At 41.4% G+C, this 72,089-nt stretch overlaps 1 protein-coding gene across 2 annotated transcripts; it reads right to left on the bottom strand.

Moving 5' to 3' along the window:
• Nucleotides 1–11,817: 11,817 nt before the first annotated feature.
• Nucleotides 11,818–63,444, bottom strand: LOC136875591 (probable cytochrome P450 6a13). 2 transcript variants are annotated; one of them, XM_068225326.1, is made up of 5 exons: nucleotides 63,294–63,444; nucleotides 40,785–41,720; nucleotides 31,710–31,931; nucleotides 12,196–12,447; nucleotides 11,818–12,087 (listed from the first exon to the last, which is right to left on the bottom strand). In XM_068225326.1, exons 2-5 carry the CDS (start codon nucleotides 41,710–41,712, stop codon nucleotides 11,921–11,923), a joined length of 1,569 nt encoding a protein of 522 aa, XP_068081427.1. In that variant the 5' UTR covers nucleotides 41,713–41,720; nucleotides 63,294–63,444; the 3' UTR covers nucleotides 11,818–11,920. The 2 variants fall into 2 exon arrangements, with proteins under 2 accessions (XP_068081427.1, XP_067005237.2); XM_067149136.2 differs by lacking the exon at nucleotides 63,294–63,444 and adding an exon at nucleotides 50,853–50,992.
• Between the last annotated feature and the right edge of the window lie 8,645 nt (nucleotides 63,445–72,089).

The following is a 72,089-nucleotide window of genomic DNA, read 5'->3' as shown; positions in this document are numbered from 1 at the left end:
ATTAATTCATTTCAAAAAGTTAATGTGAATTAGCCGGGATTCGAACCACAGCCATTTTGGTGAGAAGCGAGTGGCTTCACCACTCCGATAACACTGATTAATTCTCCTGCGTATCCCACAGGGGTAGCACAGGGACAATACAGGTAAATTCTCTGATATGTTTCACAGGCTAAAACTTCCACCCATTTCAGATGAGATATGGAGTTTAGAGTGCTTTTTGAACGGGCAAAAACAAGTTTTATAATTTATATTCATGGATATATTTTAATGCCATATGTTTTTCCATATGTCCGCCTCTGTGTTGTAGTGATTAGTGTGATTAGCTGCCACCCCCAGAGGCCCGGGTTCGATTCCCGGCTCTGCCACGAAATTTGAAAAGCTGGAACGGGGTTCACTCAGCCTCGGGAGGTCAACTGAGTAGAAGGGGGGTGGGTTCGATTCCCTCCTCAGCCATCCTGGAAGTGGTTTTCCGAGGTTTCCCACTTCTCCTCCAGGCAAATGCCGGGGTGGTACCTAACTTAAGGCCACGGCCGCTTCCTTCCCTCTTCCTTGTCTATCCCTTCCAAACTTTCCATCCCCCCCCATAAGGCCCCTGTTCAGCATAGCAGGTGAGGCCGCCTGGGCGAGGTACTGGTCATCCTCCCCAGTTGTATCCTCCAACCCAGAGTCTGAAGCTCCAGAACATTGCCCTTGAGGTGGTAGAGGTGGGATCCCTCGCTGAGTCAGAGGTAAAAACCGACCCTGGAAGGTAAACAGATTACAAACGAACGATGTTTTTCCATATGGTACAGGCAGATCACGCCTGTCCCTCGTAATTATTTTTCTTCTTCTTCTTCTTCTTCTTCTTCTTCTTCTTCTTCGCATGTCTTGGTGACTTGATACGGTTTTGGGGCCAGGTGCCCTTCATAACGCCTTATTTTTAAAATTATAATTCGCTTTACGTCACACCGACACAGATGGACTTTTTATGGCGACGATGGGGTAGGAAAGAGCTTGGGAGTGGGAAGGAAGTAGCCATGGCCTTACTTAAGGAACAGACCCGCATTTGCCTAGTGTGAAAGTGGGAAACCATGGAAAACAATCATCAGGGCTGCCGACAATGGGGTTCGAACCCACTATCTCCCGAATGCATGCTCACAGCTGCGTGACCCAAATCGCTCAGCCACCTGCCCGGTATAATGCCTAATCAACGAGGAGGTATATATTTAACCATTGTGTGTTTCCGTTATAATTGATAGTAATTTGTGAAAATAAAGAGCTTGGCATTAAGAATAAACAACAATATTCGGTTTTCAGCGAAAGGAATTGAAAGTAACACCATTCCTTACGGAGCCTTATCAAGGAGCATTTAGCATGAGGTACCTCTGATGAATGATGTCGGTTGTTAGTGTACACATTTCAGGAAATTTGGCTGACTGTCCGTTTCTTACCCGGAGGCCGCAGTTTCGATTCCCGGACGGGTGAGGTATATTCACACATGGTTCGAGGTCCTCTCAGCCTTTCGTTAGAGCAATTGAACCACTGATTGGAAAAAGGGAATAACTGATGATAGCCATATTTTTCAGGAATCAAAAAAACTGTATAAAAATGTTTATGTTATACTTACCAAAAAACACTTCACGTAAGAAATATTCTTTTATACATAAGGAACCATTATATGTATCAAACAGTTAATTTTATCTTACCGTAACGCCACTGAAATGGTTTAATTTTTGAAAAGTTATTCCCTTTTTCCAATCACTGGGTACAAAAATAAATATAAATATGAGTCATTAAAATTTTTATTTCTCCCGTATTGAATGGAATCTTGGCATGGTGACACTTTGTAAGTTTGAAATTATTAATAAACTACTCAAACATTAGTTATTACATAAATTACAAGTTTTATGGAATGTACACCTAACCAACACCAGTCTTTATTGTTCATCATAATCATTTGTGCCGTTATTTTTAGTTTTCCATGATACAATGTTGTTGTAAAATTCCTTGTGCTGTTCAGGAATGTATTTTATTATTTTCTTGACATCATTGATCTTTATTACATTGATCCCCACAGAACCATCATATGCTTTGTGGATCTTTAAGATTTCCTCGATTGTTATGTTTGCCTCTATTATCAACAGGAGATTTCCTTAGAGCAACTAATGTTGACAATAGCCTTTTTCAAAACACTGTGTAGGCTAAGAAATGCTTTGCGACATATTTTACCTTTTCTGTGTTATTCATTGCAAAATAAGCGAATGAAGACGCTTTCATTTTTACTTTTGATATCAAAGCGTTCTATTAAGCCCATTAAAAATTAAAAATGTGTGTTGTTCACTTTTTGAACTTCGGGAATATAAAATTATAATATCACTTTTCTCTTGAGCATTAAATTTAGAAGTACATTTATCTTGGCACTCACAGTCCGGTCCAGTAGCCTTGGCTGGGAGTAAATTTCCTCTACTGTTCACATATTCCTTACCCTCTCTTCTGGCTATCTTCATTTTCTCTTTTTGATGCTCGGATGTATTTAAAACACGTTTCCTCGTCTTAGGCTGAGACGTTTCATCTGAAACGTTCATTGTAGGAGTTACAAGGTCTATACCTAACCTAAAACCCAAAGTTGACCATACGTGCTTCCTCCTTCCATCTCTATCGTGCCATATCCCTCAGTGCTCTCATGGTTTCGGCGGCCTTGAAATACTGGCGAGTGTTTTGGCCAATCAGAATACTACATTTTTCTTTAACAATTTAACAATATACGGCAAGAAATGATTATGTTCTAAATACACTTTGCAAATCTAGAGGCCAAGAACATTCCTCAGAATGCTTAATTTTTTCAATCGGTTCAGCCGTTCTCTCAAACGGGCGGCAACAGAAATCAGCCTAGTGTTTTAAATATATAGATAAACTTTGTGTGTTGAGTATTCAGCCAAAAGGCTGGTTTGATCGTCAAGATTTCCGCCATCAGTTGTCATAGATGTCCTAGAGGTGACTGAAGTGGCGTACTACGGAAATGAGGAGTGAGATAGTTTCCCGTTGCTTTTCTCGTTGAGTCAGAAGTTTTTATTACATATACCTACCGAGCCCAGTGATATGCACGCACCAACCGACCCTATGAGCCAAGTTTTCACACCATTCTTAACATTCGCTCATACCTCAGTCACTTTCATACTATAGGCATAGCCAATGATGAGACTGTGACGGGTCCATGAAAGTAACAAATTTAATCTAGAAATATTTAGTGCACCGTAAGCCCTTCGTCCCGCCAGCAAAGGCACAGTAATAAATATAATACTTGAATAACAGTGGATATCTACCACAGCTAACACAGGGCATGAAACTACTTGTTCATGGTGGGGATCGAACCATAGAAATCACTGGCTCGAAACAGGTTCCCTATTGAAATAGTTAGTTTGATTGTAGTTACTTCTGTCTTTCAGGCATCGAACGGAGTGGCCACATGTGTTAACGTGCTATGGTTATTGAGCCAAGCTTTCGAGACACGCGTGGGATCGAGCACCTCTGTCGGCTGTCCTGTGAATATTCTGTTGTTTCCCATGTTCTCCACCAGGTAAATGCCAGGACAGTTCCTATTCATAGTCCACAGTCGATTCCTTCCATCCCCTTACGCTATTTCACTCGCCATCATTCATTTCATCAGGAAGAGCTTGAGGCCGTAAAAACATGTCATATATGGTCATTTCTTGATGGATGCAGTAGTTTTGCATCCATCTCTTGGCACAGGCCGGAGTAAAGTGTAGCTTCCACCGAAGTCCCAGTCAACATCCCATGGCTGTGACAATATGGAAGTTGCTGGGGTATGGGTAGTGCTGAGTAATGACATTCAGAGCATGACTAGTGCATCTGAGTGTTATGAAAGGTGCTGCTCATAGGGTCAGTCGTGCTGCAATAGTACTTTCTGACCCAGTGAGGAAAGCAATGGCAAACTACCTCACCCCTCATCTTGCCTAGTACGCCTCATTTTGGTGCTGCCCTTGGTTTTGGGGTTTCCATATAACCGCACAACCTTTGGTGGTGCTCTTTGAGGATCCAACCAGCCTCTGGGCTGATGACCTAACAGACAGACAGACAATCCCCCGTTCCGAATGCCTGGAACCATCTTCACTGTATTTTCTCTGTTGTGCTTGCTAGTTGTTTCTGTGGTCCGAGTTTGTTATGTTTATAATGGGCAAAAGATCTTCTTAGGTCGACGCCCCGAATAAATAGCATTTTAAGTTAAGTTGTTATGTTTATTAGCTAGGAGACTCCTGGTATTTTTCCTTGTAGAGCAGACGGCAGCAGATCATATCTGCTTTCATTCCTTATACAGTGACCACATTAATGGATTTTCCTAGTTTACACAGTATCTCTGTCTTTTCGTGATGTAAGAGGTGATAACGATACGCCAGCAGCGATAACCACTTAAAACTGTTTAGTACGCATTAATGAAATGATGCAGAAATCACGTCCGTCATTTAATTGTGAGATGTTCTTTTCCGGGCTATTAGGCATATTTTGACGAGGGACGACCGTTTCACTTCCTTGTTAAAAAACTCTGGTAGTCAGATGGAAATGAATCCTTGTTTTGTAGGTGAAAATGTGCCGTTAGGAACTATGGAGAAATGATAAACAGGTGGAGCAGCTAATTGATTTCGAATACTTGGAGCCACGTTATGTTCGATGGGAGTCAGAATCTTAAGAATAGTAAACTTCGATTTTTAGACGTGAATATGTCTTATAAGTTGGGATGTCAGTTTGAAAAGTTGAGCGAGATGAAAATTGGTAAGTCGGGCTGAGTGGCTCAGACTGGCTCAGACTGTTGAGGTGCTGGCCTTCCAAATACATACTGGCTGGTTAGATCCTGGCTCACTCCGGTGGTACTTGAAGTTACTAAAATACGCCGTAGATTTACTGGTATGTAAAAAACTCCTTCGGGACTAAATTTCGGCACCTTGGCGTCTCCAAAAACCGTAAAACTAATTAGTGGAAAGTAAAGCAAATATCTCTATTTCGGTGAGGCCAACTAAGGATCACGATATGCAAATTTTTCGCTGGCAGTGGGCTTTGATGTTTGCCCAGTACGTGCCCATTCTCTCTGGCTGTTCCTTCTTCCTCTCCTTTCTCCAGAGGGCACCTGTCTTCTTACAGGGCGCATTGTCCTGGAACCTTCTTTGTCTCAGAATACCTCTGAGTGGTGAACGGTCTCTGATGTCACTTTCAACTATTCCTAGCTCCTGAAGATCTTAAGCCACTTCCGTTAACCACGGGGTCTTAATCTTTCTCTTCTGCCAGTAGAATAGAACACGACTGGTCAACCTACCAGAATTCATCCTTGATATGCGCCCATAGAATAAAATAGGGAAGATTTACAACATAATGAATTATAAACAGTAAGAGTACAGTCGAGTTGCGTGTACTATTACGTAGGTGTGTTCGTCAATAAGAACGGTTCTAAAATAATTTTCAAGGTCACGGTGAGAAATCGAGTCCTCAATCAATCAATCAATCAATCAATCAATCAATCAATCAATCAATCAATCAATCAATCAATCAATCAATCAATCAATCAATCAATCAATCAATCAATCAATACTGATCTGCATTCAGGGCAGTCGCCCAGGTGGAAGATACCCTATCTGTTGTTTTCCTCACATTGTGATCACTCCTACTTTTAAAGACCCTTGGTAAGTTATTCCAATCCCTAACTCCCCTTCCTATAAATGAATATTTGCCCCAGTTTGTCCTCTGGTGGTCAGTCTAACTGGAGAGTGCATAATGAACACACGTGTTAAACGATTTAAGTGTAATGGAATTCATTTTGTTCAGAATATAGTGAAATATCTCCACCTGTGTGGTTTAGTGGTTAGTGTGATTAGCTGATTAGCTCCCACCCCCGGAGGTCCAGGTTCGATTCCCGGCTTTGTCACGAAATTTAAAACGTGGTACGAGGACTGCAACTGGGTCCACTCAGCCTCGGCATGTCAACTGAGTACAAGGGGGTTCGATTCCCACCTCGGCCTTCCTCGAAGTGGTTTTCCGTGCTTTCCCACTTCTCCTCCAGACAAATGTCGGGATGGTACATAACTTAAGGCCACTGCCGCTTCCTTCCTTCTTCGTTTCCTTCCTTCTCCCTTTACAGTCTTCTTATCCCCCAAGAAGGCCCCTGTTCAGCATTACAGCCTCCACTATGTGCACTAGCCATGCGTCTTGGTACGTGTGCTAGTTATCAACTGATGAGCCCAAATTGGCACACTGGGGCGAAACGCTGGCAAACCGAGAATAAGTTAGCTGGAAAATGTATAATGTCCAATAACGAAATTATGAATTTACTCATTCACGACAAATATATCAGGTTTCCTCTTGAATCAATATCTACTTCATCTAATAGCCTAGCAGGCATCAATTTTTTTAAATGAGACCAAGTCTCTCCTAGTGCATTGGCAAAGCCAGTATCTCTAAGTAGCCTACGTGGGGCGGCCGACCAGTTCATGGATTCTCAGCCAAGTGGCAGCCATCTTCGCCAGCCTGCCTGCCAATCCCAGAGCAGGCACACGAAAGAAGAAAGCAAATCTTGTCTAGCGCTCAGTGTAGTTACTTGTTCGATCCTTGTCGCGTTGAGATACGTTACCTATACCTGGATTGACAGTTCTCACTGAGTAGCGCCAAGTACACTAAGATCATCTTACGAGTTTGACCCATTCCAGCACTTTCTCCCATTCCTACAAAGAAATCCACCAGCCACCAAGTACTAATTATGGCAAACCCGGGTGGATCGAGTTGCTCGGGCCCATGCTTATTCTACAAAACCCAAGAGCCCCTCCTAATCTTCGCCTCTACCCGCAATGACCCATTCACAGAAACCACGCAAAAATTAGTGATTACACCCCCCCCCCCCCCCGTTACCGTCCGAGAGTTATTCAAGAACATTCCAACACAGATATCAGTATCTTCGTCCACGAGATCAAGGTTGTTCCCCACATAGCCCAGTCCCTACAATTTCATGATATCCAGTTCGCTATAAATTCTATCCACCGCCCACCTCAGAAAGAAGAAGAAGACGAAGAACAGCAACAATAAAATCCCTATATCTATTAAATTCCCTACTTCTACACCTACAAACAAACCGAATTCCAAATTTCCTTCAAATGTTCCCTCTCGCGAACCCAGGACCTGTCCCGCTCACCCGCCGTACCATAGTTGAAGCACTCTCCCCAATCATCCTTGAACATTTTGCCATACTAGAAGAGACTCATAACAACCATCTCATCGTAACAAATCAATTCCAACCATCCTAGCAACTCTCTCTAACACAGTACCCCCACACCCATTCAAGTCAACCCACTAAACCATTCTTCTAACCAATCTGATAAGCCACCTAACTCCATATCAGAACCAAACCCAAGCTCCGATACCACCACTCAAACCCCTGACCAAATAACAACTTCAATCCCCACATCAATAGAAATCGAAACCCAAACCCCGAACTGCATTCCTACAGCCACTCCTAATGCCTCAGATATCGAAACCGGGACCCCTGAACACATTGCCACTGCACTAATACCATACGAACCAATAGTATAAAATGAAATGACACAGACCCGAAGACGACGGAAACTCCCACGCACACATCCCTCAGCGAAGATTCGAAACCTTACCCTAAACTGATCACACCTCTTCGCCCAACCAACCTAATCACACAATGTTTCAACTGTCTAAAATTATATCACTCAGCAGTATCATATACAGAGGCCACCCGTTGCAACAGATGTGGAGGTCTACACCGTCACACTGTTATATGGTACCACGGGACCAGGCGAAGTGTGCGAAATATCAAGGCGGGCACGCAGCTTCATCAAACAAGCAATCAAAGCACAGTACAGAGCAAATTGGCACTCTAATACCGCTCAACTTCAACCTCTCCCCTCCCCCCTTTCTAAACCTTCCAACATTGAACCCACGACAATACCAGCCCCATCTCCCAACCCAACCAAGTTTAAACCTCCAGTTCATACCCAGTCCTGACACAAGCAATCTACTATACCTCCTTCTATTAAACCTACTCAAGACCCAGTCCACACCCTCCTAGCACCCCCTAAATACAATATAATAATCACTACCATTATCTAGACACCCTTCCGCCAAGTCAAGAAGACATGAAAATTATCTCACTTCCTAAAACTACCTTCTTAGCCTTGTATACGTACAATAACATCCTCAAACACCCTAAAGCGCTGGAATCGTGCGGGAACTGCCGAGGCAGGCGCAATAAATATGCAAAGCAGTTAAGCAACATCGGGCATGGTCACTCACTGGATGGGTGACTAACGTCCGCACTTTTATATCACTACGAACTTAACTGAAGGTGCTTATTTGAAACGTGCTGTGTCACCATCTCACTCTGTCTAACTGGATGGCTACTTCCTTCACAAAATTAATCATTTTTACTTCCTAAAGTGCGGACTAAACTGAAGTCGGCTATAGAACCAAACATACTTCTTAATTCGTTAGAGGAGCGCTTAGATGCACCGGCAACGAAACAAACCTCCCCCTTTGCCTGCCCCCTAGGGGAACGTCAAGGCTAGGGGGTAACTTGGTCACAGAGGGGCCACTTAATGTGCCACGCTCTCACTCTTTCTTTCTCGCACAAACACATTACTTGCCCACCTCTACTTGCTTCCCGCCACTCACTCCTGTCGACGCGGTGCCTAACTGAGCAAAGCTTGAGATCCCCAAACAGGTGCTAAATATACGACTGGACCTGTAATTTTGATATGGCTGAATAAAGCATTCTTACTGAAGTCGTTGTATCAAATCTCAATCAGATCGGAGACTTTCAGCTGGAAGGGTTTCCTTGTTAGTTGACGTGTAGTCTGTGAGATGCAATAAAGTGAACTGATTGCTTGGAAACATGCCACGCCGACGGCTATGAGTAGATTATCAACAATTTTCACCAGTTGAGGAAGCTCAGATAATTGGTCTGCGTGAGAGAGAGTTATCTCTGTGGACTGTAGCTGCACTTGTTGGCCAAAATGTATCTACTGTTTAACGTGTATGGCAGCAGTGGTCAAATGATGGAACAGATGCTCATAGAACTGGGACAAGACAAACCGTAGGAGAGGAGGGAGGTAGAATCATCATATCATTCGAATATCCCGGACAGATCCCCGAGAAACAGCAGCGGAAATTAGAGGTAGTATGACACCACATGTTTCGTGATAAACAGTTGGTAATCGCTTGCCTACAGCTGGATTACGTTTCCGTTTCCCTGCAACAAGAATTCTATTGATGCCACAATAATGATGTGTAATGCTGCCTGGTTTCGGGAACGGTCACGTTAGGCCGACAAATGGCATAGCGTCATTTTCAGTGATGAATCCCGCTATAGTCTTCGCCGCAATGATAATCACACTGGGGAGAGGTGCCCCTCTGTTATTATTGTTCACACGGGCAGCCCATGGCATTTCAGTCTGGGGAACTGTTGGTTTCTATGTGAAAAAGCACATTAGTGTTTGTTGATGGTACAATTCGGGCTCAGCATTATATGGACTAGGTTTCCAATCCAGCGATTCTTCTTCTGATGTAATGTTCCAGCAGAACAATGCCCACACTCACGCCGCAGGCATCTCAAAAATTTCGCTTTCAGAATGGTCTGCTGGTTCCCAAATCTGAGCCCTATTGAAAATGAGTGGCGCGTGATGGGTAGACGCTTACACCACTACTCTCGGACATCGTGAACTGTGGACAAACTGACCGTCGCGGTGTAGCAAACATGGGCCACAATTCATCAGGATCATTCCCATGGTCTTACTGACTCCATACCATGCAGGACTCAACAATGTAGTTCAGATCAGGGTGGACACACCTTGTGCTGAATTGTGTCCACACCTCTGCATAATGGCACCTGAACGTGTTATTATCTCATCACTATCTCACAATGTATATCCACCATGAAACCCTGAAACGTTGTAGGCACATTCCTTCCTAGAGGTAGTTGAATGATGCTATTGCAGGTATGCAGAACGTGGTATTACAGTATACAGTAGTAGCAGAAACTTGCATAATTCTGATAAGGATCCTAATAAATCTCTCCTATATTGGATTACATTGACTGGCAAGCTATTATATTTTACGTTCTATTATCTTGATCTAGTCGACATGGATTTAAAATTACTTCACTAAAACACGCTTATGTTAGAAATTAACCTAAGTAAAGGATATTCAATATTCAGAAGAATGGTTCCTTAAAAAATGTTGCTGTTGCGAAGAGTAATTAAATATGTCTACCAATTTTCATGTAAAACTTTATAGAGCTCTTAATACTACCGTACCATAAACGAAATGAAAATATTATTGTTTTTAGATTACGAGTGTAGGGCCGTATTGCATTGTTTATTCCCAGCAGGAAATTTTAAAAGATTCGGAAGTGACACCGAACTAAGGAGGGGGCTTCGTTGTCTCCAGTAATGCTTAACAGTTGTATCTATGCATGGTGTGATGGGGATGGTACAAAGGGGTATACAGAGGTACAAGGGACCAAGTTCGATTCCTGAGCTGGCCGGGAACTTAGACACCGTGTAGTTAATTTCCATGGCTGTAGAACTGGCTATTTGAGTCAATTCACTCACAAACAATCACAGACGAAACATGAATTAGTGGATACATACTTTCACAAGCGGTTGTCTTCAGGAAGAATATTCGGCCATCAAACTGGACCACTGGTGACATGTAATATCAACCCAAGTTTTTCTAGGAACAACAGAAAGAATACAAAGGAGGAGAAGGAGCAAAGGAGGCGATAAATGTAGCGGCATTTACATAGGAAAGCTACTAATGAACTATGGATATGGAAATCATCAGGACGGTACAACTTTGAAGCGTTTACTACCACTGAGTATGGAATATTCTTGGTAACAATGATATAAAGGTTATCTGTTGATGTCATAATAATAGCCGTGAATTAAGTTGTGTACCCTGCTACTTACCTATGAGGATAAATGTGGCTGTACTGCGGTACAGAACGAGAAATACGGAATTAGGCAGCAGGCATGAAATTTCTGAAAAGTATATTGTCAGAAGAATTGGTGATCATGGAAAGTTCTGCTAGAATTTCAGTTACTATCAAAGTACAACAATTACTTGCTCTATTTAAATAAAAATATTCAGTATACATCCATTATGCTATTATACAGTAATACTTTCATATCACACACCATGAAACAATAAAAACAAGTCGACTATCACTTAAGATGATGTTTAAAAATGATAAAATAGAATACGACCAGAAGTTGGTTGGTGGATTTAATGGAGACTAACATCTTCAAAGTTCCAGTTCAAAGATAAGAGACGTCATCCTCGCAATTCACTGAGCCCCCTTTCTGAGGCGTGTGTGTGTGCTTTCTGTTCTGTACGCACCAAGGCAAATGCTGGGGCTGAGCCTTAATTAAGGCCACGGCAGCTTCCTTCCCACTCCAAGGTCTTTCCTATCCCATCGTCGCCATAAAAACCCATTTGTGTCGGTGCGAGTTAGAGCAAATTGTAAAATATAAAATTAAAATAAATAAAAGGAATGTTCCGTGCGCTAACTATAGAATCTGAACGACCACTTCAACATAATCAAACTCGTTATTCCAAGAGAATGATGCGCTTATGATTCCCCAAGGCAGAAAACCCAGCAGGTGATAAGTTTAGGTACATTTATATTATTTTGATTTCAAATTTGCACAAAGTCGTGCGATTGATAATCTTGAGACACAAGTCAAAATATGCCAAACAAACGAATTGATCACTCAGAGCCATGTAAACTCAAGTACTTTAAACGTTCTTTGAATGCAGTTGACATAAACACGAGAACACAACTTTTTAACCGGAAACACTGTTATGTAATCTCTGTAATCTGGATGAAAGTTATATTTGTTCACTATCACTTCTTTCGCACTCAGTCTCTGGGGCTGATCTTAAGATAAATACCGTCTTTGGACGCGGTAACTATCGACTTAGGATCATATCGTAAGGGTATCGCAGTTCGCTTGCATGGTGTGAACTGGAAGTCTCGTAGAAGAGTAGCCAGTCCTAGTTTAGCTTGTAACAATCCAAATCGCATACCTGAAACAAAAATGGACATGTATACCACAGTAATTCATATTGCTTAAATTTCTTAAAGCGTATTTGCAAATCCTTGATCAAATTAATTTCCGTTCATTCATGACTCACCAATACAGTTTCGAGGACCTTCCCCAAACGGGAGGTACACGAAGTGGTGTCTGCTGTGCTTGTTGGCATCATTGAACCTTTCGGGATCAAATCGTTCAGGATCTGGGTAGTACTTAGGATCGTGATGGAGGGCAAGCACAGGTACGAGTATTCTTGTGCCTTTGTCAATCTCGATGTCGGTGCCTGGCATTGTGTACGCCTTCGTGCAGATCCTTATAATGATGTCACCTGGAGGGTACTTTCGCAGAGTTTCTGTCAGCGGGAAGAATATAAGACAGACGTTTTTAGTAGGAGACATAGAAGTCATATTGCAGAAATTAAAATGCATTCTTTATAGTGATCAGGAGCATAAAATCAATCTTAAACACCTCATATAAGCAAAACCATTATATCGACGTTGCCGGGACGAAACCTCCTATGTGATAATATTTTAGGAGATATACTGACTCGCAGCACATGCATTATGAAGAGCGAGAATTCCTTGACAAAACGCACACAATATTGCACCTTAGATGACAGAACCTTACCGGCCAAAGTTCTAAGCTGAAATATTTCACATAGGAGGTTTTGTCCCGGCAACGACGATATATCATTTAGGAATGCAGTTGCTATTAAACAGCATCAAAAGGATATTAAAATGTTTGACGCTGAGGACAGAATAAACACGTAAGTCAATAACAGACACATCATAATACCGTTTCAAGAAATATTTGCGGTATAATAAATCAGCCAGAAAAGAAATATTACAACTTTTCACCAGATGTCTCAGAATAAATAACGAATATATAGGACATAAGTCAACTATTGATTCTAAAAAGACTGTTATTGATAGTTTGCTTTCAAGGAGAACTACTTGAATAGTTTTCTCCATATTCTGTTGCTACTGTTACAGATATATTTCAGGCTCAATTGTAACCAAGTTAGTACAATGTATCTGGTACGTAGTTTCTCCTAGTTACCGATGGTGTCAGGAGTATGACGGTCAACAGAAGGTTAATTAGAATGATAAAGATGATGTATTATCTATCAGGCGTGTTATGTTGAAACTACATCAGTTTTAATGAAGTCATGACAAATATTATTAAATCACAAACTTTATCCAAAAAAACCAAACCCAATGGCACTTAACGCCCTTGAAAGGGCTGTGGCCTGCCCAGTGACCGCTGCTCAGCCCAAAGGCATGCAGATTACGAGGGGCCGTGTGGTCAGCACGACGCATCCTCTCGGCCGTTATTCTGGACTTTCGAGACCGGAGCCGCCATCTCACCGTCAGATAACTCCTCAATTCTAATCACGTAGGCTGAGTTACCTGGCCGGGAATCGAACCCGGGGCCTCCGGGCGAGAGGAAAACACGCTACCCCTACACCACGGGGCCGGTGTAAATTAATCAGGGGAAGTAATTGAGCTCAAAGCGATTGAAAGTCAGAGGATATTGTTGTCAATTACATTGATGTTATTCTCTATTCTAAAATACACTGGAACGATATTGATTCATTTCCCCAGTATGTGAACAGATACACATTCATGCTTCAAGGAAGCATACCAGAATTTTCAAGAGAAACTGAAATATTCTAAATGGATGGGCTTGTTAGTTTTAAACTCATAATGCAAAATATTTGAAATCTCTGTATTTAAAACCTCTAAAGTTGGCTATCCGAGGCGATAAAAGCGTTAATTCACCCAGAAGGTCATGAGTTCAATTCCCCGTCAGGAAATGGGAAAAGTTGAAACATTTACTCGTGGAAAGGTGAATTGCATAGGGATTTATTTACTCATCCAATGACAAATGAATATCAGGTTAATCCTCGGGGAAAGAAAGCGTCTAAGTACATAGCGCTGTCGTTATAGATAGTAATAGTCTTTATTTTTCACTCCTCCAAGGGCTTTGCGGCCTATTCGGAGATGGTTTACTCTATTTTTATATTTAAAGCTTTCGCTGTTTACATTCGCATATCATTCCATAGACATTTTTCATACACTGTTGCAGATCCGTTGTCGGCTATAAGTTGGTATCTTACATTTCTGTTGTTTGCTATCTCTGGTAAGTTTGTGCACCTGTTATTCTTCGACTTCTTCCAAGTACTTACATATATGGTTTAAGTGTATCTATCTATATCTCTATTTCCATCTGTCATTCACAGCGATATTGAGAAAACTAGAGCGATTCGTTATTTGAAATTGGCACCAGATATAGCTTATTACCTCCACTTTACAAGAAAAATTCAATGAATTTCTCATGATAACGATTTTTGAGCCTTTTACAGAAAAATATGTTTCTTTTATCGAAGTGATTGTATCATCTCCGCCATATTGACGCGCACAACTACATCTATCGGCACGAGTTCGAACTATGAATCTCAGAGTACTGCCAAGCACATCTATGCTGAGCTGTGAGCTGTCACCTTCCACAGCTATGCTAAGAAAACGAGAAAGTTTAGATGGCTGAAATTGACACCAAATACTGTATACTGTAGGTTACAAGAACAGTACAAAGATGGCCATCATATTTGAACAGTTCAGTGAAAAATAGTTTCTGTCATTGAAATGAATCAATCTTCACCATTCTGGCGTATGCAGCTTCATGATCCCCATCTATAACCACGTTAAAGAACTATTACAGTGGCATTAAACAAGTTTTGATCGTGAATGTTTCCTTGTAGGTATTTCCGTGTTGGTGATATGATTCGGATAAGGTGAAATTCCTTATGCTCAATAAAATGTCTCTCAATGAGTCAGTTTGGTGAAAATAGCACCATAAACATGTACTGCATGTACTACAGAAATTATGCCTGTCGATCCTAGGTAAGTTTATTAAGTTTTTATTCATGTTCATTTTAAATTTTACATATTCTTACATCGTAATTTTGGCTGTCGAAGCCAGACTTACATACGGTACTACAGTAGTCTTAAAAATTATCTTGATTTATTGTGCTTTTAATCTGTTCGGCCTTTCGACATGAACAAAGTACGAATTAGAAATACGTATCTAATGATGTAATATTGATTCTGATACTGACCAGTTCTAATTTGTACATGACAAGGAGTTTGAAGACATTGAGATGAGAATATCACGACGTTTCGAAGGTCAAATCATCACAATCACCAATATCATTTTATAATAGTGGTAGTGGTCGTCCGGCTCCCTGGCTGAATGGTCAGCGTACAATTCAGAAGGTCCGTTGAGTCATGGACTTTGCCTGCGTATGGTTCATTCGTCTCGCTCGGGGACTGGGTTGTTGTGTTCTTAACATACTTCTATTCATTTACAAACAACGCACCGCACTACGAGTCTCCACTGGAATACACAATAGTAAATATATCTCCCTCCACTTAAGATATGCATCAGAAAGGGCATCTGCGCGTGAATCCATTACAAGTGCCAACCCCAATAAATTTGAAAGAATGTCCGAATGAAGAAGAAGGATAGTGCTAGTGGTAATACAATCATTTTTCGGACTCTTGCACGCTACGAAGTGTACTTACGACTGAACCTACAGGCCTACTATTTCAAATGAAAGAAACACGAAATGTTTCCAGAAACATCGCACATAGTTGAAGACAGTCCATAGAGCCCTTGTATGGCACTGCAAATTATTTCTTATGAACTTGTCAGATTTTATAAGATTATAGCACATAAGTTTCATGTACCATTACGTTATTTAAAAATGCATTGCAAGAAATGATTTGAGTGTGTTAAAAGTAAATTTGCAAAAATGTATTAGAGTGCAAAATATTAAGCAGTTAAACAGAATATTACCGAAATAATCAGCCGTGCTATTCAGTTGAGATAGAAACTCGTCCAAAATGAGACGAAACACTACAGGTTATCCACTTTTACTTTTTATTTTTGCTTTCATTAGTATAATGCCTTTCCTTCTACTCTTTGCACGTTAAACGTTTAAAATTATATTTGTGATTGTTGATATCGTGATCAGAGGCCGCCTGGCTGAGGCGGTAAAAACGTGCTTGGTTTACCCCTAAGAACGAAGGGTTCGATTCGCCGTCAGGAAGTCTAAAAATTTAAGAAACAAGGTTTCCACTCCCGGAGGTGCACATGGTCCTGAGGTTCACTCAGCCTACACCAGAAATGAGTACCAGAATAATTACCAGGATATTCTTGGGGGCAAAGAGGGCCGTGTGTAGATCTAACCACTTTACCATTTAGCATTTACCTTCCACCCCTCCGAGAGTTTTCATGCTTGTACGGCGATAACTTGGCTTTTTTTTAATTGATATTGTAATCGTAGCTATAGTTGAGATTTCTAGTTTTACAGTGAATCCAAACCGAAGCGACATGGTTTTTCTTTCCGGAAATTCGGTTTCAGAACTATTCATCAAACACCTTTGTCCAATGCAAATTTCCTCCTCTTTGTTATTTCGTACGAAAATGTTTCTTCACTCTATTAAACCTTAACTGCACGATTTTTCTTTTTACATTTAAAAACTACCTCGTATTTCCTGTAAAATGGAAAAATCATATAAAATTTCCATGTGAGGAGTATAAAAAGCAAAGAGATTTTCTTTGCATAATACATATATGCTACATCATTAATAAACATTCGTTTCATAAACGACATTTTGATACAATATATTAGTAAGTGTTATTTTTTTATTTAAAACAAAGTATTTACATATACGGTATATGTTCCTTTACAGAAAATTAATATGATATAACGTTGCCTCTTGGAGGGCAGAACTGTAGATGAACCCACGATTCAGCCTACTTCCTTCATTTCAGTGACTATCAGTGTTTCTACGATTTTAGGAGAGAAAAACTCCCAGTGAAACCGGTCCAAGCTACTGGGTGGAAACCACTCTGGCAGTTGAAACAAATACACACTCAACAACTGTAGCAAGAAACAAGTATGGATCCACTGCATCAAGGAAACTTGCATTAGTTTCGTTAGGTAGTCCGCTTGGAGCAGTGACCATTTGATACTTGAGTCTTCAAAAAATCGATTTTGGTGAGGCAAAACCAATTACAAATGTTAACTCAGTACATCACGCTGTAACCTCTTTACGCTCATCACCGTAAATACACAGTGCCAACAACCACTGAGCAACCAGTATCAAAGATATTCTATTAAAAAATCACGTAGCATGAGTAGCAGGCACTAGTTCACGAAATTCCTACCAGAGGTGCCAAGTCAGTTTGAAAATAACATTGCAGCTGTACTACAACAGGCATGTAAGGGTTGAAACATGTAAAATATTTCACTCTTGAAGCATAGTAAGTGACTCAAATTCTGGAAGAGTTTACAACACACGCAAAGCGTGTTTATGTAAGAGATGTCAGAGCTCAAGACTGCCGAAGGGCTCAGTAAACAGAATATCCTCCTCCACTATCATGCTGTCCTCAGCGAGGCACAAAATATTAACTATGCTGTTGAAGCTTGGCATAACAAGTTTCAACATCTCATGTCATTGCGTCATATTTCCTTGTGGAGATTCATAGCTGGACTGAAAGTAGAACAACTATAAATTGAACATGGTATAACGGGACTTCTTGGCTGGTAAAGGAACATACGGGCACAGGCGAATCAAAGTTAGCTCTGCAACCAAAAGCAATTCGCTAACATAGTCGGCCAATACGCCTGTTACAAAGACGAATGATCTACCAGCGATGGATTACTTACATAATTTCAAAGAAGTTAGATGAAATAAACCAAAATGACAATGAAAATTAATAATGGCCGGCGGAAGTACGTTTCTTTTCTTTTTTTTTTTTTTTTTTTTTACAAATAATGGACAAATAAAGTTCAAAGTGTAAAATAAATCCCAGTCATTTAACTACTCCACACTGCATCCATTGTTCAAAACATCATTTTTTAATTGGACTGGATAAACTGTCGAACGGATGAAATTACGTCGGAATAGACGAACTGAGTAGCGAACGAAAAAGGCGTAATTTTGTCCATTCAACAGTGGAAAGATATATTGGCCGATATTCGAACCGCGACGAACTCACTGAATAACAAATAACTATGTCACTTGGCTGTCACGGCCCGTAAGTAACAAAGAACGTTGAAATTGACACGCAGGCAGTCTAAATAACATCCAATGGAAATGCCTGTACACGGTAGCTGAGATATATTATTAATATTATAATTTTAATGCCCCCCCTTTCCTGTTTTAATGCTTATTGCAGGACGGAGAGTTGGATTGACAGGCCTATCCCCCAGCACACACGCAGCTATGAAAGCGTAGTCGCATATGACTGGTTGCGGCCATCTGACTGAACCTGGCGTTATTGAAAATTTCAATCCAGCTCTCGCTTAAATACACACTCGAATATATTCCACTTCTGTGCTCCAGCGATGTGCGCGTTTATCTGTATAACGGTAGTAATCGTTGTGGATTTTTAAGTGCTGTGTGCTACATTCCACGATGACTAGGAATTTGATGGCTTCGCAGGGATTTGTTTTTTCGATACTCATATCGCACTCTAATTTTAAGGATTAATGATTTTTAATCTTTTATTTAATGGCGATAGTTTAATATCCACAGAGAGAATGTATAATTATTTTCAAATTAGTGCACTGGGCAGGAGGAAGGCGTGATAGCAGAGCGACACCTTCACTGGCTACTCACCTAGGCGACCATGTTCGAAATCAATGTAGACTTTTTAAAGTGCATTATTTCCGAGACTAAAGCGATGTCAGTAGGAAGAAACCTATCAGGACAAAATGCCATGTATGGATTACGGAACTACCGAGCTCGATAGCTGCAGTCGCTTAAGTGCGGCCATATCCAGTAATCGGGAGGTAGTGGGTTCGAACTCCACTGTCGGCAGCCCTGAAGATGGTTTTCCGTGGTTTCCTATTTTCACACCAGGCAAATGCCGGAGCTGTACCTTAATTAGGGCCACGGCCGCTAACTTCCACTTCCTAGTCCTTTCATATCCCATCGTCGCCATAAGACCTATCCGTGTCGGTGTGACGTAAAGCAAAACAGCAAAAAAAAAAAGAATACGGAACTGGAACAGGCGGATCATTTCAAGTACTTAGGATGAGTACTGAGTACTTCTCCCTGGATGGTAGAATACTAAATGAATCAAGTTGCGGCGAAGCTAATGCAGTGACCCCGCAGCTGCCGTCAATGGTATTCTGTAAGAAAGAAGTGAGTTTTCGGAGAAAACTATATTTACATCGGTTTGTTTTTAGACCAACGTTACTGTACGGGAGTGGACGTTGGGTGGACTCCGGATATCTTATTCGTAAGTTAGAAATAACAGACATGAAGGTAGCTAGAATGATTTCTGGTTCAGATGAGAACAACGTCGGGAAGAACAATATCGATGGATTAAGCTGTACGTATAAACCGGCTTCCCAGGTAGAGTCATGTGAGGTGAATGTAGAAGGATGGGTTACCTAGGAGGATAAGAGAAGTATATGGTGATTAAAGTGACGATAGACTCAGTTCTTAAAGGTTTAATGATAAAGAGGTATAGAACTACTCTTTTAGTAAACAGTGCCACAAAGCTGGCTGCTGATAGAGGATTACTCTTTTAAAAACCATGTGACTTGTCCGATTGTAAGACTGATAGTAACTGTGAAGCCTTTAATTAGTTCGATAATGGTTTAGAAATATCGAAGAAATCTCACCTGCATTAAATGTTTTGACATAAATATGTCTTTTGGCTGGGGGTTATCCGAAAATTACTTTAACATGACGGAGGTGTAACCATAGAACCATGCAGGCAGTGATGTAAGATATGGCTGGATGGTCAGACAATGTTACCTAGCAACCGTGCAGTCTATGTCTTATGGCTGGTTGCCATCTGTAACTAGTAGCCGTTGATGAATGGCCTTGACCGGGAGACATACAGTATTAGTCATCTAAAATTAAAATTCAGGAAACTCAATCGTCAAAAATTACCAGTGTTTCGCCCAGAGTTGGAAAAAGTGCGGTATCCAACTGATGAGCCCATGCCGCACTCTGGGCGAAACACTGGTAATTTTTGACGATTGAGTTTCCTGAATTTTAATTTTAGCTGTCTCAATCGGAAGCCACATTTTGGTCAGCATTTGTCATCGTTTCATTTTCGCCCACCTAGTGGCTATGATTGTTAAAGCTTCATGTCTATACCGTCTGACACCGTGGTTATCCGGTTCGAGTCCCGTTGGTCGAAAAAAGTTTCACCATGAGAATATTGGCCGGCAGGAGAAAGGTGGTGGTATACAATTTCTAATCACTATATTGTGTGCCAAAAGCTTGAATTCAATTCCAAATCTCTTCTCAGTGTTCATAACTTGTGAGGGTATATGATGTAGCTAATAGTGATTCGTTCGTCGGATGGCGAAGTTAAACTTTGAGAAGACCCCTTAGTGTTATTTGACAGGAGTAGGGTATGTACCGACACCGGGTTTCACCCTCTCCCTATCTCATTATCATAATCACCACCATCACCCAAAATCCACATGTGCAGGTCTCCCATTGGCGTCAAATAGAAAGACCTGCACAAGGCGATGCAAACATGTCCTCGGACACTCCTGGCACTAAAGGCCATACGATAAGTAAGTCGCAAAAGGAAAAGTGGTTTCCTTTCTATGTTATGCTCTAGCCTATATTAATTTAAATAAATGTAAAATTGCATTATATGCAATACATTTTTATTTTACTATTAGCTCTATGTAAATGCAATTTTAACTACACATTGTTATTGACATTTACCTGTTTATCAGAATAAATTCACATTTCTAGAGGTTTCACGTTGCACTAACACACTGAAGGTGCTTAAACTAACTTTTCTGTAGTCTGAATGTTGATCAGGTTCCAGCAAAATTTAAACAACAACAACAACAACAAAACTGATAAATCTTCAAAATAACATAATTTTGAAAGATAGGTACTACAATATTCTAAGTGGCTTCCTTGGATTTTCTAAGAACAAGAAGAATGTCCTTGTTTCCACACATTAGTATGCAAATTAGTGTCTATGTTTGGCTCTACATACCTCGGCGAACATATATTCTCGGCTGAATAATTGTAAAATTAAGTCATACTTGTCCGATGTAGTGTTGAAAGTAGGATTACGTATTCATTCTGCTCAAAGACGTTCTTAGACATATTTCGTTTTCTGCCATTTCTAATCTCTAATTCACAACTTCTCTGCAAGTAATTTATCACAGTATAACAATTTCTTCAGCAAATTTTGTTATGTTGTCTTTTTCGAAAATCATTCAGTTGGAAATAAATAGTAAAAAGGTACATGCTGTCAGTATCTACATTGGAATGAACCTCAAATTAAGCATGCCATTCAAACTGAAAGTACCGGGCGAGTTGGCCGTGCGGTCAGGGGCACGTGGCTGTGAACTTGCTTCCGGGAGATAGTGGGTTCGAACCCCACTGTCGGCAGCCCTGAAGATGGTTTTCCGTGGTTTCCAATTCTCACACCTGGCAAATGCTGGGGCTGTACCTTAATTAAAGCCACGGCCACTTCTTCCTAGGCCTTTCCTATCCCATCGTCGCCATAATACCTATCTGTGTCAGTGCGACGTACAGCAAATAGCAAACTGAAAGCCTTATAAATATAAACAAAGACAAAGTCACCTCCGTACAGGCCATGAAAGCCCTTGGAGGAGTGGAAGGTAAAAGTTTCCACCATTGTTAACTGCGGCACGTGATGGATAGAGCGGTTAGCTCTACGCCCGGCCGCCTTTGCCCCCCAGGAATTAACCTTGGTACTCATTTTTGGTGTAGGCTGAGTGAACCTCAGGGCCATATGCACCTTCGGAAGTGGAAATCTCGTTTTAAATTTTACGACTTCCTGACGGGGACTCGAACCCACGTCCTTCTGGGCGAACCGAGCACGCCTTTACCGCCTCGGTCAGGCAGCCCCTCCTTATAAATATACCGCTGCAAAATCCCATGTATTAAGAGGATGGCACGTTGACATTTGGTATTCAGAGTAGAGATCTCATCTATTTAACTGAGTCGTAGAGATTCATCGAACTACGAACTCTTGACTCAGAGAGGTTTATGAAATGGCCGAAGTATTGTGAACTATGACTGATAAAAAAGTATTTAATATCGCATGAAATTGATGAAAATGCCGGTGCTAAACAGAAGCAGATTGTTAGGAAGTTGTAAGAATAGTTTTAAGTTGGGATAAAATATGTTTGTTTTTTAATTTATGTTCCTTAATTAATTCGTGTTGTGTGATTACTTCATCAGGTTACGCAAACACAAGATTTTTCTTTGCAATACCATTGTGTTGTAATTAGAACTTGATTCAGTAGAAAATAAATAGTAGGTAATTTTATTCAGTTTTCAATTAAAACTAATGTTAACAGACCATTAATTAGTTCTTCTAGTGAACGAATGAAAAATGTGCAGTGTAAACACCTCCCTACCAATTAGGAATTTAATGAGTGTTGCAGTGTACCAGTGGAGTTTATACAAAACCTGAAATGATGTCCTCAAAGCGCTATATTTTTTTAAACCATCGAAAGAATTGAAACTGGGTCCATTGTTTCCAAATTGATTAGTATCCTTGAACCAGCGATCTATTTCTGTCTTCAGGGACGTATTCACCTTGTTATTTTAAGAGACGTTTTCTTCTTCTCTTCTTTCTCTTCAGCTTCTTACCCATTCCGGATGCTGTCAACCATCGTAGCTGCGTCTTTCCTGATGATCGCTGAGCAGAGTAGCTCCAGGGTTGGTTTCGATGTCCAGGTTCTCAGATTTTTTAACCTGGTGATGCTTAATCCAGGTTCTCATATTTTTTTACCAGCTGATGCTTCTCCTGCCAACACTCCTCTTTGGCTGGTAACTTCCCTCGCAGAATGGATTGCAGTATCTAGTATCTGCGTGTGTTCTTCGTAATATGACCGAGGTATTGAAGCTGTCTTGTTTTCAAAGTGGTCAGTACTGTAATTCGTTGGCTTTCTTCTTTCTGGGTAGATTTCATTGTTTTTAACTTGGTCTGTCCAAGACGTTCACAACATACTTCTACTCAGACACATCCCAATAGCCTCCAGATTGTTTCCCATTGTCTCTGTCAATGTCTACGTTTGAACGCTATAATAAATGGACAAGGAACGCATTAGAGCAAAGAAGTGTCACAAGTGTTCATTGTTATCTCTAATGAACACTATCTCCCTCATGGGAAACTGGAGATTGAAAATAGTGCAATTCGGTTATCTTCAGCTGACAAACATGAGTTCCTGGTATAGCAGCATTAGTATAAAGGTGCTAGAGGATTAGTATGTGTTGTGAAAATATGAATGAGTATATTTAAATGGTACCCTGTTACACAGGAGTCTTCCATTCATTAATAAAAGTGATTGGTTAGATAGTGCCTGAAGGCATGGAATGCTAAATATGTTGTGCTTCCAAAGTAATATTGTACCATAAAGGCGAATTTTAGACAGCACAATACCTTCTACTTAATATCTTCAATGTCCTTTATGGTCAGCGGTCACGTAGGCGAGGTGGTAAAGACATGCTCGTTTCACCCGAAAGGAGGTGAGTTCAATTCCCTTTCAGGAAGGTGAAGAAAATAATAAAGGAAGTTTCAACTTCTCGAGAGGCACATAGCCCTGTGGTTCACTCAGCGTGCGACAGAAATAAGTAACATGTTGATTGCTGGGGTCAGAGGTAATGAGCCTCTTAGTGTTGAGGTTACGAATAGTGAAAACATTCTTCTTTCACCAAGGGCCTTAATGGCCTGTATAGAAATTGTTTTGCTTTGCTTCTTCAGGAATGAACTCGATGGATGAAGCTGTACGCATAAACCGGCTTCGGTGGTGGGGTCATGTGAGGCGAATAGAGGAGGATAGGTTACCTAGGAGAATAATGGACTCTGTTATGGAGGGTAAGAGAAGTAGAGGGAGACCAAGACGACGATGGTTAGACTATGTTTCTAACGATTTAAAGATAAGAGGTATAGAACTAAATGAGGCCACAACACTAGTTGCAAATCGAGGATTGTGGCGACGTTTAGTAAATTCTCAGAGGCTTGCAGACTGAACGCTGAAAGGCATAACAGTCTATAATGATAATGTATGTAATGTAAGTATGTATGTATGTTGCTTCTTCATGTTTAACCATGAGTGTGGTAAAACCCTGGAATCGTTGCAGTTTAGGTCACACATAGCTGTTGATCCAAATGCGATCGCTGCCATGGATGTACGCGTCTTCTTTCGCGAGTCTATCACCAACCATCAATTCGGAAAATAAATCATACCTCAAGTAGATGGACTAAGCATGATGAGACGATGAAATTTATAATTTTGGCTTACGATGGTAATTTGTTGATTACATTATTTCTATAATGTCGTTAAAATAAAATAATAACAATTAACAGCAGTGATTTCTCAGCAATGAAATTGAACCTCGTGAAAGTAACTCTGATAAAAAATGAATCGACGAATTGTTCCTCCATCCCTTACCATAAATCCTATTACTTAAATGCCTCTCGATCCAAATTAATTTGTATAGTAAGGTAAGTCGGTTAATAGATAACTTTTTTTTTCTATCAGCGTCTTCTGGCTGTTCTGTGGAGATTTCGAAACAAACTGTGGGGTCTACCGTTTATGTCTGATTCCTTGCAGGTTATGGTATAAATTATCCTACTGCTACACTTCTCGGTAAGTTTGGATACTTCTATTGCGACCCAACAACTTATTTTTCTGAGGAAATTTGCTATTAAGGACCGAATCTCTCTTTGGAAATGCCGAAAGGAGTTTCCATTCTGGGACTTGCTAGGAATAGATTGAACAGTGGACACATCAGGGGTCATTTTTATTCCCTTGTGCCATTCTCTGACTGATAATATAGTATGATTTCTAACCCAATAATTTGCAGGTTTATTCTGTTATACTGTTCAAATAGGCCACATATTTTCCTTGTAAGGTATTTACATCACCTCTTGAATTCACGATTTCTAGGCTCTACTCCGATTTTTGAAGCGGAAAGTAAATTAGTACATCTGTACAATGAGGTGTGCTTGTTCCTATAATCTAAGCTCTGTGAGACAATTGTTGCTTTCTTTAAGGGGGGAGACCCAGCTTAACAAAGGAAAAAATAGGTTAATATTCATTCGATTGTTATATACGCTACAATTGTTGTTGACAATTGCTGCACATATCCCAGTATTGGCATGCTTCCTGGTAACCAGAAGCAACTTCAATAATGTCAGAGTTTTAATAATTTTAATATTTCAAAATAAAATGTTCAAAATTTCCCGCCTTTTTAACAGTATATCACTGTTTCCCTTATAAATTCCAAGTTTATAAGAATTTTCGTACTTTTCCTTTTTTAAAGTGTGTATCAAAACTCCAGCTACAAAATGAACCTTAATCATTAACATAGACGGTGATTTGGATTTTTGTCACGTTTTTATTCCGAGCACCAGGAAATATTTATAGTTTTTAAATAAAAATGTTATATAAAATCTAATTAAAATCTTATTGATCTGAACGAGGTACAGAGTGTAATACAACACTATGGGAGGAAACTCTGAAAAATTCATAATTATCCGTAAGAGGGTTTTGAAGGAAACCGTGATATATTGTTAAAAAGGCGGGAAATTTTGAACATTTTGTTTGTAAATGTTATAATTAGAATTTTGACATTATTGAAGTTGCTTCTGATTGCTCTGAAGCATGCCAATACTGGGATATGTGCAGCATTTGTCAACAACGTTTTGTAGCATATATAACAATCGAATGAATATTGGCTTATTTTCCCCGTATTAAGCTAGGTCTCCCCCATTAATGACATCTATAAATAAGAGTTCCCTTCCCGTGCAAGCGAAAACAAGTAGGAATCAGTTCAGGGGAAGTTGTTTTGAAACAAATGTAAAAGACCTGGTTATACTAAGGAATTCAGTATGTGAAATATTTGGTCGCCCTATAAATGGGCAAGGAAGAGATTGTATCTAATTTAGAATTAAGGTTATTAAGTACAGAGGGCCCGTGCTAACTCGTTTGTGAAAAACACTCAACTAATTTATTATTCACTTTTAAGGACTGCGATGACATAGGTGGGTCTGCTCAATATTCACCACTGTTGATGTTAGTACAAACAGATTTTCCCGCATTAACTGATAAGCATATTCCTTGAAAAATAATGCAGTTCTGGTTAATCCCAGTGCAGCTTCTGTACTTACACCAATGATGAACATGTAGTCAGCAAAGCCCAGACAGTAAGGCTAGGTAGGTGTGATGTTAAGGAAAAGCCGCAACGTTTTGATCCTGTTTCCTCTTTTAGCTCTTCTAATATATGGTCTGTTGCGATGTTATACGAAACGTAAAAATCGTGGTGATCCTTGGAGCATTCCTCTTGCTCTGCGAATTGGTTTATATTTTCCACTGGCAGTGTGAACGTGTAGACCCTCCGTAGCTCAGACGGCAGCGTGTCGGCCTCTCACCGCTGGATACCGTGGTTCAAATCCCGGTCACTCCATGTGAGATTTGTGCTGGACAAAGCGGAGACGGGACAGGTTTTTCTCCGGGTACTCCGGTTTTCCCTGTCATCTTTCATTCCAGCAACACTCTCCATTCTCATTTCATAGCATCTATCAGTAATCACTTTGGGAGTGGTGACCCCATCGTAATAACAACCTGATTCATTCATTACATCCCTGTCCTGGTCAAAGACTGGAAGACAGGTTGTAGGTTTTCATTTCAGTGTGAACGTGTGTTCAATTTATTTCCTGCAAAGCCATTACAACATTTGTACATATCGATGGAGAGTTTTAATTTTTAGATAATACTGTCCACTGTTGTCAAACGCATTTATGATGTCTAATAAACCAATACAGGCACTCTTATATTTTAAAATTATTTCAGACAGAATGGCAGAGGTGTTAAAGCGTTTGCCGGGTGATGATGTGAAGCTCCTCTGATGTTGATTAAAGGCAGTATAATTCCTAATACGTCAATATAATTCTTTTTAACATGTTGAACACCTGAACAGATTGAAATTGAGCACCAGTTTCCAACTTGTGCCCGATCACCTTGTTTGTAAATAAAAATAGTTAGAGCTTTCTTCTTAAAATCTGACACTTTATCGGTATTGAACATCCTGGAAGCAATACAAGCTATGATGCCATCATAAGCTGTATCGTCCTTGACCGCATGTACTAATACGAGGTTTGATCCAGGCATTGTGTCCCCACTGCTTTAATCACCTCTTCTTTACTAATACTACAATCAAACGTGTCGTTTATATACATTTTGTCCTCGTCATTTAATTTAGAAATACTGGCTGCAGAGAAAATATTAGAAAAATGATTGTGTAATTCATTAAGTTACAGGAAATGTCATTAGATTTCAGCATGGAGCGTTCTTCTATACGACTGATATTGAGTTAACTGGTAAAAATAGTTTCGTTTCCTTATCACTCTTAGTTTACTTAACGTTTTATAATCATGAGATGGATGAATATCACGCGTACATTTTCGAACTTCCTAGTATTTCCTATCAGGATATTTGAAAGTTTCCCGAGTTGGATTCACTTCCTGGTCACCGGTTTTTAATGATATATGGCTATACCTTTTGGCTCGGGAGCTGGATGTTTGCGCTATTCTCAACATTCCTAAAACTCCCAGAGGATAGGACAGGGCTAGAACTGCGAAGGAAGCAGTCGTAGCCTGGTGTGGAAATGTGAAAGACGAAAAATAATATTCAGCGCTGTCACCGGTGGGGCTTGAGCCCACTGTCTCCCGAACGCAAGTTCACATTTACGAGGCATGAACCAGAACCACGTAGAAAACTCTTGCTGTCATTTTTGTGTTAATGTACTCCACAGGAAATATAAAAAGTGAACACATGATTAAATCACATGGTAGAAAGGACATATCACCAAAACAAATATACCGTTTGGCGCCTGTAACGTTAGCCATTTTATTGCAACAAATTCTGCTTTCAAATAATCATGAATAGGGCATGCGGTAAAACAAACACTACTGAAATTACAAACATACAAAGGTTTTAATTTTGGAGCCTGACGAGGAATAGTAGGAATATCCCTAGATAATGAAATGAAAAAATGAAACTCCATAGCCTGTATCCAGTCATTCGACGGGGTGAGGAATGCAATGAATGAAACCCCATCTAGCGGCGAGGATAGGAAATGTGCCGGCTGCCGAAGATTGCGGCACTCCTCTGGGGCAATGATAAATGACTGATAGATGTAAATTAAATGTTAATGGAGAGTGTTGCTGGAATGAAAGAGGGCAGGGAGAGCCGGAGTACCCGGAGAAAACCCTGTCCCGCCTTCGCTTTGTCCAGCACAAATCTCACTTGGAGTGACCGGGATTTGGACCACGGTATCCAGTGGTGAGAGGCCGGTGCGCTGCCACCTGAGCTACGGAGGCTGCTCTAGATAATGAATGTGTGCTTAACTTGGCCAAGATAAACAGTAGGCTGCCTAATTTAACATGAAAAGGAACCTACTTGAGAGAGAGAGCTCGCAAGTGCAATGCCTAGTTAGGACCGTCTGAAAGCATGGATACTAACAAGGATGAGATCGAAGTACTAGCTACTAATGACTCACAGTGTGCATAGCAGAACGCCACAAACAGAGTGTTAACTCCGACGTTTTTGAATGGTCCTAATTACACGTTACTGAACTAGAATCCATGTGAATAAAAGCTTTCTAATAACATTCAATAATATTCTCTATTAGGATTTACCGAGCGAAGTAGCCGCTCATGTTAACTCATTGGTGCTAGGAAGCCTACATGGTCTCCCATATAAACCCAGACCGAACGCACGGTGTTAGTACTATGAGCTACGACAGCTGCAGTATGGGAGGCGCGCGCATACTTCTTGACCTTGCAAGCAGCCTGAATGTGTTCGACCTGGCAAGCTTCAGTCGCCAGTCTTAATCTCAGCTGCTAACATAGTGAGACAATTATTATACTAAAACCGTATTTTCGTATGTAAAAGTTCTGGTTTCATCTTAATGGTCGTTTGAACAGCCATAACTCTCACTATTGGTGTGTAGAAAATCCTAGTGGTGTTTATAAAGTCCCTCATTATGATAGGAAGACTGGTGTTTGGTGTGCAAGACGAATAATTGGGCCTTATTTTTTCGAGATGACAGTAAATGAGGAGAGGTACCAAGATGACATTTTGACGCCGTTCTTCTACCAGTTAAGGGAAGAAGAAAAATCTTGTGGGTGGTTTCAACAAGATTCAGCCCCTGTTCATACAGCGGAAGATTCTTATCTTACATTCTAGGAAGTGTGTGCAGACAGAGTGATCAGTACTGGTCTATTTCCACATCCTTCTCCAGGTGTAACAGTGTGCAATTTTTATTTGTGGGGTAAACTGAAAGAAAAAATGTATCGATCAAATACTTACACATTGGAGGTACTGAAAGAAAACATTACGAATGAAATCAGAAACATTACAGTGACAGAACTAATTCGCGTCTGCCAGAATGTGGTTACCAGATACAATATAACCCAGGAAGGACGACACTTCTAGAATCTCTTATAAGGTAAGTAAGCAAACTCGTGTCCTCATCCCGAGGTGATGGAGATTTTCCAAGCACCCCCCCCCCCCAATAGAGGTGAGTTGCATGTACCATTTCAACCACATACCAGCCCTCCTGTCATTCTTAAATTTCTGGCAGTACCGGAAATCGAACCCGGGCCCCCGAGAACGGCAGCTAATAATGCTAACCGTTACGCTACGGAGGCGGAAGATGTCGTATAAGATTGTACACACTCTTAAACGACGTAGGTTCGGCTGAGGCAGCCGCCGCGCCGCGCCGTGGCGCAGAATACAAACACCGAGCGTTCGGTCTGAGAGACCCTGTAGTAGACGAGTAGGTTCGAATCCCACCGTGCGTCGACTGTCCTCAGTATATTATTTTGTTAATTCCTATTCTCACTTCCAGGAAAATGCCGAGACAAATCCTCTTCATAGACCACAGCCGATTCCTCCCACTTCCTCACCCAGCTTCACCATCATTCAATTCATTTTCATTAGCTCCTTAACTGAGGTTGCCGATAAGAAGGGGATCCAGTCGTAAAAGCATGCCATATAATTTTATCTCACCTCATGCCCGTTCTCGTATCACAAGATGGGACTAAGGGGTGGATATTAATACATTATATTTGGGTCTCTTCTTCTTCTTCTTCTTCTTCTTCTTCCTCTTCTTTATGTTCACCCTCCAGGGTCGGTTTTTCCCTAGGACTTAGCGAGGGATCCCACCTCTACAGCCTTAAGGGCAGTGTCCTGGAGCTTCAGACTCTGGGTCGGGGTATACAACTGGGGAGGATGACCAGTACCTCGCCGCTCAGGTGGCTTCACCTGCTATGCTGAACAGGAGCCTTGCGGGGGGGGGGGGAGATTGTAAGGGATAGACAAAGAAGAGAGAAGGAAGCGGCCGTGGTCTTAATTTAGGTACCATCCCGGCATTTGTCTGGAGGAGAAGTGGGAAACCACGGAAAACCACTTCGAGGATGGCTGAGGTAGGAATTGAACCCACCTCTACTCAGTTAACCTCCTGGGGCTGAGTGGACCCCGTTCCAGCCCTCGTACCAATTTTCAAATTTCGTGGCAGAGCCGGGAATCGAATCCGAGCCTCCGGGGGTGGAAGCTAATCACACCAACCACTACACCACAGAGGCGAACATATTTGGGTCTCATTGGCGCATTATCTTTCTTTTATTATTAACATGTTACTAAAAATGTCCCAAGGCCCGCCTGGTGTCCATGATCGTTAAGACGCTGAAGTCTAAACGGTCTGACACCGTGGTTATCCGGTTCGAGTCCCGTTGGTCGAAAACATTTTCACCATCAGAATTTTGGCCGGAAGGGTAGGGGTGGTGGTGATATACAATTTCTAATTGCGTGCCAAAAGCCAGGATTTTCTAAACCTCTCCGCAGTGCTCATATGGAGTGAGGGCATATGACGCTGTTGATGGTAATTCGTCCGTCGGATGAAGACGTTAATCCTTGAGCAGTCCCCTTGGTGCTATTCGACAGGAGTAGGCTATGCGCCGGCATCGGGTTTCACTCTCTCCCTACTATCATATATCACGACATTCATTTCATCACATTAACTCCTCTGATGAGGTTGACGTCAGGAAGGGCATCCGGTCATAAAAACCGCCACGACAAATTCATCTCACCTCATACCTGACTCCGTAGAGAAACGGGACAAGGGTTGGACAAAAAACTAAAAATGCCCCAGATTTCGTCTCAGGGTGAAGATATTAAGGGAGCTGCCTAGTCGAGCAGGTAAAAGCGTATTCGGTCCACCAGAATGAGTTCGATTCCCTGATACGAAGTCGAAAAGTGTAAAGAGGAGACATAAATTCTGAAATAGTTAAAAATTCCTGGGGTTCACTCATTTGACACAAGAGTTAAGTACCAGGTTAACTCCAGGAGGCAAAGACGGCTGCACATGGAGCTTACCACTCTACACAGCTTACAACCAAGTTACGAAAAATGGAATCCTTTATCTTCTACTTCTCTAAAGAATCCATGGCATGTACCGAGATGAGCTTGCTTTTATGATTTATGTTAAGCATGCAGAAACATACCTGAAATTACTTGATCCAAATATTGCATTTGTTGTAGTGCATCATACGTCAAGTTGCCTTCGTTTTCCTTCAGTACGGCATCCACTTCTTCCCTCAGACGACTCTGGATCTCTGGATGTAATGCAAGTTCATATAGGGCAAAACTCATGGCAGTAGACGAGGTTTCAAACCCGGCCAGGAAGAAGACAAATGCTTGGGCAGCGAGCAAGTTGTCTGTCATCTCTGTGAATATATGGTAATAATATTAAATATCTTAAATCTGTACTTTGATCTTAATGAAGTGACGTTACACATTCCACCAACAGGTTAAATTAGATACCCTATTTTGTCGAAGTAACATAAAGTACACAGAAATAAGTATAGCCTATATAGAATTGTGAATAGAGTTGTCATTAGCAAAAAGATTAATTTAATATCCTGAAAATTAACAGTACTCATAATTAGTTCTGGGTAATATGTTTCATCAATATGTTGTGCTTTAGCTGCTAAACGTGGTAATATGTTTAACTGCGGATTCACAACTGTACTTCAGTCCGTGCTGAACTGATCACACTATCACTCCTTAATAATAATAATAATAATAATAATAATAATAGTAATAATAATAATAATAATAATAATAATAATAATAATAATAATAATAATAATAATATTGATTTTATGTCCAACTAACTACTGTTTTTACGGTTTTCGGAAATGCCGAGGTGCCTAAATTGAGTCTTGCAGGAGTTCTTTTACGTGACACTAAATCTACCGACACGAGACTGACGTATTTGAGCCAGGATCGAACCTGCCAACTTGGGGTCAGAAGGCCAGCACTCAGCCCGGCGCTATCACTCCTTAGAAAATGCGTTTTGTGAGACACATTCCAGAAAAAAGAGCGGTTTCCATAGCTTAGCACTGATTGGTCACAAATGGCCGACTCCGAAAATCAAGTGGCTCCAATTTTCTACCTAAATCACCAGATGTCTCTGTAACTGGTAACGTTTCTGTTGACGGTTGTTCGTTTGTCAGCTGGAGATATTTAAGTCTTGAGCAGACTCCTTGGTGTTTTTCGACAGAAGTAGGGAGTGTGCCGCCAATGGGTTTCTCCCTCTTCCTACCCCATCATCATCATCATCATCATCATCAGCCAGACGCGCAGGTCATCCATGGGGATCAACTAGTTAGACCTGCTCCAGGCCTCTCGGGAAGCCACACATCACATCTCATCACTTTTTAATCTACTCATGTTTAACCATAGAGCTGCCATGTTTATGCGCCATTTACGACTTGAGTGATGGTTGACTGTAGCAAACTGTCGGAAGACCGAGGTTGGCAACATGTTTGTCAGTCATACGATTGCCACTGCATCTGGTGGGAACACGAAGTGACTTTTCAGTCTCCATGTGTTCTCATTTATATCACAGCATTATTCACCTACATTTACGCATTTTTGTTCTTAGCACATTTAAATAAAGTCTCTAGCTAGTAGCGTTTGTATTACCCTTACAGATGAGTTTAAATTCCTAGTGATATAAAATAAAAACGCATTCTCTAATTGAGGACACATTGAGGAGTGTGCTTTAGTAAGCCTAAATATGTATTTTTACCGGGCGAGTTGCCCGCGCGGCTACGGGCGCTCAGCTGAGAGCTTGCATCCGGGAGATACTGGGTTCGAACTCCATTGTCGGCAGCCTGGAAGATGGTATTCCGTGGTTTCCCATTTTCACACTAGGCAAATACCTTAACTAAGGCCACGGCCGCTTTCTTCACTCTCCTAGGCTTTTCCCATCCCATCGTCACCATAAGACCTATCTGCGTCAGTGCGACGTAAAGATAATTGTAAAAATATTAATAATGTATTTTTACAAAATTTGAATCATCATAATGTCCTTCTCCACAGTTTAAACTTTAATTTTCCAGAAATGAATATTTTGGCACCATGCTAGTGACAGATATATGTTGCATCCCCAACTGTAACGCAAATGATCCAAGTAAGGGAGGCTACACACCAGTGTTTCGGTCCTCAAGTGACGAAAATCTGCGCCAAGCTTGGATTAGGGAAATTCCGCGAAAAGACCTGAAACCTTCAGAATGAAATGTGGTTTGCATCAACTATTTTCACAAAGGTGACATTATTAAAGTAGAGTAAAATAAGGATTCGCCTAGAGAATGGAAGGAGCACCCGCTGGGATAGATTTAAACTGGCATCTGGACCTCTGCCTATAATTATCCCTGATTTGCCATCAGTCACTTAAGTAAAGTAAAAAACATGTCCTGATGTACCAGTAACACAGAGAACTGTTATACTAGGAGTAAAGTATCTACATGCAGTCTATGTGTGGTGTATCTTAGGGTTTACAGGCCTACACTGTAACAATGTTATAGAAGTATAGCTTACACTTCTGCATCACATAACCCTCTGTATTTGGTTCTACTCACATCATATTAATAATGTATTAATATACTGCCTACTTTTATTACTCGACAGTAGCAATATAATGGAACAGAAACAACATAGATTACTTATTAAGGTATGTTAAATGTGTGTGTGTGTAAAATATTAATTACATAATATCACTGATTCTTATTCACTTTACACTCGGGTATGTATATATGATTAAATGTACCGGAATAATTATTTAACCACCAATTTGTATTATTTGAGGGTAGTAACGTATGAAAAGGAAGCTATGAATTTTTCTTTACTAGAATCAGCATGATCTTTCCATGTTCCTCACTCCTACAATGAGCTGCATAGCTGTTATCAAATAATTTTCTCACGATCATATGCGCGTCTTGCACAGGTAGCCGAGAGGTAGCCGATTGTAACAACTTGACGTATAGACGAAATGAAACAGAAACAACATTTTTCTATTTACTTTTCCTAAACATGTATATACGGTATATGTTTGTCCAATAATCATTCCGTAGTATTGCTTGTACCCGCACAGCTGTTCAGCTCTCGCGGATAACTATGACAACGGCAATAGCGAGAGTGTTGTCAATTCCAATCTTCCGTCGTTCTACTAGGGTCGATCGTGGGTAGGTCCGAGTGTTTGTGCCTTGTTCTTAACAATACCATGTTCTATCCAGATGGCTATAAAATACGCATTTTACAGCCGCAATTACAGTTTAATATTTCCTACCGAGCTCGACAGCTGCAGTCGCTTAAGTGCGGCCAGTATCCAGTATTCGGGAGATAGTAGGTTCGAACCCCACTGTCGGTAGCCCTGAAAATGGTTTTCCGTGGTTTCCCATTTTCACACCAGGCAAATGCTGGGGCTATAGCTTAATTAAGGCCACGGCCGCTTCCTTCCCACTTCTAGCCCTTTCCTGTCCCATCGTCGCCGTAAGATCTATCTGTGTCGGTGCGACGTAAAACAACCAACTAGCAAAAATATTTCCTATTTAAATGTATATTAATGAGGTATAGTTTCTTCATATAACGGTTAACCTTCATTGGTCTACGACCTTAGTATTCGTTAGGTAGTCATGAATGTCGTGTGAATTATTTGTAGGTACACAGACTTCAGCTGTAATTTAAGACGGTAGTAATTTCTCGCATGATTTGTCTATTACATACCATAGATGTGTTTTGAAACTTGGTTTCCAGCTTTAATTTGGGTTAGCTCTTTCGCTGTTGGTAACATCATAGTTAATATGCATATCAATTTATGCTGTAATTAGTTTTAAGTATGAATAATGTATTCCTAATTACGATGAAAACACTCAGCACAGTTATTTTATATCAACAATATCGAAAAATGTAATAATATTTCACACCCCATGAAGTCAAAATATTTCGACAGTTAAATAACAAAGGTTATTATAAACAATTTTATGGAGTTTATGAATTTTACTCTTTGTATTATCATGTAACCGATCTTCTATTACTTGACAGTTAACCATTGATTCTGCTTAATTTTACATGTATCTAAATAATAGTTCATGTATTGAATATTGAAATGTTGAAATATGCCGGTAGCTGTCAGTTTTAATATTGTAGCATTCAAGGTTTTTTTTTTGCAAGTTGCTTTACGTTGCACCGACACAGATATGTATTGTGGCGACGATGGGACAGAGACGGCTAGGAGTGGGAAGATAGCGGCCGAGGCCTTAATTAAGGTACAGCCCCAGAATTTGCCTGGTGTGAAAATGGGAAAAGACGGAAAACCATTTTCAGGGCTGCCGACAGTGGGGTTCGAACCTACTATCTCCCGAATACTGGATACTGGCCGCACTTAAGCGACTGCAGCTATCGAGCTAGGTCATTTCATGTTCTGGTGAACATCTCATCTAATTGTAAAAAAAAAAAAAAAGAGCACGACAGTGTTTTATTACTGGCCTTTTTCATTTGATTCTTTATGTTAACGAGAACTGTAAGCCGCACACTGTTCCATTATCTGATGATGACACTTTATTTATGAACTTGAAGTTGAATACTGTAGTTTTTAATTAAAGAACTCGGAATATGTTTAACTGCGTGAAGAAGTACATGAAAGAAACTTGAGAGAAAATTCTTCCGAAACCCACTCAAAATTTTATATATTGCACTTGATACTACCCTAATATGGGTGGAGCACGTTAGTAAAATGTACAATAAAATAAAGAGAATTTACTTCGTTTGCAATTCACATCAGCATTCAGCATCAAATCGCGGTAGACTATGGTTCAGTATACAGGGTGTAACAAAATTGTACGGCAAAAATTGAAGGACACATTCCTTATAGATAGGTGAAGAAATTATGTTATATGGACATGGGTCCAGAAACGCCTGGTTTCCATGTTACACCTCATTTTCATCAATTCATTAATCATGGGAAACATGCACTCTTTGTTGCGTCTGGTAACGGTGTCAGTATCGTAGGTGCACTGCCAGTGTTTTGTTTTGTTTTACATGTCCCTGTTGCCATGAGACTTACGTCATTGCTTGTTTACAGGTAACATCAACTGTTCCAGTGATCAGTACGACCTTGGCAAGCATGTATCAAAGGTCACGGAGGGAATATTGAACATCTGCGAGAAAGAGTTGCATGTGATATGATGGCACGTTTCCCATGATTAATGAATTGGAGACAATGAGGCGTAACATGAAAAAGCGTTTTCGGACCCATTTTCAAATAACATAATTTCTTCACCTATGTATAAGGAATGTGTCCTGTAATTAGTGCTGTACATTTTTGTCACACTCTGTATGTATACATCCCAGTCTAGAAAGCCAAGAATAACGGCCAAGAGGATTCGTCGTGCTGACCACACGACACCTCGTAATCTGTAGGCCTTCGGGCTGAGCAGCGGTCACTGATAGGCCAAGGCACGTCAAACGCTGTAGTGCCATGGGGTTTGGTTTGATTTTTTGTTATGTCTATTTGCTTCAAATAATTATGATCGTCTCCTACTCTTGACGTCGTACGTGAGTGTCATGAGATAGATACGGTGCTTATGCAGTGTATAACAATAAGGTACCACCAAAGCTTCATGACACGTTCCTCACACGTAGAAGAAAATATGTTATATGGACATGGGCCCGAAGACGCGTTATTTCCGTGTAAGAACTCATTTTCTACAACTCTACATAATACATTAATGATGGGAAACACACACGAACAGAATGAACACGCATACCACATGGAACTCTTCCTTACATGAAATGTTCCAAATGCCCTCCGTTAGCATCAACCCGCCGTAGCATTGAATCCCGGATGTAACGTTTTACCGCATGGCTTTTAGTGCCGGGATTGTCCAAGGATACGTTTGGCTCACCCGTTCTGTAGCTACTTTTGCCGGTCCACCCCATGGATGTACCATTGTGTGGGGTTGTAAAATGGGAAGAAAGCCATGGCCTTGAAAAAGGTGCCATCCCGGCGTTTGCCTGGAGTTGAAATGTGAAACCACGGAAAGTCACTTCTAGAATGGCCGGTAGAGGATTCGAAACCACATGCTACGCGAGTACCAAGTAACCTCTCTCGTACCATCTGCATTTGTGGAATAGTTAAGGAACGATTAACTGGGGCGTGCTAATAAAATGTGCTTGATTGTCAGAATAACTATTGCTTCTATACTCTCACGTCAGTCGTCACACGTGTATGGAATACAAGCTATGTTTTTGGACAGATGTTTTTTACTAGTAGTTTGACGTCGCACTAACACATTGAAGATTTTAGGCGACGCAATGACGGGAAAGGGCTAAGATTGGGTATGTAGCTGCCATAGTCTTAATTAAGGTACAGCTCCAGCATTTGTCCGGTATGAAAATTAGAAATCATGGAAAACCGTCTTCAAGGACTGCCGACGGTGATAGTTGAAGCCAATATCTCCCGAATGCAAGCCCATAGCTCCACGATACGTACCGTGCGGCCAAATTACTCGATGAGAAGAATACTCAGTACTTCAAGTCCACTGAACGAAAAGAAATAAAGAATGACATTATCCAAACAAATCAGTCTTCGGCTATTACGCACTTACACAAAGCTATTCAAAAATTATGCAGAGGTGCCTTAATCATACGTGAACCACATCACTTCACCCGAACAGACCTGCAAGAGTTCTTTCAATACAATCTCGTTATTATGATGCACCAAGGAGAATTTTAAAGTATGGGCTTATTTACTCGTACGCTGGGAGGAATAATTAATTGTTCTATCACGCGATCAACTAATCAGGATACGACACCTACACAGCTGATGGTTTCTATTCGTTGTCTCGTAATACTAGTACAGTATCGTCTTCAACGGGCAACACATGAAGCGATCCATGTCTGCATAATTCGGAAGTTCAAAATTAGGACATGGTCGCAACTGAAGAGTTAAAACTAGGACATAATTTACCTGCTGTATTAGTACGACCGATATAAGGAAGCATTTATTATAAGAAAATAACATTAGTCCTATCAACTTCATTTAATGACTAGAACATGAATTACTACAAACTGTTATGCCCTAGGCATTTGTAATGTCACTCGTTCTTTTCAGACATTATCGACTGTTGCATTTCGCTAAAGATGACTGGCCATTCAAATATCGCTGCGTTGATACCTTTGTGACCTTGGTTTGTGATGCCTTCTTTTAGACACACCGGGCGAGTAATCTGTGCGGTTAGGGGCGCGTGGCTTGCATCGAATCCCACTGTCGGCATCACTAAAGGTGGATTTCCGTAGTTTCCCATTTTCTGACCAGGCAAATGCTGGGGGCTGTACCTTAATTAAGGCCAGAGCTTCCTTCCCACTCATAGCCGTTTTCTATCCCATCGTTGCCTTAAGACCTATCTGTGCCGGTGCGACGTAAAACAAATTGCCCTTTTCAGATAATTAGCGACAAATTTAAATGACCTGATGTTGACTTCCAAAACTTCTAAACGGCTACAATAAAATATCACAGACTATTGACTTTTCGACCCGGATGTTCTTCTTACTCTAGAAAATCACAGTCTGACACTGAAATCCATGGCATATGGCAACCCTAGGTCCGCAACCCCCTGTGGGTGGGGGCGGTAGAATAACACCCACGGTATCCCCTGCCTGTCGTAAGAGGCGACTAATAGGGGCCCCAGGAGCTCTGAACATTGGAGCGTGGGTTGGCGATCACGGAGCCTTTAGCCGAGTCCTGGCATTGCTTCCACTTACTTGTGCCAGGCTCCTCACTTTCATATATCCTATCCGACCTCTCTTGGTTAACTCTTGTTCTTTTCCGACCCTGACGCTATTAGGTTTGCGAGGGCTAGGGAGTCCTTCATTTTCACTCCTTCGTGACCCTTGTCTTCCTTTGGCCGATATCTTCATTTTTCGAAGTGTCGGATCACTTCCATGTTTTCCTTTCTGATTAGTGTTATATAGAGGATGGTTGCCTAGTTGTACTTCCTCTTAAAACAATAATCACCACCAATCACCACCTTGGTCCGCATCTCCTAGCAAGTTCCAAAGAATGCGTTATAGCCAATTTTACTTATACGCTTGTGTGATCCTGTGGCTAACCAGAAATATAAACGGAAACAGTGGACTACAAGCAACAGTTGTTGTGAAAATCGCTTCTCCATGGACCTCAAATATTGGAAGACTCAGTCCACTTGGAGTGGGCATGTAAACGACAGCAGCTGCGGCAACATTGCCTACGGAGAGTGAGACAATGGAACGCAGTGTATTGGTGCGATAAGAAGAAGCAGGTATTGGTACTCTGCTAACATTGTCACTTGATGTTACCAAAGGCCTGGCGGTCGTTAACGAGGGTGGTGAGGCTATAACATAGGAAGTGCAATACAAGTGCGAGACTACTGTGCATACATTAAAAGGGGAAAACTAAGTTTGAGGGGATATTCTGGGTCATTCGCTCTTCCTCTTTCATAGGTTCTCACATACTCACTTTTACGGCCGGATGCCCTTTCTAACACCATCCGTCAGTAGATTTAGGCATTTACAATTTTTTGTTTCTGTTAACAGTGTGGTTTGTTGTGTGTGAATGAAGAGAAGTGTAATAAGACGAACACAAAAACCAGTCTCCGATCCAGAGGAAGAAACCAGACCCGGCTAAAATTCCTAACCCGTTTAGAATCGAATCCAGGACCCTCTAAACCGAACGCTCAATACTAACAATTCAGCCAAGGAGCCGGATTTTACGTCATTCCCTCTCTGAAACAATATGTTGAAACTTCAACTTGGAGCGTCTTGACTAAGGTGAGAAGGGGAAAATACTCACAAGAAATTACATAAATATGAACACCCTCTCTGTGAGCGTTGATGTTTAACATTCCTACATTAAATTATCAAAGCTGCCTGCCTCGTTCGATGAGTGGTCAACATAGCGATCTTTACTTTAGACGGTCCTAGTTCTGATTCTCGGCCAGACCAGGAATTTTAGCTGCCTCTGATTAATAACTCTGGCTCAGGGACTGAGCATAAATTCGCAACTCTCAATCTACACAGAACATATTTACGACCAACCACAACCAAAACACGCAATAGTGAATACATGCCTTCTCTTAGTGTTGGGTCAGGAAGGGCATCCGGCCGTAAACTGGACTCAATCCAGGTATCGTGCTGACCCTAAGATATAAGGACAATGTTAGGAAAATGTAAAGCGCAGACGATGAGTTACTTACTAATATCCATTTTCTCCTTGTCACCGACCTCTTCTCTCTCTTTGGTTGTATCCTGGTCACCTTCCACCTCTCCTTTATGTTTTAGCTGAAGGAGCAAGTTCATGAAGTCGTTTCTAATTATGTTGTTCTTCTCTCGATATTCTACGGTTTCTTTTACAGCATTGAGGAAAAATTTAGCCACTTCAGGATCACCAAAGCCAAGTTTAAGAATTTTTGCAACTGGTGGAAGCATAAGGAGAACCAATCGTCGCAACGAACTTTTGAGTGATGGTTCGAAAGCCTTTCGCCCCATTCGACGAAATTCGGATTCAGAATTCTTCATAGAGTTCATCTGCAGACCGAAGGCGCACGAACCAATGATATCCGTCGTGAATTGAGCCATTACCTCTCTCATCTCAAGCTCCTCCCCTCGGTTAGCTGGGTCTTTGAGGTGTTGGCGAAGTTCCTCGCTACATTCTGCCATCAGCTGGTACATCATCTTCATCTTACCGGACGTGAAAGTTGGAGTGAGCTTAGCTCGAAGTGCACGCCATCTAGGGCCTGGCAAGTTAAACAGGTGAGCGCTTAGTGGTTGGTTCTTCTCGTCCACCGGCAATCCTCGATCATGGAAAGATTGAAAGTCTTTAACTAAAACGTCTTTTATGAGGTCTGGATCACGAAGCAGAAGTGCTGGTTCACGCATTTGAAAGATTCCAACGTATCTGTGTCCTTCATTTTCGTCATATAGCTTTTTTGACCATTGTCCTGTAGAGAGGCGGACGAGGATTCTGTCCTTGATGTTACCGAAGAAAGGTGTAGGCTTTACGAAGTGAGCGCCTTTCTTCTCCCAGTAATCGAAATTCCAAGTGAAGTACACGTACAGTGTAGGCAGCAGAACTCCTATTGCTGCTAGGACGTCGAGGAGTATAGACTCAAAGAAGAGTACCATGGTGTTATCTGCAATGAATAAAGCAACTCATGTTAGAATTAAGATACAATGAAGCAATAAATAAATGAGTAGAAGAGTAGAAGGGTACTTTAGAGCTTTGGAACAAAATTCGATCTATGAACATGTCTCGAGGCAAACGATAGGACTGCATACGACGCCAGACCACTTTATGTACAATCTTTTCGGTGAATGGTTCTCAGATATCATATCCATGTCTACCTGGCAAGTGAAAGTACAAAAGTCCTCCATCCTTAGAATAATTATTTTACCAAATTAAAGTAATTATTTCAATTTCAATTTAGCTTATTTCGACACCTAAGAATGATGATCTCATATTATGTCCGATTTCATTAATTTTACAGGAAAAACAAAAATTACCTGTTTTTCGTTAGATTCCAAAATCTCTCTCAATACATAAGCTGATAATTCGCGTATGTTGAATAGTATTTGAGAAATATGCGTACCGGTGTATAGACAATTTACGAGATGTTTACTTAATATGCGTGTTACTAACATACAAGTTTTTCAAACCGTCTCAATCGGGATATAGTGGGTTCGAGCCCCACTGTCGGCAGCCCTGAAGGTGGTTTTCCGTGGTTTCCCATTTTCACACCAGGCAAATGCCAGGGCTGTACCTTAATTAAGGCCACGGCCGCTTTCTTCCAATTCCTAGGCCTTTCCTACCCCATCGTCGCCGTAAGACATATCTGTGTCGGTGCGACGTAAAGCAAATAGCAAAAAAAAATGTCTCTGTTGAGAATTGCAATAATTTCATTATATTTCAATACATTTTCAGAGACCCTAGTGTAAATCATATTGCAGGAAAGGGGGAAATAATGTCATATTTACTTGAAAATACTTCATTTCAACAGATAATTTGACAACTTGATTTTTGATTAGTTGTTTAATTTGATGAAATAATCATTATCACAGACAAATAAATCTGAAATGTTTAATCATTTTCGGGTATTTCACTCCAGATTCTGCGTCCGCAGATATACGTGGTTTAGTTAACTGGTCACTAGCTCAGTTTTTACTAAATTTCGTCATTGGGGAGTTTGGCATACGACATTTTCAATTTTCAGTCCAAATATCTAAATTTCAGAAAAAATATTGAGTGGCAATGTCTTCATTCTTAGGTGTTGATTTGTGTTTATATTCATTCTACGTAGCAGTTCGTTGTCTCCAATTTTCGAGTATCGTAATACTAAGGCTACAATAAAAATAGTTTTACACTTGCAGTTGAACAATATACCTTAAATGTATTAACATGAGGTATTAATTTAATTCGGCAAATAAAGTTAAATATTTAAAAGTCAAAATACAGAAGTTATTGATCAAACCCTTGCGACTGTACATAATTCACACCCCCTGCACTATTACAACATATTATATTTATCATGACGCATTATAATATATGTATTTTTTTTACCGGGCGAGTTGGCCGTGCGCGTAGAGGCGCGCGGCTGTGAGCTTGCATCCGGGAGATAGTAGGTTCGAATCCTACTATCGGCAGCCCTGAAAATGGTTTTCCGTGGTTTCCCATTTTCACACCAGGCAAAAGCTGGGGCTGTACCTTAATTAAGGCCATGGCCGCTTCCTTCCAACGCCTAGGCCTTTCCTATCCCATCGTCGCCATAAGACCTATCTGTGTCGGTGCGACGTAAAGCAACTAGCAAAAAAAAAAAAAAAAAATTTTATTTGTGTATTCATTTAGTTAAATGGCAAACAGTAGAAATTTAAAGGTCTTTATATTGGATCCTGTACGTAAATTATTTTGTATAGTATTGGGAAGTATTGATAACATAGAAACTTTAGGAGTTACGTCTGCGTCTATAACGCAACCTGAAGGTTGACGTCAGTATAGCATATATATATTACAATTGCTTTACTTCGCACCGACACAGATAGGTCTTACGGGGACAATGGGACAGAAAAGGGCTAGGAGTGGGAAGGAAACGGCCGTGGCCTTAATTAAGGTACAGCCCCAGCATTTACCTGGTGTGAAAATGGGAAACCACGGAAAACCATTTTCAGGGCTGCCGACAGTGGGGTTCGAACCTACTATCTCCCGAATATCGGATACTGGCCGCACTTAAGCGACTGCAGCTATCGGGCTCGGTGTTGTATATAACATCTAGAGGCCCGAAAGTTCTATTTCAAGGTGTGGCTCACAGGACGACTACGTTGTAGATTAAGCGCGGTAAATCTCCCTCTCATGATTGGACAGCCACAGCCCAAGCGGGGTACGTCATGGCGAGTGGAAGGGGGAACGTGAATGTGTGATCAGACCCAGTCTAGTGTTCCATTTCCATTAGTGATTACGGCCTATCTGTATTTCGTCGCATATCTCGTTATAGGAAATCATGTGTATTCGTTCAGTACTTTCTATAGCAGTCTTACATAGACGGACAGTTAGTTACCCTTTTACCTATGGATAGCAATAAATATGTGGTATAGGGTAAAAGTGCTTAATAATCCATAACACGGTTCCAAGACACAGATAAGCAGCGCTTGTTTGCTCAAGTGAAAGTATGATTAAACCCAGTGATAAAATGAATGAATCGATAGAGTATTAAATGAATGAATTCAATTCAGTATGCCATGTGTCGATTGTGAAATTCTGAAACTTGTGTTTTACACAGAAGCAAATGGGCATATATGAATTGTAGGTGGTCTCGCTACAAATGGTAATTCATTTCTCCCTGCATTTCGCAAATTATTTTATTGCAGGACAATTTTATTGTAGATAGAGAGAATGTTCCAGCATTTGTTTTTTTTTTTTTTTTTTTGCTAGTTGTTTTACATCGTACCGACACAGATAGGTCTTACGGCGACGATGGAAGAGGAAAGGGCTAGGAGTGGGAAGGAAGCGGCCGTGGCCTTAATTAAGGTACAGCCCCAGCATTTGCCTGGTGTGAAATTGGGAAACCACGGAAAACCATTTTCAGGGCTGCCGACAGTGGGGTTCGAACCTACTATCTCCCGAATACTGGATACTGGCCGCACTTAAGCGACTGCAGCTATCGGGCTCGGTTTGTTATTGTTTAATGAGTGTGTTTCTATTTTATATTTATTGTGTGTCGTGAAATGACCTGCGCGAATTATGGTTATATCAGAATATATATATTTTTTCAATCAGTGTTCATAAGTTATCTAGGTGCAATTCACACCCGTTCAATCGTTTTCGATGGGTTAGGTAAGGTCCTTAGTCGATGTACCAGAACACAGCTTCATTCACACACCCTGAGAGAGTAGAGGAAATGATTATGCTGTATCTAGATTCGAGAGATCCATTTTGGTGAACTCTGGCTCTCAAATTACGGACATTGCAGCTAATTGTTTATTTGTTTACTGTCAAGTTCAAAGTAAAATTGTATCTATATAATTATAAATGACGCCCATTTTAATATTCATCTGTAATAAAGTTTCTTGCGCCCTATTTTCCAGTATTTCATGCCCCCTTGGTGGTCGTACTCCACATTTTGACAGCACTGGACTCCAGATAAAGAAATGTATGTGCAGCATGTTGTGTGTCTACAGCAAAAAAAAATATCATTCGTGATGTCATTTGTCAGTACCTCAACAGCACCTTCCCCATCGGAGAATCGCCTGCCACATGGACTGTCTGGTCATAGGACTTAGACTTCTTTGACTTTTTACCTCTTGAGGCATGCGTAATGTATAAAGGACGTTAACCCCGTTCCCGATGTGCTGACGCTGCAACGTGTGAATGTCCATTAAAATGCTCTATACCGTTATTATAAGTACAGTGCGTCCCATTTTCAAGAAGGACAACGAGCTTGAGATGTCCCAGACTTCTCGTGTAGCCTAGTGCGAACTAGCACTTTCACCACACAGGTCTCTATAGGAGGTGACTCGGGGAACATCCACGCATCGTCTACCTGTGGTGAGATGTGAGTAGGAAGGGGACCTTAGGACTTCTCAACTTAAGAGCGTGAAACTTCTAGCTGAGTCTGGCATTTCGTTCCCATAATTCTGCCCATCTCTTCGCTTTCATCTTTCCTATTCGACTTACTTTGGTAAACTATTTCTAGCCCAATCCTAACAACATTCCGTTTGTGAGGCCCAACGAGTCCTTCCTTTTCACTTCAATCGTGATCTTCTTTGCCTTTTGCAGATACCCTCGTTCTTCGAAGGGTTCTTCGCCTCTGATAATAGTGTTAAGAGAGGATGGTGTCCTGGTTATACTCCCCCTAAAATAATTATCACAGGAGCACCATTGTTAAATTTTAATTAGCACCACGTTCTAAGTTATACTAAAATGTGCATTCTGTAGTGGTGATGATGGTGAGTGAGTGATATTCCAAGGGGAAAATGAGAGGATTCTCAACCCCATAACCTTAATAGAAGTTTGGAGAAGGATAGTTACGGCACCTCTAGGAATGGGGTTATAGGTGAATAGGAAAAATTAATGTAACGTGGGAGAATAGTGTACTTCTTAGATATTTCAAACTTGATAACGTCTGTTCTGGAAAGAGGGGGGGGGGGGGGAGTCAGGTAGGAATGATGGAAGGCGGAGACTGTAAAAACAAGCAATTCAGTATCCTTACAAACTACGGAGGTTTCTTAGGAACGGAAGGTAAAGGCCTCTACTATATGGAACCCCGCAACTAAGTGGGATAGAGTGGTAAGCTCTCTGCCCGGCCAACCCGTTTTTACCCCCCCCCCCCACCAAAAAAACCTCGTACTTGCATATTTGGAGAACGTCAGCGTCATGTGTCTCTCCAGATGTGTAAACTTCGCTTTTAAATTCTTCCAGTTCTTGATGAGGAATCGAACCCATGTCCTTCCAAGTGAACCAAGCACACATTTACTACCTCGGATAAGCAGTCCTTAAAAGGTGGGTCCTTACATTGGTAAATCGAAACTTTGGGTCGTGGGATACAAGTGGGAGAGGAGGACCAGTACCTCGCCCAGGTAACCTCACCTGCTATGCTGAACAGGGGCATTGTATGGGAATGGGAAGATTGGAAGGGTTAGACGAGGAAGAGGGAAGGAAGCGACCGTGGCCTTAAGTTAGGTATCATCCCGGCATTTGCCTGGAGGAGAAGTGGGAAACCACAGAAAACCACTTCGGGGATGGCTGAGGAGGGAAGCACACCCTCCTCTACTCATTTGACCTACCGAGGCTGAGTGAACCCCGTTCCAGCCCTCGTACCACTTTTCAAATTTCGTGCCAGAGCCGGGAATCAAACCCGGGCCTCCAGGAGTGGCAGCTAATCACACTAACCACTACACCATAGAGACGGTATTTATTTAAGCATTGTTGGGAACAATGATCAATACTATTTGAATGTTAATAACACAGTGAATTAAACAGTTTGAACTAATAACAGACCTTAATATGACAACCAAATCAAGGAAAAGCTTGACAATGAAGACGTCAACGACGACATCAAAATACTTAGCTTCAACTACGTCTATATTGATAATGAAGATGGAACTGACGATAAAAATAATCATTTTGATTCTGATTACGATTATGATGAATAGATTTCTTCTCGTCAACAAGGAGCCTTTCTTATTATTAGTTTTTTCTTTACATCCTACTAATTACTTTTATGGTTTTCGGAGACGCAAGGTGCCGGAATTCAGTCCCGCAGGAGTTCTTTTAGGTGACAATAAATCTACCGACACGAGACTGACGTATTTCAGCACCTTCAAACACCACGGGACTGAGCCAGGATCGAACCTGCCTATTGGAGCCAGAAGGCCAGAGCCTCAACCATCTGAGCCACTCAGCCCGGCCATCAAGAAGCAGTCAGCTCACAGTCTGAGTATGAACCACTCCCAAAGAGGCGAGCATGTGACTACTCAAGAACTCAGGATTGACGGACGAGTATCTGGCTCCATTGGACAGTTGATGGTGCATGAGTAAAGAAAGGAACTCCGAGAGCATGGTCTTCTGTTATCAACTGATTTAAACTTTGGAGAAGTCATCAGATGAATAGTCTCGCTATGTCGAAGACAAGATAGTTTTGGAAATGCTCATGAAGCGCAACGAGAAATCAGCAGACGGATTGTACAGTAGTTAGTATACCGGACAGTTGGCCGTGCGGTTAGGGGCTCCCAGCTGGGATCTTGCATCCGCGAAATAGTGGGTTCCGTGGTTTCCCATTTTTACATCAGGAAAATTACTGTACCTTAATTAAAGCCAAGGCCGCTTTCTTCCCACTCCTAGGCATTTCTTATCGATGCGTGTCGGTGCGACGTAAAGCAAATTCTAAAATTAAAAAAAATTATTGTAGACGTAGCTGCTAATGCTTTTATTCATGACGTTTCCTTATATGCAATCGGTTTGGAACATTACAAACAAGTTTTTATCGTACGGTCTTCTTCTGTACTGTATATGTCGAGGGGTATTGTATGCACCAGGAAGCCTCCGTGGCTAAGATGGCAGCATGCTGGCCTCTCACCGCTGGATACCGTGGTTCAAATCCCGGACAAAGTGGAGGCAGGACAGATTTTTCTCCGGGTACTCCGGTTTTCCCTGTCATCTTTCATTCCAGCAACACTCTTCAGTATCATTTAATTTCATTAATCATTCCTTAATCAATGCCCCAGAGGAGTGCGACAGGCTTAGGCAACCGGCATGTTTCCTAACCTCGCCGCTAGATTCATTCCATTCCTGAACCGGTGGAATGAGTGGAAATAGCCTGCGAATTTTCATTTTTATTGTATGCACCGAATCATAAGCGTGGCAGTTGACCTTCTCCACAATAACAACTCTCGACTCAGCAAAACCCCACTCTTTAGTCTCTCCACACCAGTGCGCAGGATCTTCCAAACAGGTCGACCTTGCTCATGACCAGACGGTACTCAGTGTTGTGGTGTTGACCAACTTAACGATAGCCTCCAACTCACCTCTCATAGTTGATGTTGTTCTGTGGAGGTTAGTTATTTGGAGGCTCAGATATGTTAAGAGAATAATTTTAAATACCTGTATGAATGTACGTATGTTTGTTGAGTTCTCAGCCAGAAGGCTGGTTGGATCCTCAACTGTACCTGTCGTGGTACAAGCCCACTGAAATACGTCAGCCGACACTATGAGTGGCATGTTTATACCATTGATAACAGGGACTGGTTGAATAAAGAATGACATTACTATCATAGCATTTGTATTTGTTCCTGTACTGACTTGTGTAACGCTGTTGAACAATGTTTAAAATAGCATATGCTTGATCCACCTTGTCAATACACTTTTATAATTGAAAATCATTTATTCAAATTTGTTTCAAGAACATCATAAATTCCCTCATCATTGATTAAATGTTCTCCTCCGTATCGTAACCGTTAGTGGTATTAGCTGCCGTTCTCAGGGGCCCGGGTTCGATTCCCAGTACTGCCATAAGTTTAAGAATGGCAGGAGGGCTGGTATGTAGTAAAAATAGCACATGCAGCTCACCTTCAATAGGGGTGTGTCTGAAAAGAGCTGCACCACCTCGGGATGAGGCCACGAGTTTACTTTATTGATTAAATGAATGAATAAATTATTTTCAACGATCAAGGTGTATTGACAATGTGGACCAATAAAAATGAAAATCCGCAGCCTATTTCCAGTCATGTGACCGGGTCAGAAATGGAATGAATGAAGTTCCCATCTAGCGGCAAGGATAGGAACTGTGCAGGCTGCCGAAGCCTGTCGCATTCCTCTGGAGCATTGATTAATGACTGACAGATGAAATAAAATGGTATTGGAGAGTGTTGCTGGAATGCAAGATGGCAGGGAAAATCGGAGTACCCGGAGAACAACCTGTAGGTGGACCAAGCATATACTATTTTATATAGTTTCTAATAGCTTTAAATTTGTTGTAGTCAATGTTAGAAGTTGTAGTGCAGAGTAAGCACCAGGTCTTGCCAGCAAAGATAGTCTATCTGTATAGAGGTAAATAAAATTACATATTCTCATACATTTCACCTAGTAAGACCGGGCCTGTGAGTAACACCTTTCGCAGCATATCAAACTTACTAGTTGTGCTCCGAATATTATTAGCACCACTCATACCTCACCAGCCTCCATGCTGACTCAGTCATAAACGAAACTGAGACCTCGGTGGAAGTTACATTTTGCTGGCCTGTGTCAAGAAATAGATGCAAGAATATTCATACCGAGTGAGTTGGCCGTGCGGTTAGGGTCGCGTAACTGTGAGCTTCCCTTCGGGGGATGGTGGGTTCGGATACCACCGTTGGCAGCCCTTTAAATGGTATTCCATGGTTTTCCACTTCCATACCAGGCAAATGCTGAGGCTGTGCCTTAATTAAGGCTACGGCCACTACCTTCCCATACCTAGCCCTTTCCGTTCCTTGCGCCGTCGAAAACCGTCGATGTGTTAGTGCGACGTTAAACCATTTGTAAAAAAAAAAAAAAAAAAAAAAAAAAAAAAGCTGGAGAGGAATTTTACATGTACCGTACTGAAATTATCATAGAATATCATTTATGCCATTAGACCTTTGTCGGCTGGAAATAGTTAAAGAGTTAACCACTGGTTACCGAGTTCAGTTTCCGAGAAAGCAGATTTGATTCCAGTTGAGGTCGATGATATTTCGTTCAATTCCTGCACGTTGAAGAAATTTATTCTTAAAATCGAGCTTTTGACTCGTACCCTCCTAGAAGGTGACGCCCTCTCTCAGTTCAGGAGAAGTGTTACGGTGATTTGAGGTGCGGAGGAGGTGAGAGGGGAGCGGCTGTGGTCTGTCGGAGAACCATTCTCAGGACTCTCACCGCCTCCTAAATGCAAAGCTGTAAAGCCGCGGACCGAAACTACTCTGTTCAGTGAACTTTTGTCCGACTCGTTGGCTGAATGGTCAGCGTACTGGCCTTCGGTTCAGAGGGTCCCGGGTTCGATTCCCGGCCGGGTCGGGGATTTTAACCTTCATTGGTTAATTCCAATGGCCCAGGGGCTGGGTGTTTGTGCTGTCCCCAACATCCCTGCAACCCACACACCACACACAACACTATCCTCCACCACAATAACACGCAGTTACCCACACATGGTAGATGCCGCCCACCCTCATCGGAGGGTCTGCCTTACAAGGGCTGCACTCGGCTAGAAATAGCCACACGAAATTAAAGTGAACTTTTGAACGAATATGTACAAAATAACGAGAGGACGTACCTTGTTTCTCCCGTTATGTTGGCTGCAACCTACAGGCGACCTCGCCACTTCACTGACTGTCAGGGACACCAGGTAACTCATGCGCTACTTTACAGCTGCGAGTCTCACGTAACGCAGGGAAAAAAAACTTACTCAGGCGCTTCTCGGGGCTATTACTGAATAATAATGTGATATCTCAAGAGTAGGTGTAATCTTAGATAACACTGATGAACTATTTACATTCCTGAATTATCATGTGATTTTTTACCTTGAAGTTAGAGCTGTCATCGTTACACGACATGTCTTTGATCCCTTATCTATAGAGCTAGTTGTTTAACGTCACAATGGTTGGTAGATGCAGAGTGGGTCTTTGCCCATAAGTGGCCACGGCTGGTCCGTGGTCCAACAGCTCTGCACTCTGACCAGCCAACCGAGCAGAGGAGGGGTGGCCACGGCTCTACCGTGACACTGCGCTTCTGCATTCGGGAGACGGCACAGGGCTGGACCTCATGGCTGGCCCCAACCGTCGGCTGTCCAGAGAATGGTTTTCAGTGGTTTCCCATTTCCCTGCACTAAGGCGAATGCCGCGACAGTTCCTAGTACAGGCCACGGCCGCCAACCCCCTCACTTTCTCCGCACATCTCCTTCACCGTAACAAATCTCCCAGCCTGAGAGACGGCGTCACCGTCTAAGAGGCCCGCCTCCCCCTTCAGGGGAGGAATAAAAACATTTTAGTACTAGTAACGTCACAATTACATCGATGGCAGGCGCATAAGGTCACAGGGTCATGTGCCCTCCCAGTAAACATTAATCTTTTAATTTTTACTTCTCAGTATATTGTACACAGGAGGATAAAAGTTTTAAGCTCATAAGGGAGGTGATTATAACTTCTAAACTGCGAAATCTGACTTCATGGTAGAGCGCAAACTCGTATACATCAGCTCCCTGTCACAACTCCCATTGACCGTAGAGCATATTTTTAAAGTAGATGGTCCCCAAATTTTGCCGTGGCCGAGAAGAGTAGCATGTAGTTCTCTGAAAAAATGAAGGTTACACAATTCATTGAGTGGTATTTCCAAATGTGCTATTGTTGAAAATAATACTACAACCATACCAACGACAACTGTGGTAAGATAAAGGTGTTTCCCTACATTAGATAGGATAAACATATTCCTGAGAAGTACAATGACAACTGAGCGGTAAAATTGCGCAGGCTATGATCGAGAGATTTGCTACCGCTAAAGAAAGAAGGGTGGATCTGACATAGGAATTAATGAAAAGGTAAACTTAGGTGTGCTTTTTGGGATATTATATTTTATTGTTCATACTTGCTTGTGTACAAATGTGTGAGTATTTTAGACTTATAGTATATTATCCATATCTGAATTTAATCCGCCAGCCCTGCGTTGTAGGTGTAGCATGCCTGCCTCTTACACGAAGGCCCCGGATTGAATTCCCGGCCATTTCAGATATTTTTACCTGGATCTGAGGGCTGGTTCGAGGTCCACACAGCCTATGTGATTAGAATTGAGGAGCTGTCTGTCGGTGAGATGGTGGTCCCGGTCTAGGAAGCCAAGAATAACGGCAGAGAGGATTCGTCGTGCTGATCCCACGACACCTCATAATCTACAGGCCTTTGGAATGAGTAGCGGACGCTCGGTAGGCCGTGGCCCTTTCGGGTCTGTTGAGCCTTTAGGTTTGGTTTTTTTGGCATTTAAACCATAACGTGCCCCTCCTGTACGAAACTTCGCGAGCCGCCGCTGTACGATTACATTGGCTTTTCGGCTACCATGAACAATTTTGATAAGACAGTGACCATAGCTTCAATTATACTACAACCCTGGTATTTGCAGGAGTATGAATGGGACGGAAAATTAAAATCAGAGCTGCCAACTGTAGAGTTCGGATCCCATCATAAAGTATAGAACAAATTTAACAAAATTTATCATTTAAAAGCCGCCTCTGTGGTGTAGTGGTTAGTATGATTAGCTGCCATCCCCGGCGGCCTGGGTTCGATTCCCGGCTTTGCCACGAAATTTGAAAAGTGGTACGAGGGCTGGAATTGGGTCACTCAGCCTCGGGAAGTCAACTGAGTAGAGGTGGGTTCGATTCCCACCTCAGCCATCCTGGAAGTGATTTTCCGTGGTTTCCCACTTCTCCTCCAGGCAAATGCCGGGATGGTACCTAACTTAAGGAGACGGCCGCTTCTTTCCTCTTCCTTGTCTATCGCTTCCAATCTTCCCATACTCCCACAAGGTCCCTGTTCAGCATAGCAGGTGAGGCCGCTTGGGCGACGTACTGGTCATCCTCCCCAGTTGTATCCCCGACCCAGAGTCTGAAGCTCCAGGACACTGCCCTTACGGCAGTAGAGGTGGGATCCCTCGCTGAGTCCGAGGGAAAAACCGACCCTGGAGGGTAAACCGAAAACTGTGATTTCAAACTGTAGAAATATTACTGAAAAGTGCTTTAACGTAGTCTTACGTTACTCGGCAACGGGTACATGGAAATAAAGATTTCAATACGCTTTCCGTGTTTGGATAGAATGCGTATATAGCCGAGAGTACTGTATTTAACTTACGATTATGTCTAGTGTCTCAATTGAAAGATAAAACAGGAGGTTACATGTTCCAGAATTTAAAAAATAAAAAATTCACTTGAAAGTAAGGCAACATTTGTGCTGAGTGTGTGACGTCACATGCATACTCTGTTATAAAATAGCGCTGTGTTGACTCGCGGGATCATATGGAGGTTAACTGTCGCTGTGACTACATCGTGGTCAGATATATAGAATAAAAATGTAATATTACTTCTAATAAGTAAGTCTACGAAACCCTGAAAACCGTGTGGCTGTTATAATAATGATTAGCTTACCTCCAATATTTTTTTCAATAGCTTTATAAGCAATTCTCTCACCATCCAAAAACAATAATGTTGCACTTGGGCTTCTAAAGAGTGCGCAGGGAAAAATCATTTAATCTACTTTTTTTTTTGCCAAGAGTTTCCCATTCTGAAAAGCCTAAGTCGGTGTGAATTAAGAAGATGTACAATATTATAGGGAAGGACCCACCTTTCAATACTCCGTAGTAAAAAGTAGTTACAACCTGTTTATTGGGACCGGTTTCAACACATTTCAAGTGTCATCATCAGCCAATTAGCGAAGATCTTAAAACAACTAATATATTGAACACAGGCAAAATATTAACATTGTATCATATTGTAGCAATTCAGTTAATAGAAAATTGGGGGTTAAATTTTGCGCGATACACTGTTTGAGAAAATTAATATCTTTGCCTATAATATTGTACATCTTCTTATTTCTCTATTCAATACGGAACAATCATGAAGTTTTTTTCGGTGTGAATTGTCAATGAGATATACGGTTCTTTTCAACACGCAGTTCACTGTCTGTACATCAACGCTCTCACGTATCACGTATCTGCACATAGTTATGAGGGTGTTTAGGGGTTGTAGTAAGGATGTAAAGGAGAGAGCATATTTGTCTCTGGTGAGACCCCAATTAAGAGTATGGTTCCAGTGTATGGGACCCTCACCAGGAATACTTGATTCAGGAACTGAAAAAATCCAAAGAAAACCAGCTCGATTTGTTCTGGGCGACTTCAAACAAAAGAGTAGAGTTACAAAAATGTTGCAAAGTTTGGGCTGGGAAGACTTAGGAGAAAGGAGACAAGCTGCTCGACTAAGTGGTATGTTCCGAGCTGTCAGTGGAGAGATGGCGTGGTAGGACATCAGTAGTCGAATAAGTTTCAGTGGTGTCTTTAAAAGTAGGAAAGATCACAATATGAATATAAAGTTGGAATTCAAGAGGACAAATTGGGGCAAATATTCGTTTATAGGAAGGGGAGTTAGAGATTGGAATAACTTACCAAGAGAGATGTTCAATAAATTTCCAGTTTCTTTGCAATCATTTAAGAAAAGGCTAGGAAAACAACGGATAGGGAATCTGCCACCTGGGCGACTGCCCTAAATGCAGATCAGTATTGACTGATTGATTGATTGATTGAAATGTAATGTCGTATGGCTTTTAGTGCCGGGATATCCCAGGACGGGTTCGGCTCGCCAGGTGCAGGTCTTTCTATTTCACTCCCGTAGGCGACCTGCGCGTCGTGATGAGGATGAAATGATGATTAAGACAACACATACACCCAGCCCCCGTGGCATTGGAATTAACCAATTAAGGTTAAAATCTCCGACCCGGCCGGGAATCGAACCCGGGACCCTCTGAACCGAAGGCCAGTACGCTGACCATTCAGCCAACGAGTCGGACGATTGATTGATCTCTATCGACACGTGCCGGCTTAAGTACTACTTAAGGGACTGATACAGGAATTAGCTGTGTTGGAATGTTATCTCTCATGTGGACAGTTAATGAACTAGCACGGATAATTATCATCTTCCTGTATGGAGTTTGAGTAACACAATCGTACTTATCATATCATATCTTTATTTTCCTCCAGATCTACAGTGTTGATACCTTATTTATCTATTAAAGGAGAAAAATAATAATGCCCAACCTAGGCAGCTTAAGCTGACATACACATATAATAATTCTCGTAAAATAAAATAGAACTAACATAGTCGGTATCTGTTGCCATTTGGTGCACGGACATCTCCCTCACGGAGAGCCGATAGCCATGATAATACAGCAATTAATGAAAAGAAGGGCAAAAGGCAATGCTAATATAAATAATAATAAAATGGCAATGAGGCAGGATAAACACTGTCGCCTGGCCCTAGATCAACCTTTATTGGTGGTCTGTTGGCCATGGCATAAGGCAGTATGGCAGTATGATAATAAGAAACTAAAATAATAACATATTACTGTGTCGAGTAAAATGGTGTTGGCAGACGGCATCTGCACTTTCAAACAAAGTGTTTAACACTTGTCACTATGCCTTCGTTCAATTTGCGCTTCTTACCCCATATCTCTCTTAGTCTCAAGCTTCTCCCTTTCACCAAGGCACCTCTTGCTTCTTCTTTCTGCCTCCCAGCTGTATTTTCACTTCGTTTATGTGCACTTGTCACATCTTGTGCTTCCGCCCCCACAGTCACTCCCTGTATCTTTCTTTTTTCTCTCACACTGGCCTCCGTCCTCAGCTCCTTAACTAATGCCCTGGTCTCCCTGGTCTCCTTCCTTATCTCCCTCCTCATCTCAGTTGCTGCTTCCCTGACTCCTTCTACGATCGATTTGAAGATAGCATTCACGCTTTCCTCTGTCCTGCTAATTTCTTCTTGCTGCAAGCTCTGTTCCAATGCCCTATTTTCTTTGGTTTTTCTTTGTCCTCATGCCCGTCTTCACTAACTTTACTGTCTCTAACTAGCCTTTCTTCCACTCTCTTCCCCATTACCACTTTCTTCATATTCTCTTCCATTTCCCGTAATTTCCTCGCTGTCCAAAATCTGGTCCATAATCCATTGGTTACCATTAGTTGTTGACCATTAATGTAGGCTCTCAACCCTTGCATTTTAGCCCTGACCAAATGTTTTTATTCAGAGTGTTTATCTTCTTTACCCCTTCTCTTCCCATGTCTCTTTTAATCCAAATTCTTGTGTTCCGTATATTGTCTGCGCCTCTTATCACTACTTCCGCCATCAGGGTGGAAAACAGCTTCACTTTTATCGGCCTATTACCCCGTTTTTACCTATCCTTTCCACATCATCAATATCTACTTCACTAAAGTTAATTTTCATCATTTTCTAGATGACTTCCACAACTTTGTAGGTTGTCAGCACTTTGTCCTCACCTTTATCCTCCAGCACTCCATATATAAATAAGCATTTCTTCCTGCGTTCTTGCCTACCGTCTTCTATTTCTGCCTTCAGCTTCAATACCTCTTCCTCCAACTCCCTTATTTTTACCTTGAGTGATATAATTTCTCTCTCGCTGATTTCCACTTTGTTCATTGTTTCGTCTATTTTTCCCTGTAACCAACGCCTTATACGTTTAAATTCTTTCACTTTTTCCTTCATCATATTTTTAATCTACTCAAACGGACATACTTCTTCCACAACTTCTTTAACCACTCTTCTTATGACCTCCACGTCTTCCCAGTTCATGTTCCCACTGGAAGTCGGGCCGGGGTTTACCTCCACACCCCCTATAGTTAGAAGTACCATAATCACTGCTGCCAACAGTATCATCTCGCCCATCATTCTTGTTTCCACTTTACGTCTTTCATTCCTGGCTGTTTCCTTCTTCCATCTCCCCTGCCATCTTCCAATAACTGCCCGATATTGATCCACACAAATCATTTTCCTCTTCCCTCCGTCTTGCTTTTCCACTCACCGATCACACTCCACACCGGCTCTAACGGCACCTCAACTCAGCACGTCCGTCCCCGATCGCTGACTAGGTTAGATTGACAATCGTACTTCTTACTAATATATGAATATGAATGCTAGTCTGCTTGTCTGTCTGTCCGTCTTTCTTTCACGAAAAGCCTACCTGATCAATAGAGCTGCAATTTGGCAAACTTTTGGTGAATACCTTTGAATAAAATATAGCCTATGCCTATTTTTATATAACTATCCAGGCCCACTTCAAGATCCATTTATAATATGTAGATATGTGCTGAATCTGTGCATATTTGATATGCTACATACCAAAATAATGTCCTGTTATAAAATGAAGTCCATCATACGGACCCAAAATTCAATTTTCCATAGAATAGGTCACATTAATCCTTCGTAACTCTAATGGTTTTGCGGAAATTGTGCCTTTACATTTTAAAGTACGCAATCTAGTGACATGGAAATTATAACGTACAATTTAAAGATGGGTATAAACAGAACATAGTGACATTTCCAACAATCGGCACGTCTGCTTATTATTTCTTCTTCTCCTTCTTTTTATTAAATGTGACTTTTTTTACGTCCCGCTGAATACTTTTACGGCTTTCGGAAACGCCGCGGCACCAGCATTTTGCCTGGTAGGAATTCCTTTATTGCCAGTAGATAAATTACCGATATGAGGGGAGCACCTTCAAATATCATCCGCTAACTTGTTCTGGGAAGGCCAGCGCTCTACCGTCTGAGCTAATTAGCCCAGTATTTTTATTGTAATGATGATGATGAATATTATTATTATAATTATTATTATTGTCATTATTATTATTATTATTATTATTATTATTATTATTATTATTATTATTATTATTATTATTATTATTATTATTATATTTGAAAAAAGTTTTTAAACTATAAATTTTACCTCATAGTTCGTTGAAAAATGTCGAAGGTAGGTTCAGTTTAATTTTTGTCTCTGTTTCTTGGTTGGATGGTTGGTTGGTTGGTTGGTTGGTTGGTTGGTTGGTTGGTTGGTTGGTTGGTTGGTTGGTTGGTTGGTTGGTTGGTTGGTTGGTTGGTTGGTTGGTTGGTTGGTTGGTTGGTTGGTTGGTTGGTTGGTTGGTTGGTTGGTTGGTTGGTTGGTTGGTTGGTTGGTTGGTTGAATGTTGCGTCTTCACGGGAAAACATGGCTACAAAATTCTCTGAACTCGGCTTTTAAATCCAGGGATAGCCGAGTTGTGGACTGGGCTATATATTATTTAATCAGTATACAGTGACATAGCAATATTATGGGGGCCTAGCAGGAAGTGTCAAATTTCTCAGTTATTATTATTAGCTGTATCAAAAAAGTGCACAATACAAACGTTGTGCAAAATAAAACCTCTGATCTTTTAAATTTTATGTGAATTTACTGTTTGAGGATAACGGATATATTGGCAATTATTACGTTTTTCACAATCTTTCAAATATTTCCAGGAATATTAGCACTACTGTATATAAAAGTTGCATATAGACGAACTTACTAAAAATCGAATTTCCAATCTTTTATATTAGATGCTATTTTACCGTACGAACTATAATAATAAAGCTATTCACAAATTAATATCTGTATTACTTAGTTTACCTTAATTTTCAAAAAGCTCTCTTAGCAAGGACTTAGGCCTAAGGGCAACATCGTTGCAAGATTTCAACTGCCTTGTTCAACGGGTTCCTGAGGTACAATAATTAGTTAGTGAGTCAGTGGGATTTCACTTTTTTATCTATATACTTAAATAGATTTTTAAGGTAGTGGTTTAACGTCGCATTAACACATTGATGGTTTACGGCGACGAAAGGATGGGAAAGGGCTAGGACTGGGAAGTTAGCGGTCATAGCTTTAATAAGGTACAGCCCCACCATTTGCCGCCTGGGATGAAAATGAGAGACGACGAAAAAACATCTTATGGGCTGCAGACGGTAGAATTGGAACCCACTATCTCCCGAATGCAAGTTCACAGCTACGTGACCCTACCCGCATAGTTAACTTGCTCTATATATAGATAAATAGATACATAGTGCACGCAACTGCACAAAAATCGACCCCAAACAAATATTTAATTCTATACATTCTCGAAGTGCGATGATATTCGTGAATTGTGGTTAGCCGGCGGTGGAAGAGATGATACTTTGAATCGTAACACATGCGCAGAATGTACATCTTGTTTCAAACAAGAGGGTTTTGAAATAAATTCATATTCTGCGAGAGCCAATTTTTGTGTACAGTACATAATAACACGTGGATCGTGAAACGATTTTTTTTTTTGCTATTTTGTTTTACGTCGCATCGACACATATATGTCTTATGGCGACGATGGGAGAGGAAAGGCCTAGGAAGTGGAAGGAAGCGGCCGTGGCCTTAATTAAGGTACAGCCCCGGCATTTGCCTGGTGTGAAAATGGGAAACCACGGAAAACCATCTTCAGGGCTACCGACAGTGGGGCTCGAACCCACTATCTCCCGATTACTGGATACTGGCCGCATTTAAGCTATCGAGCTCGGTGAATGTTTTTCTATGACGTAGAGTGTATACAACAGTCTTTACTCTTTAAACTACCGACGCGGAGTTTTTTAAAACAAATTTTCCCTTCCTATTAATCGTCCAGGGGATTCAAAGCTAATTTTTAAATATTAAAATACAAATCATGAATTTACGGGTTAAGCATCAACACCTGTTCGGAAAATGGGAAACTGCGATGATATACGTTCAGTAGTGGTGGGTTCCAACCTACCATATCCCGAATACAAGCTTACAGTTATACAATTTGTAACACGTAGTGAACTCAACTCGGGGGGAGGATATACGAATAAAATATATAATATAACGTGTAACTCGTGCAGTGTTACGCTGTTGAGAGATGTCCTTGGACTACTTGACGCCGAGTTAATGAACTATCGCTATAAACCGACCCACACGCGAGGAACTCGTGGAAGAAGGTCGGAAACTCTGTTATCTCTTGATGTGGCCTTGATCCCGAAAACGAAGAGAACCCAACTTTGTGTTGTACTGTAATGGAGCGAGGATCTCCTAGTGTAGATATGGGCTGAGTGGATCGGGCGGTAGAACCCAAGTTCCCGGACTCGAGCCTGCTTCAGCCAAGTGGTATTTGAACCAACTTAGTACCGGCATTTTTACGGACACGATAAATAACTTTTACGCGAAAAATTCTGGAACCTTAATGTCTCCTAAAATCGTAAGAATAGTTAATGGGACGCAAAACTGTAATTATTATTATTATTATTATTATTATTATTATTATTATTATTATTATTATTATTATTATTATTCCCGCTACTAGGATGAATGGTCAGCGTACTGACCTTCGATCCAGAGGACTCCAGTTCAACTCTTGATCAGGCAACGAATTTAACAGTGTTTGTTTAATACGGGGGACCGGTACTTTTGTTCGCCTTATCCGGATACAAACACCACAGAATCACATTATAGCGAATACGCCCCTTCAAATACTGGTTATCCGCCCGCAAAACTAGGATAAAGTGTCGACACTATTAAATCTTCTTCTATTTTTTCCTACAGATGTGGAGTCGCAGGTGCGAACTGTGTGGATTTGGCCCTGCTTTTTGGCCTGATGCCCTTCCTGACTCCAAACCTCTCTACAGGGATTTATCCAATAGTGTGTGTTTCTGTGGTGGTTGGTAGTGTGGTGAGTCGTCTGAAAATGAAGAGGAGAATATTAGGACGAACACAAATACCCAATCCCCGAGTCAGAAGAATTAATCAGACGCGATTAAAATTCCTGACCCGTCCGGGAATTGAACCCATAACCCTCTGAACCGAAGGACTGACTCAACGCAGACCATTCAGCCAAGGAATATCGACTCCAATAAATAAAGTGTGAAGTAGGCCAGGAAGGTTATTATTATTATTATTATTATTATTATTATTATTATTATTATTATTATTATTATTATTATTATTATTGACGGCTCCGCGGTGTAGTGGTAGTGTGGCTGCCTCTCATCCGGAGGCCTCAGGTTCGATTCCCGGCCAGGACAGGGATTTTTACCTGCATCTGAGGGCTTGTTCGTGATTAAAATTGAGGAGGTATCTGACGGCGAGATAGTGCCCCGGTCTAGAAATCCAAGAATAATGGCCGAGAGGGTCCGTCGTGCTGACCTCACGACACTTCATAATCTGCAGGCCTTCGGGCTGAGCAACGGTCGCTTGGCAGGCCATGGTTTTTTTTATTATTATTATTATTATTATTATTATTATTATTATTATTATTATTATTATTATTATTATTATTATTATTATTATCCTTTTAGTACCGAATGGAGTGGGTAAGGCTCTGCATTCGGGAGGCGCGTGGGTTCGAACCCCACCGTCGGCTGTCCTGAGAATAGTTTTCTCTAATTTCCCATTTTCACTTCCAGGCAAATGCCGGGGCATTTTCTATCCATAGGTCACACTCGATTCCTTCCTCCTCCTGACCGAGTTTCATTCTCTATTTCAGGCCGGGCTGAGTAGCTCAGACGGTTAAGGCGCTGGTCTTCTAACCCCAACTTGGCAGGTTCGATCCTGGCTCAGTCCGGTGCACAGCCCCGTGTCGGTAGATTTACTGGCACGTAAAAGAACTCCTGTGGGACTAAATTCCGGCACCTCGGCGTCTCCGAAGACCTTAAAAAGTAATTAGTGGGACGTAAAGCAAATAATAAACAAACAAACAAACAAACAAACAAACAAACAAACAAACATTCACTATTTCATTAATTTCATCTTCAGTAGCTTCTCAGCTGCGGTTGGGTTCAGGAAGGGCATTCGGCCGTAAAAACGTGCCATATAAACGCTTCTCACCTCATCCTTGACCTCGTATCGAGAAACAGGACGTGCTCGCCATTCCGAAACTCTAGCTGATATAAAATAGCTCACTTGTGACGGCATACTCTCTACACGTTTCATACTGACGTTGTATTATTTCATGGCACTTATTAATCCAAAGATAGAGGAAAATAATAATATTTACTACAATAAAATTGTAACATCAATTAGCGCCTTTAGAACGTTTAGGTCGAACTACCTCCGCAGGTCATTTCTAGATCGTCCGGCATTTTGGAGCTTGATGTCATAATTGTTGACATATAAAAGGACTCTGCACCCAGGTAACAAAATTATCTCAGGTAGATTTCCACTTCACTAGTAGATGATAGCAAATACTTCTTCCTTTATTGCAACTCTGTGATAATATCGAAATGTTACCTAGTATATGGGGACATGCCACTTCTTATTCAGGCATAGCCACAAAACAAATACACACAATTGTGCTTATGCCAGTTGGCACAGTTTATTAAACTGACAAAAAACCTCGCAAAGTACTCGAGATATCAAGAATTACAAAATAAATGGAGGTTATCGCAGGTCTGCGTTGTTAACTAACACGTTCAATCTCCCTGTTGCTATTTATTGACTGATGCACTATATTTGAATGTGTATCTTAGAACAAGCCAAAGAAAAATTGTAACTTCTAACGAAGTGTCAGTCTTACGTGTGGCAGTGACAGTATGGGAGACGCTGAGGTATGTTTGCTGAGTAATGGTCATTCAGAGCTTGCCTAGTGCGTCTAGTTGGTTGAGAGGTGCTACTTACAGGACCAGTCGTGCTGCAATGGAACTTTCTTGTCCGGTGAGGAAGCAATGGTAAACTAGGCTATATCACTCCTTATCTACTCATCATTACGGTGTCACTGTCGGTTTCTTGCTGTTTCCTTTTAAGTGAATGATTTTTGGTAGTGCTAAATGAGGGCTAAGCCAGCTTCTTTTCTGTTTGCTACTTGCTTTACGTCGCACCGATACAGATAGGCCGTATGGCGACGATGGGATAGGAAAGGCCTAGGAATGAGAAGGAAGCGGCCGTGGCCTTAATTGAGGTACAGCCCCAGCATTTGCCTGGTGTGAAAATGGGAAACCACGGAAAACCATCTTCAGAACTGCCGACAGTGGGATTCGAACACACTACCTCCCGGATTTAAGCTCACAGCTGCGTGCCCCTAACCACATGGCCAACTCGCCCAGTAAGCCAGCTTCTAGGCTGATGACTAAACATGCAGTGGATTCAAATGTCAAGCTTGCGTAAGAACATGCAGTAAACTTGTACAGACTTACCTTGCTACTATCTTCAGGCGGTGAAGCTAGCGCCTGAACAATGGACTAATCCTTACTTCTGAAGGTCTTTCTCTACAGCCACCAAGAAGCAACAGCACTGTAATCACTAGTCACTCCGCCTCGCCGCCTATGCTCCTCCTCTGCATCCACCCAGGATGTTAACTACAGGACATAGCCTCATTTCTGAAGCTCACTCTCTGCGAGTTAGGTGCAGCTACCGAAAAAAGGCAGTACCGTTTACCACTAGACACTCAAGCTCATTTCCCCCTCTATCCACTCAGGATAGGGAGTATTGTTTATCACTGGAAACTCAGTACCGCTTTTAAAGCTGTACTCTAGGACAGACTACTGTTAACCTCTAGACACTTGCTCCGCTACTGAAGTTCTGCCGTCCAGTTGCCAAGGACAGAGAGACTGTTAACCTCTAGACACTTGCTCCGCTACTGAAGTTCTGCCGTCCAGTTGCCAAGGACAGATAGTTCACAAAAACCTCGCTTTTAAAGCTCTCCTCTACAAGCACCGAAGACAGACAGTACGGTTACTCACAAGACACCAGCCTTGCTTTTAAAGCTCTGCCCCACCGGCACCAAGGATACATCGTGCCGTTAACTGGCTGCTGCATCATAGTTACTCAGCAGGTTTCCTTCTGTATAATTACTCATTTGCTACACTATCGCGGAGTCGCAAACAGACATGCAACATTCACATAACATTGGGAAGTATAATTCAACTCCCAGAATCTGCAATTTAGCGTTGTCATCCAGTGTTGCTAGTTCTCGCAGATTCTCTCAGTCGCTCCAAGCTCCAAGGGGCTTAAGGGAAGAATCCAGTCTGTTTGTTCAATTCCTTCATCATTACTGATCTCCTGAACTTCTGCACGGAGATGGCTAAACACATCGAGCGAGTGTCTATGCTGTTTGCGTCACGTAGCTGTCAACTCGCATTCGGGAAAGAGTGGGTTCGAACCCTACTGTCGGGAGCCCAGAAGATGGTTTTCCATGGTTTCCCCATTTTTACGCCCAGTTAAATGCTGGGGCTGTACGCTAATTAAGGCCACGGCCGCTTCCTTCCCATTTCTAGCTCTTTCCTATCCCCTCATCGCCTTAAGACCTATCTGTGTCGGTGGGACGAAACGCAAATAAATTGTAAATAAATGGCTAAACACAACGTAGTCGTAAACCCTTCTCTTCATGGGACCTACCAGCTGTACTGCACATAAATGAGAAGGAAGATTGTGAGTAATTAATACAGTAGTTGAAGATAAAATATGAGTAAGAGCCCCTTCTGTCGTACAGGACAGTAGGAGATGTGGAGCGGAAGATTCCCCGTATTCTTCACCTCCATTGCAATGGATGGTAATATTTGTCTTTTTTTTCCTAGTGGTATAATGTCGCACTAATTCAGATACGTTCTTGACAATGATGGGATAGGAAAGGGCTAATACTACATAGGAAACGACCGTGGCCTTAATTAATGTACAGCTCGAGCGAATTAGCTGCGCGGTTCGGTTCACGTAGCTATGAGTCTGCATTTGTGAAGTAGTGGGTTCTAACACTACATCAGCAGGCCATTTTCACACCAGGGGCTGTAACTTAACTAAGACCACTGCTTTTCCAATCCTAGCCATTTCCCATTTTGTATCGCCGGTAATCCTTCATGTGTTCGTGCAACGTTAAACTATTAGCAAAACAACTAAGGAACACACAAATCATTTCCCTGGTATAAAAATGGGAAACCACGGAAAACTCTTACAGGGCTGCTGCTACCCACCATCTCTTGAATGCAAGCTTAAAGCTACACGGCCCTTACAGCACAACCAACTCCTCCGGTGACATTCTATCACGATTTGTCTCTGTCCACAGGGAAGCTATCTTTGTGGATCAAAGGTAGAGTGTCAGGCTGAGATAGCTAATCTTCGAAGGGTGGACAAAATCTTGGCACTCTGACAGTGTACTGAATGTCATCCGACAGATATGAATTATCTTTGCCATAGAAACCGTCTAGCGTAATTCTACTTTCATTGCTCGACAACAGCACAGTCAGTCATCTAAATTAGCAGGCAGGCCGACTAGATAATACTTATGCTATTTATCACGGTAGCTAAGGCCATATTATTATTATTATTATTATTATTATTATTATTATTATTATTATTATTATTATTATTATTATTATTAATAATAGGGACTGCTTAGCCGAGGCTGTAAAGGCGTGCTCGGTTCACTCGGTAAGAGGTGGGTTCGATTCCCCGTCAGGAAGTCAAAAATATTAAGAAACGATATTTCCACTTCCGGAGATAAACATGGCCTTGAGGTTCACTCTGCGTACACCAGAAATGATTACCAGGTTCATTCCTGGTGGCGAAGGTGGCCGGGCGTAGAGCTAACCACTCTGACCCATGAAGTGCCGAGGTTACGGACAGTGGAAGCCTTTACCTTCCACCCATCCAAGGGCCTTCATGGCCTATATGGAGATGACTTTGTTTCATTCATCATCTTCTTCTTCTTCTTCTTATTTTTATTATTATTATGTTAGTACTTTAACGTCGCACTAACTCAAATAGACAGTGACTATGGGATAGAAAAGGCCTAGGACTGAGAAGGAAGTGGCCGTGGCCTCAACATAGGTACCTTGTGTACCGGCCTTCCCTTTCCAACGGCTGTTTGAAATTAGGTAGGGAAACCTTCGACATGTCTACTTGTTACCGCTATGGTGCAAATAGTGAGCCATATCACGATATGCCTCAATATATTACTAACACTGCAGCATAATTGTATTAAATATAGCAGTGAGTAGCTGGAGACAAAGGCATGGACTCTGGAAGGCCGTGGCATAAGCAGAGTGGACCCTATATATAACCAGTGCAAACGTACATTTCAAGTTTGAATCAGGTCGTTGAAAGGTTTGTCAAGAGAGGTCAAGTCACGAATGCTACTTATGGAGCCGCCACATTGGGTCTTTAAGCGAGCGTAACCAAAGGCAAGTGTATTCGAATTTAGAGGATTTCTGATTATGCTTGTTGCTTTAAGGGGCCTAACATCGAAGGTCATCGGCCCTTAGAGGATTTCGGTACCGTACATTGAAATAGAAACAAAATACCAACTATTTTTCATAAAGAATTTAATTGGCCATCTACTGTTCATGTATATATAACTGCATAACACTTAAATATGAATACATTCACAGCTATTTGAATAGAAAGATAATTGAAAGAGCCTGAAATTCATTTTTTTTTTCGAGAAGAAAGAATCAGCACAAATGTCCTACTCTTTTACTGCCTTACAACTTGGTCTTACTGAGTTTCTTATTAATATCATCTGTCAAATACGTAATCATATTGACAGAAACATAGAAATCTGCACAGTACCTGTGTCATATTATGATTATCGGTACATGAAATACTGAACTTGAAGTACTGTACTTAAAGCACTAAAAGACAGTTGTAATAAATTACCTTTAGCGTTTTATTGTTTAAGAAAGTATTTACCGATACTGCGTTTCTAAAAGGTTACCCCAGTATGTTGACAAACACTGAATGCCTCTTGAGTTGATTGCATTAAATTATGTAGGTAACTGTTGTTATCCATTCATGTGGTATTTCTTTGGGTTCTAGGGCAAAAATGCTATGCACATATGCAACAAGAGTGATGTCCTTAGTTATTCTTCACTAGTTTGTTGATAAACCATGCCGCTATTAGTACAAAGTGGTGGTGGTGATTTTTGTTTTAAGAGGAAGTACAACTGGGCAACCATCCTCTATAAACACTAATCAGAAGAAATCAAATGGAAGGGATCCAGCACTTCGAAAAATGAAGGTATAGGCAAAAGAAAGATGGAGGCCACAAAGTGCGTGGAAATGAAAAACTTCCTAGGCCTCGAAGGCGCTAATGCCGTCGCGGTTGGAAAAGAGCAATTGTTGACCAGGGGAGGTCGGATAGGATAGATGAAAGTGAGACCCTGACACAAGTAAGCGAAAGCAATGTCAAGACTCAGCTAAGGGCCTCGTAGTCACAGCCCAAAATAGATTTCCCCCTGTGAGTGGGGGCAATAGAATAACACCCACGATATCCCCTGGGTGTCATAAGGGGCACCTGAAAGGGGCGGCAGGAGCTCCTAGCTAGGGAGCATGGGTTGGCGACCATGGGGCTCTTAGCTGAGTCCTAACATTCACGCAAATGATAATAATAATAATAATAATAATAATAATAATAATAATAATAATAATAATAATAATAATGGTTAAGAAAATTAAAGCCATTGGTAGACAAGATTCCGTGAGAAATATAAATTTAGTCACTATTAAGTTGAGTTACCCTAGGTTAGGCTATTTTAGGGATTACATTAGGATAGACTATTATGTTTGGCTACGGTACGTTAAATTACAGTTAGTGCGAGTGAAGCGAGTGTTGTAATCTTTAAGTATTTGTCCAGCCATATAATGAACTCTAGAGAGCATTTAAGATGAATGAAATTTAGTTGTAAATAATAACTGCAGTAGCGTATAAAATGGTTATTAACAATTGTTGTAGTGATGGCAAGCTGGACACAAATTTGAAACCGACTTTCAACATATTACGTCGTGTTACGTACATTTAGAACGTGTTGAAGAGATTTTAAGTACAGAACAAAAATGGCCAACCGGACACCAGTGGGATCCGAACCCACAACCTCCCGATTTTGCTCGGTCGCTCTACCAATTGAGCTATAGCTATAGTGGCCTAGTCCATCTTTGTTCTGTTGGAAAGGATCTAAGCTACAGGTCTGGTACTAAATGTACGTAACACGACCTAATAGGTTGAAAGTCGGTTTCGATTACAATGCGGTCGTAAAAATTCAATATTCATTGACTTGGCCCTCAACGGGCGACTTAAATGCACTCTACAGAGTGATGGCAGTAGTGTCAGACCTTTAGCTTAAATCCTTTCCATGGACACAAATTGTTGGTTTGAAGCGATAGGCCTATTGTTTGTTGTGATTGTAATTGGTAAAGGAACGGGAACAAGCATTTCAAATATCTGTAAAACATTTCTACATTGCATGTAGGGTTAGAAAGATACTGTCTGTAGTTTACATGAAAAGGAATGGAATGAAATGTTTGGCTTTTAGTGCCGGGAGCGTCCGAGGACAAGTTCGACTCGCCTGGTGCAGGTCTTTTGATTTGAACCCCGCAGGCGACCTGCGCGTCGTTATGAGGATGAAATGATAATGAACACGACACATACACCCAGCCCCCGTGCCAGAGAAATTGACGAATTATGGTTAAAATTCCTAACCCTACCGGGAATCGAACCCCGGACCCCTGTGACCAAAGGCCAGCACGCTAACCATTTAGCCATGCAGCCGGACACATGAAAAGGAAATTTTCATAAATATCAATACTACTATTACACATTTCCTGTTTTTCTTGCTTGTTTTGAAAGACAATTCTCTTTCTTTGGGAGGTTTCTATTATATGTCAAGACTTGGGTGGGTTAGGGACGTTGAAAATTGTAGGGATGGAATTCCACTTGAGTAGTTTCCGTCCATCTGCCCTCTTTAGTTCAAATTGCGGTTCTTCAAAATGATGCTAGAAGAAAATACATAATAAGACCTATAAATATAAAACATCGTTCATATAAACATATTATTATTCAGGAATAATACGAATGTATAACTTTACTAACCTCGCACAAGACGGAATTATCTGTAGGTTGTCATTTGTCACGCCTACAGTTTTGTACCCACTGAGCTCTCTTTTTGCTTATCTCTCGGGAAGCGAAACACTCTAATTCTGTCAGCTGTCTTATTTTGACGATTTGGTGCGGCACAGTATCCCATTTTATTTCAAAATACAAGTAATAACTCACATCATTACATCGGGCACGCCCACATAACAACGATATTTAAGACCCAATATGGCCGCCAACGCAAAGGATTGTGGTAGCGTGGCCAGACCTCCCTAGACAGACCTTGGGCCGTTGGTTGTGAACTTTGTCGTGTAGACCCCCGTTCTAGATTTCAAACCCAACCACTTCGAGCTGAAGGGGCGGTAATTTAAACCTTGGGAACCACTCAACAACTACTCCAGGCTGGCCAACTTTGCTATTCCAATACTGGGATTCTTTGAAATTAAATTGGTATCTCCGCTACCGAGCTTAACTGCACAGGTCTAAATATATTAGAAATTATAGAGTGAATTAACAAGCACCATGAATGAATAGTAGTCTGTTCTTGTAATAACATAAATGTTCTGCGCTTTGAAATAAAAGTTCGTTGAGTCACTAAACAGCCGTTATTAGCCAGAGTCTAATGTTTGTTGGGGAAGAACTGAGCCCAACGGTCTCAGTGAAAGGTTATTTAAACCACCATGGTGGGGGAAGCACTCTCATTCATCCCTGTTTGTTCTCATTGTATGTGTACGAGCAGTCGCTGTATGAACGGAGCTAATCGTCGGTTGCGTGGACTTGCTTAACATTTTCTTTGTGCCGGTGATTTTTTTAAAACTTTGCTGAACGCCGTGCATACATTTTTCTGTTATTATTATAACTGTGAGACTAAGTGTAATAAGAGACCGTAAGTTCTCTGTTGACTTATATAATGTTAAGTTAAGCAAGGTGCGGCAATGGCAGATATGTGAATTTTTCACTAAGTACATTTCAGATGTGAATTAATCAGATTTGAATCCAGTAACTGTTAGCGTGTTCACGCAAAACTGTATCTCTATCTAGCTATGCAAACTCTCTATACGCGTTTGCGATTTAACGTGTGCCGTTCTGTATCTACAAATACGGCTGTGAAGGACTGATGTTGAGCGGGAAATACTCCCTTTATTAAATGACGTGCAAATCGGACTAACATTTGCAAGTTGACTGGAACAAAGTACAGTCTATCATTTAGGTCGATATCCAGTGCACGTGCACGCTAAGCGGTCCAGTTGATATCCAGATATTTCAGCATCATTCCAGACGGCTCCAACCTCAAGAAGACGGCGTCAATGGGATCTTCAGGAATCGAGATGAAGACTGTTCAGCCCATATACTGTGCAGTTATGTGCAGCTAACTTAACTGATCAAGTGATTCGGCGCTGATGGCAGTGGCTGTGAAAGTTAAGTTTCCTTTTTCTGTTTAGCATGCAAACGTAGTAAATGTATAATAGTTATTGGAAATTTCTATCATTTGTAATCGATTGAACGTAAGCCAGAGAGGCATTTGCTTTGTCTTATCTTCATTAATGTAAATGTTGTTCAGGGCTGAAATTGTATGTTCGATCCCGGAGATAATTGTGTATATATTTTAAGTAGATGGGATAAGGGATAAATTTAGGACTATTTAGTTAGATAAGTGTTTTTCTTTGGGATTTTAGTGAACTTTTATTCCCATGTTTTTATTGAGTATGATAGAGTTTTCTACGAATACATTCTTCAAGCATAAGGCTATTCACCGCTACACATGGGAGGCTAGGAGTACCAGATCCATAATAGACTATATCTTAACAGACTTCGAATTCAGGAAATCTGTTAGGAATGTACGAGTTTTCCGGGGATTTTTCGATGATACAAACCACTATCTGATCTGTAGTGAACTAAGTATCTCTAGGCCTAGGGTAGAGAAAGTGAAATCTGTCTGCAAACGAATAAGGGTAGAAAATCTCCAGGACGAGGAAATTAGACGGAAGTACATGGATATGATTAGTGAGAAGTTTCGAACAGTAGACGGTAAGCAGGTTCAAGGTATAGAAAGGGAATGGGTGGCATACAGGGATGCGGTAGTAGAAACAGCAAGGGAATGCCTAGGAACAACTGTGTGTAAAGATGGGAAAAGGCGAACATCTTGGTGGAATGATGAAGTGAGAGCAGCTTGTAAACGTAAAAAGAAGGCTTATCAGAAATGGCTCCAAACAAGGGCCGAGGCAGACAGGGAGTTGTATGTAGATGAAAGAAACAGAGCGAAACAAATAGTTGTTGAATCCAAAAAGAAGTCATGGGAAGATTTTGGTAACAACCTGGAAAGGCTAGGTCAAGCAGCAGGGAAACCTTTCTGGACAGTAATAAAGAATCTTAGGAAGGGAGGGAAAAAGGAAATGAACCGTGTTTTGAGTACTGTAATTCAGGTGAACTCATAATAGATCCCAGGGAATCACTGGAGAGGTGGAGGGAATATTTTGAACATCTTCTCAATGTAAAAGGAAATCATCATGGTGGTGTTGCAAACAGTCAAGCTCATGGGGAGGAGGAAAATGATGTTGGTGAAATTATGCTTGAGGAAGTGGAAAGGATAGTAAATAAACTCCATTGTCATAAGGCAGCAGGAATAGGTGAAATTAGACCGGAACTGGTGAAGTATGGTGGGAAGGCTGGGATGAAATGGCTTCATAGAGTAGTAAAATTAGCGTGGAGTGTTGGTAAGGTACCTTCAGATTGGACAAAAGCAGTAATTGCACCTATCTATAAGCAAGGGAACAGGAAGGATTTCAACAACTATCGAGGTATCTCACTGATTAGTATACCAGGCACCGAGCTCGATAGCTGCAGTCGCTTAAGTGCGGCCGGTATCCAGTATTCGGGAGATAGTAGGTTCGAACCCCACTGTCGGCAGCCCTGAAAATGGTTTTCCGTGGTTTCCCATTTTCACACCAGGCAAATGCTGGGGCTGTAACTTAATTAAGGCCACGGCCGCTTCCTTCCCACTCCTAGCCCTTCCCTGTCCCATCGTCGCCATAAGACCTATCTGTGTCGGTGCGACGTAAAGCAACTAGCAAAAAAAAAAAAAAAAAGTATACCAGGCAAAGTATTCACTGGCATCTTGGAAGGGAGGGTG

The sequence above is a fragment of the Anabrus simplex genome, chromosome 1, assembly GCF_040414725.1.
Source record: "Anabrus simplex isolate iqAnaSimp1 chromosome 1, ASM4041472v1, whole genome shotgun sequence".
Lineage (NCBI taxonomy): Eukaryota > Metazoa > Arthropoda > Insecta > Orthoptera > Tettigoniidae > Anabrus > Anabrus simplex.
The sequence above is the reverse complement of the archived record's forward strand: the minus strand, read 5'-3'. Positions and strand labels throughout refer to the sequence as shown.

What these genes read in the sequence shown, in the direction of transcription:
- LOC136875591 (XM_068225326.1), bottom strand. Translation starts at nt 41,712, where the DNA reads ATGGTACTCTTCTTTGAGTCTATACTCCTCGACGTCCTAGCAGCAATA. An exon ending in CAAGGAGAAAATGGATATTA is followed by an intron (nt 31,932 to 40,784) that starts GTAAGTAACTCA and finishes ATATATTCACAG; the next exon opens with AGATGACAGACAACTTGCTC. An exon ending in AGGTCCTCGAAACTGTATTG is followed by an intron (nt 12,088 to 12,195) that starts GTGAGTCATGAA and finishes TTTTTGTTTCAG; the next exon opens with GTATGCGATTTGGATTGTTA.